Source organism: Colobus angolensis, unplaced genomic scaffold (genome assembly GCF_000951035.1).
Source record: "Colobus angolensis palliatus isolate OR3802 unplaced genomic scaffold, Cang.pa_1.0 Scaffold196, whole genome shotgun sequence".
In the NCBI taxonomy this organism is placed as follows: Eukaryota; Metazoa; Chordata; class Mammalia; order Primates; family Cercopithecidae; genus Colobus; species Colobus angolensis.
The window spans coordinates 1,753,773-1,825,861 of record NW_012115110.1 but is presented as its reverse complement, the minus strand read 5'-3'; positions in this window follow the sequence as shown (position 1 = coordinate 1,825,861).

Sequence of the window (72,089 nt, the reverse complement as noted above, 5' to 3'; positions counted from 1 at the left end):
ATTTATTCGTAGTGAATTTAAATCTAGATTGTAGGGAAAGTTTAACATTTGAGTATTTGGTTAATCAAATTATAATTTGAGTATTACCTGCCTAATTTATTATTCTGTATTCTTTCAACCACATCATTTTTTAATACCTTAGGTGAGATGGGACTGAATTCTATCTATCCATGTTTGTGTCTGTTCCTGTCTTTTCTTGGTTTGTAAGTTTTTGAACAAAATAAAATAGTGTTGTAGCAGATGCTACGAGTTTATTTGTTACCCATTTCTCCCCTCTCTGTGATGTAACAGAATCTAACTTAATGAACAGCAGCAATGTGTCCTCTTCTTCCTGGGTCCCCTTCAGATGGAGGGACCTGATGGGACATCAGCAGTTGTTGGGGTTGGGCTGGTGACCATTCACTGCTCCCAAGCACCTTGACTTCCACCTTCTACTTATTCCAGGATATCCTGCACTCCAGGAGCTGATCTGTAGGAAATAGAGAGAGACCAAGAGGGATAGCCTGACAGATCATGAGGAGATGGGATATGTATTCCTCCAGCTGCATCCCTTAAATGAACATCAGAGCCCTTGTCCAACAGCTGTCTCCATGCAGCCCTCTCTGTTTCCAACACTCCATAATTTCCAGTTTGCCAACTTTTCTTGAAGAGAAGGTTGAGATTAGAGACCGAAGAGCATGTCTCCTTTTACAGATGTTAATGAGTCTCTCTGGAGATGTGTCCAACTCCCGCAGTGTGATCTCTTCATACTTGAAAATTAGTATTTGTCCATATTTTATTGCCTCTTTCTTCTTTAACTTCCATTTAAAAACATCAAGCTCTTCCATCTGTTCATCATGTCAACCTTTTCTCTTCCAAACTGTGGTTACTCAGCATTCTGTCTAAAAGCACGCTGTTCCCCAACTTTCCCTAGGGAACTGAAGGCCCATGTGATTTCCCATGGAGTAATTTTCAAAATACATCTGCCACATTCTGTGGTCCAGGTCCTCAGGCTTGAGAGGCAATCTCTCTGAGTATATCTAACTTAGCCTACTGCTCTAGAGGTAATGTAAGGCAGAACAAAAATGTTGTTCTTTTTTTTGTTTTTGTTTTAATGTGGCTTTCCTCTGTTGGACTCAGGTTATTTCTGTAAAGGCACCTATAATATCTTCTCCAGCCTGGTGACAGAGCCAGATTCGGTCAAAAAAAAAAAAAAGACACCTACAAGATCTTAATCAGTCAGTTAAGATTACATCAGGCATGTTTAAAGAGAAATGTTAGAATAATCTATAGTCGTGTTCACAAGGAAAGTCATTTTTTTCTGCCACTTTGAGATGGAAATTGGACCCGGATATTAGCCTGCCATTCGGGAATCTGCCCTTTCTCCCTGAGTCCATTCAACTCACAATCTCTGTAGCACAGGGAAAATTGGCAGGCCCTCGATAATCCCACATGATCAGTAGGCAGTAAGCACCCTCGCCCTCAAAGAACCCCAAAGTAATATTCTGCCATCTTCTCCCGATTTATCCACTGAAACATGATTTCAAATTTAAAAACTGGGTATTTAAACTGGTTGTTCTCAAATTTTTCTATTTTCCACATCAACAATAATTTCGCTCTTTTCTTTGAGGGTAATAAAAATACAGATCTGAAATTAAAATCAGGGAAGAGACCCCCAGGCTAAACACAATGAGTGTTACATTCACTGGGCATGGAAGGGCAGACCTACTTTTTCTTTGTCTTGGCTTGTTGAGAAGCTCTCTATGCAATGTCCTCAAGGCAGGGTGGTGGCCCAGCTCATGTGACCTCTGCAAGTAACACCACCTACCACAACAACAATAATAATAAAAATAATACTTGTTTGTTATTGATCAGTTTATTTGCCAGCATGCTTTATTGATGCCAGAGTTCATAAAATTCTATTCTGTAAAATACTGCCAAATTCAGATTAATTTTCCTATGAATAGCACTACAGTAATTGTACTTAAACAACAGAACCTCATTCAGGGTGTTCTAATTTATCATATTAGTTTCACGTGCTAACAATAAGCAACTCTCATGAAAAATATTATGAGAACAATTTACTTATATTTTGCAAGAAGGATTTCAACAACCATGTCTTTCAGCATATTGTTTATTTTTAACTTCATGTTATAATAATCATATAACAATATGATAATATGAGCATTGTAATCTCCTGTATTTCAATATTCATCACGAACTTTAGCTGCCAAGATCCTTTACAGGATGAACAGCTGCATGTTGAAGAGTGTTGGAATCTAAGTTACTTTTATGTTTTTTCGGGAGCAGTGGGTTAGTCACTGCCTCTCCCCCATGCTGAATCTTGTCAAAGAAAATGACAAGAAAAACAAAACAAAGCAAATACCAAACACACAATTGAAAAGGGAACACTGGAATGGAGTATGTGTTGACACAGAAATGCTCTATGAAAGATTTCCAGTCATTGACTATAAACCGAAAATGCTACAGGAATCTTTTGCAAAGCTCTTCATGGGGGAACCTGCTAGGTACGTTAGTTATTCCCTCTAAAAGATTTTTTGGAGGAAATTCATCCTCAGGCTGAATTCATGCCATATCATGTATAACAAAGCAATTGTATAGAAAGACTGCGTTAAAGCAGAAGCAGTCCCTCACCTAGGATCCTGTATTCAGCTCAGACGGGCGATCCGTCCACTTCCACCTCAGTCACCAGGGTCGGGACTCCCAGCTCAGCTTTGCACTTGTGGTCTGTCCCCTTCCACACTTTTTCTAAACTGAAATAGGATCCTCTTTTCCAGTCTCTAAACCTGGACCATGACATCTGACTTTGTTACCAGAGGCAGCTTGAGTCCACGCTGTTCTAGTCTCAGCCACCAACTGGATCCACCGATGGTTATTCTGCTACTACACCCTGTAGTTTCTCCTTTATTCACTTAGTTATATATCTGTCCATCCATCCATTCATCAAAGGTCTGTCAAGCCTCCCTGACAACACTTTCTATTCACATTGGTAGACACAATGCTGCCCAGTGAAAAGACAGAGAAGGCCTGAGCTCTCACCAAACTTTCCCTCTAGGGGAGGGGAAAGGAAACAGCCCCATTCAGAAATACCAACCTAAAGTGAAAGTAGCAAATGTCAGTGAGTAGAACACAGGAAAAGGGCAAAAACCACCAAGCTTGGGTGGTTTCCGTCAATGGGGGTAGGCAAGGAAGGCTTGTCTGAGAAATAACATGGAGAGCTGAGATCTGTGGAACAAGAAAGAAAGAGCTGGGTACAGACGGGCATGGGACAGAGGGTTTCTAAAGAACCACAGCACAGTTTACAAGGCCAGGGAATGACTCTCATGTTTCCACGACAGAAAGAAAGCTGGTGGGACTGGAGAACTAGAATACAAGCTATAAGACGGGGTCACAGTTTTAGACAAGGACCAGATCGCACTGGGCTTGCTGTCAAGGGAAGACTGCATGTGTATAAAAGGAAGGCATTGCAGGGCAGGGGCGTTATCTGACAGTGGCTTCAAAGTGACAAGGGGGGGCTAATTGGTCACAGATTCCTTAGAATATTTTGTTGTCACACAACCTGAGACACAGTTTGCATTTTCTACAAAGTACAGTGGTCCCCTTTTATTTAAGGGGCACCTAGTCCAAGACCAGCAGTGATAGTTAGAACTTCAAGTAGAACCAAACTGTCTATGTACTGTTTTCTCCTGTGCATATACCTCCCGGAGAAAGTTTAATTTACAACTCAGGCCCAGTATGCTTGCATTTGGGGGCCATTATTAAGTCGAATAATTGCTATTTGAACACAAGCACTGAGACACCAGGATAGTCATTCTGTAACCAAGAGGGCTGCTAAGTGACTCTTGGGTGGGTCAGTGTAGACAGCATGGATGTGCTGAACAAAGGGAGGAGTCATGTCCTAGGTGGGATGACACAGGAAGGTGTGAGATTTCATCACACTACTCCCCATTTAAAACTCCTGCATTTTTTATTTCTGGTATTTTCCATTTAACACTTTTGGAGTGTAGTTGACCTGGTAACTGAAACCACAAAAAAATGAAACTGCAAATAAGGTGGGACTACGGTGGTACAAAACCCTTTAAAGCAATCAATCATGAATGGCAAAATTTAAATAGAAGTTGGAGACTAGATATTTTTTGAGTGGTTTTGTTGTTGTTGTTGTTGTTTTAAAGGATGTGATAGAAAATATATTCTCAATATGTTGTTGTTTTATTTAATTGAAAGCAAAATAACTTTTCTGAATTATTTTTTATTTTAAGAGAGTATCAATTTGGGGCAATACATTTTGAATGTACAAGCATGACCTTTCAAGAGAGTTGGAAAAAATAGGAGAAAATAGCAGCCAACACCCTAGGGAGAGGCAGCCTCACAGCCTTTGTATGTGTCCTTAACTTGGCAAAAACTGGTTTTGATTCTTTAGACATTTGTGTGGTTGCTGGAGTCACACGATGTTCTCTCCCCTTTCTCAGCTTCACAGCCATGTTGCTCACATCGTGGACACCAGAGCAGTTTCCATAATTTGCTATCGTCATTTTTGAGAGTATATTTATGAGGGAGTTGGTAAAATTTCCTGCAATGACTTTAGAAAATGTAGATACATTTTTTAAAATTTTGAAAGAATTTTTATGTTTGTGTCTTGTGAAAGATTAACATTTACAAATAAGAAAACATAGAACTTGATGTAGATGAATCTTACCATTTCTTTCTTGAGTACAGTCAAATTCTTGTCTTGAGCCATTTTTTTTCCAAATTAGTGAACTGGCCAACAGGCCGAAGTGAACAGACATAGCTATAGGAATACTTTTGTGAAGTTGCCTTCCAGTCAGGATTCAGAGAATTCATACATATCCTATTTATTGATGAAAAGACAGTGGCATAAGAACTATAATTAAATTTGCAAGTGATTATTTTTAACACATTAATCCTAGGATTCTGCATCCACTTGAGCAGTAAAATATTGTTTCCAAATTCATCCATTTCCACCCGGCATATTAAGGGGAAATATTCTGGCTTTGTCTGCAAAGGCGCTATCTGACAATTATGTAGTTAACATTTTGAATGCAATAAAAAGAGATAATTCAGAACAGACAACATCACTTTGTACTATAAAGTCTTGTAGCCTATGCTTTTTTTTGGTTCAAATTCAGCTCTTTTATTTATTTAATCCTTAATTATTTGCACTAGTTTCTTAGCCATGCAGCCACCATGAACTTGTTCCTGTGTTGATAGTTCCTGCCAACTGTTTCACACATGGAGAATATTATTAGGAACATACTCTAAATTTAATACACAGCTACAACTATTTTGCTTTCATTATGTGTGGTAATATCCATAAATAGATGCTTCGTTGTTGGCACTTACTGCTCCTCTCTCCCCACTTGTATTGCCTAATTATGGCTCTCACTTGAATAATTTGGCAAATGCTTGCATAGCATCTTCAATTAAAAATAAATAAAGCAGAAGAATGTTCTTTCTGTACTCCTCAGCCTTAAAAAAAAAATGTTATCCCTTAGATCTATTAAAGGAATCATTCCAAATCGTTTCTTTCCAATGTAATTTTTCTTAGGGCAAATTAAAAATGTGTGGTATCTAATCCAAATAAATATTATGCCTTTCAACCCCCACACTTCCTATTGCATAAACTTCCCAAACAATTGTTTCATACAATTTTACCAAGCGTGGACACTCACAGTCTGTGTCCTCTCTCCTTTACCACAGCCCCCAGTGCTGTGTAGGGCACCTGCAATTCCCCCAGTGTGACTCAGCTCCTCCAAATCTTGACCCCTTAGGAGTCCAGTACTCTGTGAACCTGCACCAGACTGAAATAACCTCAACCTCCTTCTAAGTTGATGCTAGAAAAAATTATCACTTACCCTCACTGCATGTCAGTCCATTTGTTTACACATGGGATTGAGGTGAATATTGAGGTTTTATTCTACCCTAATTGGAATTGTTTTGAAGTTATACTCTTTTTACAGACTAGGGGTTTTACTGATGTTTGACATAAGTAGAAGGCAACAAAAAGAAAATAGCTATTGAATCTTAGAAACGTTATGTCATACTGTGAACTTTCGACATTAAAAAGCCATGGGCTAACTGTCCTAACCAATGTAGTAAGAAAAATTATAAGCAGGAAAGTTATTTTACATTAAAAGCAATTTCTAAAAAAAAAAGAACCGTGTGAGAATTCAGGAGAGAGAGAGGGATACAAGAAAAGTTCTGCCTCCTTCTGAAATAAAATATTCTGGGCATGTATAATCTTTCCTTCAGTTTCATAACCCTGTCTCACACGTTGAACTGAGAGGCCTGGGTGTTAACCACATAAGGATCAAAAGGTTCCCAGAATCTGACTCAGAGGAGCAGAACTGACCATCCTCATGGAATGTTCCCATAATTTTCTCAGCAAAGCAAGGCTCGCTTTTCTGTGAAATAGATTTTACCACTCACCTCATCAAAAGTTCAAGGGTAATTAATTTTCTCTCTAAGTGGGGAATTGACCTGCATTTTGGCAGGTGCTACTGTAGAGGCAGGAAGGTCTTCTGATCACACCAGGGTAGCGTATGCTAAGGGAGGGGGTAGGGTATTTATTCACCTCACAGGCAAGTTGACTTGCCCCAAGTCTCAGAGGGTTAGGCCAGAAAATCCAGAAGGCCTAACTCTCAGGACAAAAGAAGGGATATAAAAAAATTCTTGAATAATGGGTAGAACACTGAATTCTGGCAATCGTCCTTCTGCTGATCCACCAACTTAAAAAATAGATTTCCTCAAGATAAATGAAATTGGGCTTATAAATTGTTGTCTAAAAGTGTAGGAGAAAAGCAAGAATCAAAGGAGATGAAAAGGACAAGTAGAGTTTATGTCGTTTTTAAAATTATTTTTGTGATGACTGTGTTAGATTCTAGTTTGTATCAACTCTAACTCAAGGTAACAGATTCACCAGTTGTTGAGACTCAGATCCTGCATTGATGGCCACTCATTCTCAACTGCCATTTTTCCTGTTCTATAGAAGACGCCCTTGTATAATATGTTTGATAAATGTCCTTAAAGTGTACTTCTCAATATATTCACTGATCTGCAGTTTCTACAACTGGAGACAATTCAAATTCTAAGCTAGATGTCTAAGCAAACATGCAAAGAATATTTTTAGATCAAGGGATTCCAGAAGGATGTAAATTGTATAGAGAGAGCTTGGTACTTGGATCTCAATGAAAGAAGCATGGAATGGGGATGTGCAGGGGCCTGGGGGAGGAAGACCTGGATGGTTGAGCCCATCTGTTCCCTGATTTCCTCTTAGGTTTAAAGAGTTGGGGATAAACAAGCGGTTTGCTTAAGGCTGGCTGCATGCGGTACACACCAAGTTATACACTAGTAACTGTCAGTAATGACACCAGCGTATTTGATGCTGTGGGGCTCCCTCCCTTGTTCTGGGCAGTGAACCCAAGAGGATTCATGCTAGGAAATCTCAGAGGTAATGTGTCTTGAACACCTGTGTGTCAGGAAGTGGCCCAAGTGCTTCACATATACCAATTCACTTGATTTTTCACACCAACCACATGAGGTCATTACTTGCCTTATTACCGATTTGCAGGTTAGGAAACTGAGGCATGGAGAGATTGATTATCTTCCCCAGAAAATGTGCTAGTAAGCATCAGAGACAAAAATGAATGCAATCATCTGGGCTGCAGAATATGCACTATTATTAACTATACACCACCATGTGCTGCAGAAAATTATCTAAAGCTGAATTTGATTTTAAAATCAAATTTTTAATAGGTAATTTGTGGTAATCTAAAAGAAATATGAAAAGTTGTTTGTTAGTATAGTGTTATGGTTAACATTATTTGTCAGCATGGCATTTGCTTAAAAAATCATTTTATTTCTCTGCTTTTGTCAGTTTTTAAAAAATGAAGGCTATAATACTTTTTCTATAATAACTTACAAGACACTTGCAAAAAGTAAACAGTGAAAAATTTGTCATAGTGAAAGCAGTAGCATAGACTGTAGCCTTCATCCTTACCATCATATAAAGTAAGTTTTATGTGGTGACGGTAGGTAACTATGAAACAATATTTTGCTTCAATTTACGAATAAGGTACTAAATACGTGGCTGTGATGTAAAGAAAGCATCTATCTAGCTCCCGCAAGACTCAAGGAACCAGGCTTGAGTGTCTTTGAGCGAGGATTAATTTCTTGCTGGTGGTTGAATAGAAACTTGGGATGTAGTCCAGTTGATTCTGCCAGCCCATAGCACCATGTTGTAGCAGCAGTTTTCATCAACTTTGTCAATTCAAATTCAGTACAGGTTTTAAACAGAAGATGTAAAGCAAAATGGCAACATACGCTTTTCGCTATAGAGAAAAGAGAAATGGAAAGCAGAGGAGGAGGAGAAAAAAGAGAAAAACGGATGTTCTCTGCTACGCCCTGTTGGCTGTCCGTCTTGCTGTTGGTATTGGCTTTCCGTAGGTGCTCAGAGGTGGGTGACAATAGCCCTACTGTTGCCCCCTTTCCTGCTCTGAACCCAGCATTGATGATTTAAGGAGCCCGAGGGGATACTCTTTCCTATCCCAAAAACAACATTCAGAATTTTCCTTCTGTGAATGTTTTCATGAATGAATTTGAAATGCTTTTGTTTTCAGGAACAGAAAGAACTATGTTGTGTGGACAGTGAACAATTACTCATTATTTTCCTCGTGAATCCTGCATTCTTCCTTGACTGAGACTAACCACATTTCACTTTTACGTAGAAGCTTCATTGGTTAGTCTCTGACTTTCAACACAAACTTTTCTCAACCTTTTTTTTTCTTTCCCTTTGGGAAAAGCAATTCCTTTTATCTTTCTTGGACATGGATGTCTGTAGGTCTTTCCATTTGCTTGATCAGTTTGTGAAAGAGAACAGGATTCTACAATTTTATTGGTAGATGCAATAAATTTCCAAATTAACACTTAAGTAGTATCTTCATCAAATGTGTGTTAAAATGGCAGAAATCAAAGTAATAAACAACAGGGAATTTTTTTTTTTAAAAAAAGAGCAGTTGTCATTTTACTAGTGGAAACCTAGGCTATCATCTATAGTCATGCGCAGGCATAATGTGCCACTCTAACTGAAGGCTTTCACAAGATACAGAAACTCATTTAAATAAAAAGAATCTTTGCTGGGACTTTCATTGAAAAACCTTATTTTCATTAGTGTTTCCCAGCCTGCTTCTTTTTTCTGGCAAAAGCAGCTATTAACTTAAGAATGATTTTCTTACCCTGTCCCTAAACTAAGTAGTTGTTTTATCTAGCACCCAAACGTCACATACATAATAAATTTAGTCACTATAAGAAATTAAGGAAACAGACACCATGATTGAAATTTTCAGAGAACCAAAGTACAGTATGTATTAATTCCAAGCATTTCTTGAAGCTGAATTCATCAACTTGTACTTTTTGAAGTATAATTGTTTTAGCTGAGAAATGAAATTTAGTTAAGCATGGACTTGACAGTGTAGTCAATGAACTCCAACATGATGTAATTTGCCTGCTCCCCTGGGGACATCTGGCAATCTTTGGAGACAGTTTTGCTTGTCACAACTGACAGGGGGCCACACGGCTCTCCCGTTGAGGGAGGCAGCGATGATGCTAAGTGACCTGCAGTGAGCTGAACAGCCCCTCACAACAAAGAATCATTTGGTGCCAAATGTCAATGATGCTGAAGTTGATAAACTAGATCAAGGCCTTGAGTTCCTCTGGGCATGGCTACCTGGTGCTCCAGTTGTCAATTCTCTGCTGTGTAACTGACATTCTTCAGAGGTGTGTGATCTAAAGGCCACTAACCTTATATTTTATGGATCATGAGACCAGTGAGATGATCTGGATTCTTCTTCCAAATTGCAGGAATGTGATGAGTGACAGAAGAGGGGCTCTTGAAGGCCTTCGATTGCCTGGACGGGTCAATGCCATGTGAGAAATCCGCCATGTTCTCTTTGGGTTTGTATCCCTGAGAGTTCTTCTGAAAAAACTGAGGACAAGATGTGCCTGTCACTTCCTGACGCAGGCCTCCCACTTCCTGCAGGCACACATCTGGGAGTCCACAGTGAGAAGGGGCAACACTCAGCACCTTCAGCTGAGCCTGGGCTCCACATGCCGTAGCCCACAGATCTGGGGAAACTATGCTTTGCAACCCATGGTCTCTGACTTGGGGTTATTGCCTTCATAAGAAGTATATGTTGTTTTAGATTCCTCCACTTTTTCCAAAACAGATGAAAAGCAGTCTTCACAATCCAGCCCAAACTGCGATTTCTGAGGAGTGTTCTCTATGCTTCGGCTTTAGGAACAGCTTTCTGCCCGTGCAGAGGCAGTTTTAATGGAATTATGTCTCAACTCTATTTCACATTGGGTTATATTTAGAAAAACTGTTCTTCTTATATTCACTTTGAAGAAGTGTCTTCTTTGAAATTTTATCCCCCCTCAGAGAGATTTATATGTTCTTGGCCTTAATGACTGAGATTCCCTAGTGAGCCCTTCTGAGCTTTATATTCAGAGAGAATTGTATTTGCCACATTTACTTTAAATGATGAATCTTCACGTGGATATCTCCCAAAGCCTTAAAGCAATAGATAGGCCTTGCAGAAATCAAATAAAGGAAACTAATGAACGAAAGAGCAGCCTTGATGTACTCGACAATCAATAATCTTTATTTTACTACCTGATCAAAATCACAAAGGATGGGACTATTTAGGGAAACATAAACTGAGTGTTAGATGGGTTTCCCAATGGAATGCTGGTTTCCGTGGTATATAAACAAAAAATACAGGAGCTATATTGAAAGAACTGACTTGTTTGTGGAAAGGCAGATTCATACGAAAAGATGCAAAGTGCTGCAGCCCATAGAGCGGTTTCAAATGTGAGCCTTCCTCTCAGCTCCTGACGGGCCTCTTTGTGTTTAGCGGCTCTGAAACACTTTTATTTTTATTATCTTTATTTTTTATTATACTGAAAGCTCTGAGATACATGTACAGAATGGGCAGGTTTGTTGCATAGGTATGTGTGTGCCATGATGGTTTGCAGCCACCGTCAACCTGTCATCTACATTAGGTAGTTCTTCAGGTCTTTTCTTCTCAATTTAAGTTGAGAATTTCCAGTTGTGAGCCACATTTAGAGTAAAAGATTTTTATTTGAGTTCATGATACTGTAGGAAAGTGCCATATACTCCCTAAAATTGGCTAAAATTTTAAATTTTGACACATAGAATAGGACAGATGAGAGAGTGGATGGACTCAGCTACTTAGAGGTCAAGTTGGAAATATATTTTGAAAAAAAGATGCATTCTAGCACATAGCAATTTATGTTTTGACATTGACCACAGGGCAAAGTTGCACATGTGCAGGAAGATTTTATAAGAGAATGGCTTCTGAGGTCAGAATGGGTCAATAAGCTATTTTGCAAGGGTATATAATCTAGGAACTATCTTGAATTCATTGATTTCTCTTACCTTCGATGTCCAATTTATCAGCAAATCCTCTAAAAGTTTTAGTTAAAAAATTAAAAAATACAACCGAAAGATGCTATTTAGCGGCTTTAAAAAATGAGATACAACTGTATGATGTAAAACAAGATGATCTCCAAGTTAGGAAATAAGGAAATTGCCATGGATTTGATACAATTATAGTTATCGTATTAAAAAGAAACCTATGTCTTTGCATAAGTTTATGTCCTTGTATAGAAATGCATAAGAAAAATCTAAAAGTCAGCCCTCAATGCTGGTGTCCGTGGCTTTTCCTGAGAATACTGAAGGAAGATGAAGGGCTTGTGTAAGGAAGATGCAGTTGAGGTGAAACTTGAATGATGAAGAGCAAGCATTGTCAAGGTGGGAGGAAACAGCTTTCCAGGAAGATAATATAGCAAGAATAAGGGCTGCTGGCTCTAAGATCAGCAGCCCTTGTTCTGGCCCTGTTCTCTTCCTGGAAATAATAAGTCAGCAAGGGCGAGGATATAGTTAAGCAAACAGAGGGTAAGGGAGGGTGGTCAGAGGTGGTCTAGGGATGAGCACATTGGTAGGCAGGACTGCCTAGAGTTTGGATTCCACAATTAATAGAACGAAAGGTTGTAGAGAATGCTAAACATATGTGATTGAGATATATGATTTGACTCACAATATGAAGAACTCACTCAACAGGGTGAATCCGGGCAGGGAGGTTGGCTGGCACTGCCAGCTCTAGGTAAGAGGTTACAGTTCCTTGTATGACGGCCTAATGACTGGAGAGCAAGAGGAGTGATCATCCCAGGAATGCATTTAACAACAGACAGGGGTATTTCTGTTATTTCTCTTTGGCTAATCACCATCCATCCACAATTATTATTAAACCCCAGTGAAATATTGGGCTTATTTCACAAAAAGCATTACCGTAAGTTTTGTTCTGGTGCAGACCCACACTCCTGGGGAAAGTATAGGTGAAAACGGAGGAAGAAGGATGAACAAAGAAATCCAAGATTTAGGCCTGAACATCTGGGTAAGGGGTGGTGCCATTGACAGAGGTGGAGGGTGCTGGAGAAGATTGCACCTTGCACTGGCGTCTTGTGGGCACAGTGAGTCTAAGCTGCTGGCTACATAGTTAGATATGTAAGTAAGAACTCATGAGAGGAACCCAGCTCAGCAATATGCTTTTTGCCACTACTGGTATAATTGGAAATACAATGTAATTTGTGTTAAAAAAAAAAAAATAAAAGACAACATTAAAATTATTACTTGAAGTATAAGATCTATCTGGAGGTTTTATGTACTTGGTTGTTTTCTTGGCATGGTTATTTCTATCTCAACGCACGTTAAATACCATCTTGCTGTCTGTGAAAAATAATTGCATTTTCTTGTGGAGGTCGTTAGAAACTTATGTATAAATTAACACCCGAAACCATTGCATTTTTAAATATAAGAAATGGAGGAGAAAGCAGTAGTGGAGCATAGAAAAGAAAAAAAGAACTGCTGCTGAAAGCTCTGTAGATCTCAAAAAGTTGTTAATGAATCACCAGGTCTTTTGGGGATAGCAACAGCACTAGTAGATAAACTAGATGCAGAAACCCAGGTAAATAATGTTTTAATTATTTGCAGAGGTTATTGTGGGTCTGTGCCAGAACAAAACTTACTGTAATGCTCTTTGTAAAATAAGCCCAATATTTCATTGGGGTTTAATCATAATTGTGTATAGATGGTGATTAGCTAAAGTGCAATAAAGTTAAATTAAGCACAATGATTATCAATATTAGTAAATGTAGATAAAGATGCCTACCTACCAAAGAAAAAAATTATGGTAGAGAGATATATTTCTGGTATCTTTTCTATTGAAATCTTTATCTTGGAAACATTCTCACTTCATCTGAAACTCTTCTCCATACCTTTACCAAGGGCAAAGGCCAAAATATTGCTGGAAGAAAGATTGGCAATTATAAAACTAGTGCAGTTTCATGCTTGTTTGCTGATTCCTGATTATCTTTTAAATTTGAGACCCTGTTTGTGGCTTGATTTAAAGCAGGGAATATCTGTGAATACCGCGGAAAAGCTTTTATCCAGGAGTTTATACACTGAACACATCCAAACAGTGAATTTGTTCTGAGATAATGATTAACCACTTAACAAAATAATGCCATTGTGTTAACTGAGGGAAAAAGACATCTCCTGGTGTAAATTCTTCGTGATCATGAGATCCACAGGGCTGTGGATGCAAGCAGGTGCCAGGTCATGGCATTGGATGCAGACTGAGTGGGGGGGATGGGAAGAAAGGAGTGGAAAACAAGTCTGTCAGAGGTCATTTCCTGTTGTAAATTTCATATAAATTTCATGGGGCAGGGGCCATTTGTGTCAGAGCAGAAGATAAACGAAATGAAAAGGGAATTAGAGAAAGAAGTTCTAGCAAGAGTAACCTGGGGCTCTGATGCATCTTCCCGAAGGCATTTCTGCCTGCACTGTCCTCTCCTTTTCTTTCCGAGGATGCTGCATCAAAACCTGGGAGCACACACGACAGGCTCACCCCTCCTCAGACAGCAAGGATTTCCTTTTTAGGACAACGAGCCTGAGTAGTGTTGGAATTTTAACTCTGTGTGAAAATTACTAAGTAAGTTGCATTTTTTAACATTACTAGAAAGAATGTGTGTATTTTTTTTTCTATTTGAAATTAACCTGGATATCTTTGAGGGGGGCAAAACAAAGATGGATCTTGCATATATTTATACCCAACAAAACGTTTTATGAGACATGGGTTTTTGAAATCTCGTTTATTTCTCCCAATCTACTTTATATCTTCTGTTGTACAAATCTTTTTAAGACAAAACATTTCCTAAATAATTCTTCTCTGCTGGATTCAAAAGATGTGAATTCTGCAACATGTTAGTTCACAACAGCTCATATACGAAGCATCACTAGTGAGTGATTTTCTAATATACTCACCAAGTGAGAATACTGGTTTTTGCAATCTGAAAGCTGTGAAGTTCACTTGCATTTCTTTAGAAGTACCAGGAAAACAGGATTCCCAATTTTAACACAAATTCACACCCACCCACACACACACATCTGTTTCAGTCTAGGCATGCACAAAGAATCATACTAGATGATTTGTTAACTGCTATTACATGTAGTATTACACATAGCCAATAATTAGAGCTCATATCCATGTTGGTTTTAACTCACCAAGAAAATAACAAAGGAAAAGTAGAACATGGGAGAAAAAAAAAAAAACAGAGATTTACACATCCCAGGATACACTGAGACATTTTAGTCTTTGAGGTGCCAGTAAAATCACAGCGTATCCGATAATAGCTATATCTGGTACTTTCTTTGACTGATGAGAGCCAAGAAAGAGAAAGACAGAAAGATTAAGAAGACCTTAAAATCCATATGACTAAATAAAACTATCCTTATTTACTAACCTCCCAGACTGTTACCAGAGTAGCTGACAGCCACAGTGAATCACAGGGTGGGAGATGCACTGTTACAGCCTGGAAAAGTAAATGTGTGGCAGTGAAAATAAAGATTTATTTTTAAATCAAATTAATAAATGAATGAGCTACAACAGATAAACAGAACCCTTTTTATTTATGAAGGCTGTTCTTCCAGCAAATAAATCAGAGAATGAGTTAGCAGTGGTTTGCTTGTTCCTCTCTAAATGTCATTAATGCCTCAACCTCTCTCTTTTTCTATTGAAACTTCAAATGTAAAGTTGCCTAAGCTTTTGCTATACATAAGGGAAATGTCTTAAAACTCCTATGATGGTTACATATTTTTCTAGAAATAAATGAACAACTTTCACTCTATAGAAATGTATTATATGCAAACAATATCTGTGTCTTTTCCAAATTCAGTCTTCTCTACGTTTGCCAGCTTCTTGGCATAAGGCCTGGAAACTTTTATCCAATATATTAAAATGAAATAGTGTTTCTTCAATTGAAAAGGCTTTAGGTTACAAGACTGACTAATTAAGTAGAGTTAATATTGAACCTGTATTTTACTGTCAACATTTATTTGCTATAACATCACTGGCCTCTTTAAAAGCAGCATTTAGAGTTATGGTTCTTATCTGGGGTCCTGCTGGATGGTACAAACTGAAAAAAAAAGAGAGAAGAGAAGAGAGAGAAGGTATACTAAGGGAGGAAGGAAAGAAGAAAAGAAAGAAGAAGGGAAGAAAGAAAGGAATGGAGACAGGAAGGAAAGAAGGAAGAAAGAGAAGAGAGGGATGGAGGGAGGGAGTTAGGGAGGAAGGAAGGAAGGAAGGAAGGAAGGAAGGAAGGAAGGAAGGAAGGAAGGAAGGAAGGAAGGAAAACTTATGGGCAATCTAGCTTCTATTATTAAAATAATGATCAGTCTTCAAGATGTGTTTCAGTTTGAATGGGATAATGAAGTGATTCTTCTGAGCATTCTCTCAGAATTAGAAGAACCCTATATAGTACTGAAATGTCAGACTTAAGGAAAATCTGGCATCATAACTAAAAATCAGCATTTGCAAAACATTCTCTAAGGTAAGGCATGCTGTGTTTTTTTTTTATTTAATGTATTACTAGTGAGGGTCCCCTTTGTGTTCAAAAATGGATTTAATTATTTTTTCATTTGTTATATGCATAATGTTTATGAAACAAAGTATTGACTTCCAAGACATATGAGTGCTCCCTTTAAGGCCAATTTGCCCCAAGCATAATGAGAGGTCACCAGGGTTCCTTTCAGCTCATTCTGCAGAGTGTGGGGCCCTGCCCCAGACAGTCTGCATTGGATTACAAATGAAATGACAGTTACAGAATATTTTAATACTTCTCTGATTCTCAAGTGCCTCTTTGTGATATTCACACTTATTTTTCCTGTCTTTCAAAAGAGTGTAGGACCTATTCCCTGACCACTATTCGAAGTGAACTGTGAATCAGGGGCAGCTCAGGGTTACACTCGCGACAAAGCATGTTTACCTGCACGGAGTGAAGCTACTGGAGAGAAAGATGCCTGAGGCCAGAGACTAGGGTGAATGGGTAATGCTGTTGTTCAGATGGGATTCATAACACATCTATCATATATTCAATAGACAAAATGTATATAGAAATATAATTCATATTTAAAATGTTAATAAAGGAACAGGTTGCATTTTCATATTTTAGTGCTGCAATTCCCTGTTCAAAAAAAAAAAAAATGAACAAGCTTTCTTTCCAATGGACGCTCAAGAAGTTTTTACAGAGAAAGAAATGTATCAAGATAGAAAAATATAAGCCAGACCACAAAGAACAAAGCATCTCTCGTGATATGTATTTCATTGCCTATATTGGATGATCATTCTCATCACAAATCAGGCACTGACATTCCAAAATGGCTTATTAGGGGAATGTGTAAAGCTTTTGAGCTCTGCACCATCCCTTTATTTTTTTTCTTTGTCGCATGTAATTCAGATTTAAGATAAGAACTGCCGCTCCTTTTACATCTGTGAAACCAGCTTGGTAGAAAAGCCCACAGAGATATTTGTGGTTTGCTAGAGCTTAGAAATCAACAGAAAATTAAGACCAAGTGCTGAATGCGTGCCTGAAAATCTTTTTATAGATGAGCTTCAGGAATGCAGATTTACTGAAGCATGCCCTTTGAAAACCCTATTCACTTACATGTCTTCCAGAACTATTGATGTATAACCCTCTTATAATAAGACTAGCTTTTGGGTACATATCATTAACATATGGTCAATGTAAATGACACAATTGCACAAACATGTTAACATACCTCAGAGAGGGTGTTCCCTTTATGTGGGTAGGGTTAGCTATTTGAACAGGAAAGCCCCCTAAGATGAAGGGGAGAATGCCTGTAGTTTCCAAGAGAATAAAACTTTGGCATAGTTTGAAGAGGGTTGTCATTGAGTTCCCATGTCCTCCATCCAAGTGTTATACACACCACCTCCTCTCCCATGGAGAGGACAAAAGTTAGTCCTTCTGGCCTTCCCTTGTTAAAAGCAAGCACATAAACACACATTTGTCCTCTTAACCAATTAGTTACAACGTTGTCTTTTGTGTATGTAGGGCTTTAGTGATAGCCAAACAATTTTCAACATGTGGCTCCATCTAATTCTTACAACGAATATCAGATGGAGGGGAATTGTTAATTTGTGGAAGACAGCAATGAGTCTCTGAGGTATTGTGACTTGCTGGAATCAGATGCATGACTAAAACTCCGTTCTACCAACATTATAAACAACACTCTATTCGTTATTGAATGCAACCTTATCCAGAGTTTGTTTCACCATGTAGTCAGGTTAAGGTCGTTGAAACAGCATGAAATGATCACATATGTCATTCCTTCATGAGAATAATGGACCAGATAGAAAACACTTTAAATATGGAAGCATGAATTTCACATAAGGAAGCTATTTCTGTTACAAGTTGTGGGACACTATTCTAGATTCGACAGTGGCTGTTTCCATGAGGCAAATCCAGGTATTTCTCAATAAGGCAAACAGTTATTTTCTTACCAAATTTTCTACCTTCCTGTTTAAACTTCTACAAAACTAATGCAAAGATTACACTCATATAACAACTAAACCAGGACCACAGAAATAAAAATTGTGGGAAGGATGATCCCTTATTAGCCCAGCCTCCAGACTGCTTAATATTAAATGAATTTCATTCTGAATTTAGAGAAGCATATGTAAATATCATATTTTTACGGTTATGCAAAAACCGTAAAAATATGATATTTTTTTCTTTTCTCAGCGATAAAGTGTACAGTTTCTCATACAGAAACATTTGTCTTTAGAAAACATGTTCTATTGTTTGCTCAGTGATAACTCATTCAAAGACTTTAGAGCTCCATTAGGAGGGAGGTAGGAAATAATAGCACAAACCTTCATCTGACAATGGTAAAATAATGCCAGTAAATTGTTAAAACCTACACCTAGATCATCAAGAAGCAAGATGGAGAATATAAACATCACTCATTGAATTATCTCAGTCAGCCACTCCGATCTGTGTTGATAGTTCTGTAATTTGGATGACTTACAAGATTGGAATTTTTCTCTATTAAAGACAGTTGTACATGTGTATATTTTATTTCAAGTTTTGGGTTTGAACAGATCAATAAGTATATTTTTTGAGAAAACACAGTTTTCTGAGAGTCAATTAGTGTATACTTTCTTTCCTCAACGTTTTGCTGGGGTACTAATAATTTCAGGCTCTTGATGACCTGATGTTGCAGGATTATAATTTCTGACATTGGCTATCAAGATTTAGTGTGGACAAACTTGAAAGCTTCACATAAGCTGATATAAGAACCTGGATTTGAGTGATGTGACACACTGAAGAAAATGGATAATGGGAAAAGTTAATTATGCACGAAACAATGAAAGGTATTTTAGCTGTTTTACAAAAAGGAAACAAATAGAGATAATTAAGTCCAACCTCTTCGTTTTTCTTTCTTTTCTTCTCTTCTCTATTCTTTTCTTTTCTTTTCTCTTTTCTTTTCTTTTCCCTTCCCTTCCCTTCCCTTTCTTTCTTTCTTTCTTTTTTTCTTTTTCAGGATCTGGCTCTGTTGCCCAGGCTGGAGTGCAGTGGTGAGATCTCAGTTCATGGCAAGATCCACCTCCTAGGTCCAAGTGATCCTCCCACCTCAGCCTTCCGAATAGCTGGGACTATAGGCACACACTACCACACCTGGTTAATTGTTGTATTTTTTGTAGAGATAGGGTTTCACCATGTTGCCTAGGCTGGTCTTGAACTCCTGGACTCAAGCCATCCACCCTCCCCAGCTTCCCAAATGGCTAAGATTACAGGAGTGAGCCACTGTGCCCAGCCCTTTCTTTTTATTTTAAATACGAGTGAGGTAATTCATAGCCCCTTTTTTGCCAACTCTTATTTTTGCCAACTCTTAAGTTCCAGAGTACAAGTGCGGGATGCACAGGTTTGTTACACAGGTAAACGTGTGCCACGGTGGTTTGCTGCACAGACCATCCCATCACCTAGGTATGAAGCCCGGCATCTATTAGCTGTTCTTTCTGATGCTCTCCCACCCCCGACCCCTGACAGGCCCCAGTGCGTGTCGTTGGCTCCCAATGTGTTCCTGTGTTCTCACCGTTCAGCTCCCACTTACAAGTGAGAATATGTGATATTTGGTTTTCTGTTCCTGTGTTAGTTTGCTGATGATAATGGCTTCCAGCTCCATCCATGTCCCTGCAAAGGACATGATCTCATTTCTTTTTATTGCTGCATAGTATTCCACGGTGTGTATGTACCACATTTTCTTTATCCAGTCTATCATTGGTGGGCATTTATGCTGATTTCATATTGTTGCTATTGTGAATAGTGCCGCGGTGAACATGTGTGTGCATGTATCTTTATAACAGAATTATTTCTATTCCTTTGGGTATATGCCCAGCAATAGGATTGCTGGGTCAAATGCTATTTCTGGTTCTAGATCTTTGAGGAATCGCCACATTATTACACTCTTACCAACAGCGTAAAAACACTTATTTTTCTCCACCGCTTCACCAGCATCTGTTGTTTTTTGATTTTTTAATAATAGCCATTCTGACTGGTGTGAGGATAAGGTCTACATCTCATTCATTCCACACAGTGTTTATCACTCAGCGTGAAGTACATAATTGTTAAATGCATGTAGAAGGAAGGAATGAAGAGTGTTTCTAAGACACAATTCCGCATGATACTCTGAATTATTAAGGGAAGCAACATTGCATGTCAAGAGACCTTATTTCTGGAAAGTCTCTCAATAAAAGCAATATGAAAATATGCGGGTAAGAGGAAATATCATGTACTCAAGATAATTAGTTAAATCTTGACAGAAGAAACACTGTGGTGGAACAATGGATATTTTGTATTACAAAAATGCTCTTCTTTTCTTGGTATGGATAGAAAATTGGCAATGTTAAGATTATTGTTTGATTTGGCAGGGAAAGCTTTCTCATTGTGTCACAATAAGACATTATTGTTCAGAAAGTTTTCTTATCTTGATGTTCAGGAGATTGACTTCCATGTTTTTTAAGTGGAACTGTTTCACCATTTTATTTTTTAACATATTGGAATTACCTGATTTGTCCACAGGCTTATAAAGAGATTTTCATTATTGAATGAATGTGATTTACATTGGCAAGAAACTATTAAATGGGAGAGAATGAGATGGGCGTGTGGGATTTATATTACTAGGTTTCAAAGGTCTTCTTTGTAGGGATGATGGCTGACCAGTGTCAAGTAACCACAGGCTATGAAAATTTCCTACTTTTCTATAAACAAGCCATCAGCACAAGTTGTTCCTGAATGTTTGTGGCCAGAACAGAATCTGGAAGGCCACATCCTTCAGCTTTTGATGGAATCACTCACCCTGGCTTTCAGCAGGGCCGCTCCTCCTCTTCCAGCCTAACTGCTTCCTCCTTAACAGGGAAGCATTGATCTTGGCCACGCCGGCCCATGTGGGAGCTGTTAGGCTCTGCAGATTATTGCCAGGGTGTCCAGGATCATCTTGCGGACCTGAAGTCTCATGGACTTGGCTACTGACTGGTCTTAAAAGTAAAACGACTCCCATAGCCTCCTTTCCAGAAGCATACTGTTGAAATTAACTCACTTCTGCAAAATCCCTGGTCAAGAGGAACTCTCGAGAAAATCAATATGAAAATGCCACTTACAAACATTTGTGCGATGTGGCTGAGGCAACGTGGGAAGGAGGGTATCCAACACTCATAGCACATTTTAAAAAAGCAGCAGTGTCTCTCTGAGGTGTCCAGCATCCGTGCAGCATCGCGTGTCATGGGTTGAACTGTGGCCCTGGAAAGATATACTGGAGTTCCAACCCCTGGGACCTGCGAATCTGACCTTGTTTGGAAATAGGGTCTCTGTGGATGTCATCAAATGAGGAAGACTTCTTCCTGGATTAGGGTGAACCCTAATTCAATGAAGAGTATCCTATAAGAGCAAGAAACTTCGGGAGAGGGCCTGTGTGATGACAGGCAGAGACCGGAGTCGTTCTGCCACAGCCAAGAGGTGCCAAAGAAAGCCATGAAACACCAGAAGCTGGGCAGAGCACTGTGGCTCATGCCTGTAATCCAACACTCTGGGACGCCAAGGTGGGTGGATCACCTGAGGTCAGGAGTTCAAGACCTGCCTGACCAACATGCTGAAACCCCGTGTTTACTAACAGTACAAAAATCAGCCAAGCATGGTGACGTGTGTCTGTAGTCCCAGCTACTCGGGAGGTTGAGGCACAAGAATCGCTTGGACGTGGAAAGTGGAGATTGCAGTGAGCCGAGATGGTACCATTGAACTCCAGTCTGGACAACAAGAGCGAAACTCCATCTCAAAACATAGATATATAATTAAAAAAAAAACAAAAAAAAACACACCAGAAGCTGGGAGGAGATGAGGGATCTCCAGAAACAGCAGGAATCCCGACACCCTGATTTCAGACTTTTAGTCTCCAGAACTGGGAGATAATAAATCTCTGTTGTCTTAGGCTACCCAGTCTGTTTTGCTTTGCTATGGAAACCCTAAAAAACTGACACACGGAAGCCTAACTTTTGAGGGGAACCAGGTCGTCTTCACCTCCATTTGCCTCCCATGTCTAAAGAATCAAATTAGGTCACTGAACATGCACATCTCAGTTTCCCAGACCCTGTGGCTCCAGCCTTCCCATCTCCAGGGCTCTCCCCTTGCTGACTGGCCATGTGCTCTGCAGTCTACCCCCACAGAACGCAGCCTCAGCTACGTCCAGTAATGTGCGGAGGGAAGGAAGGGCCAACCAGGAACACGTGTGCGAATGTGAGCACCAGACCCTGTTGTGACTGTGACCGCGGCAGACATAGGAACAGCTTTGGACCCTTCTCCCCTTTTAGCTGAAGCTTTCTTCTTGTCTCTCATTGCCCTCAACCGTCCTGTGCTGCCCACTGCTTCTAGTCACCTACAGAGAGCTGCTTTGTCCGTCTGAAGTTACGAGGGCCATAAAGCTTTGCTGGAACTCTCTCTCCACAGTGCACTGTACACTCCCCAGCAGTCTTGCCAACCTTGTCCAAACTTAGCTCTTCTCTGCCTGTTTCTACAGAACGTGGCTGCTGCTGGATTCTGCTTCGGTTACAGTCTGACACTGTAAGTCTCTCCACATTGCAAATTCTCTACGTACCCCTCCGTAGGGTTATTTGAAACTTAACGAGAAGAAAGGCTTTAATCAAGGACATAAATCACAAGTCATGTTACAATAAAACCCTATGGGGAGCTGCTGGGAAGTGTGGTGAATGAGTGAGTGACTTCCCCCATAAATTAACCCTCACCGTGATTCTCTTATTCTCACACACAGACCAACTCTCGTGTGGTTTTGCCCTAAAATTACTCTGGACTATATTATTTTAGAACAATATATGAAGAGCTATCTCAAAATCAACTATAGAATAGACCACATCTCTGGAAATTAGAAAAGTTATACCTCTTTCCATTTACACCTTCTTATACCAGGGATGGCTGGAGGTGAGGCCAGTAAAATCTGTTAGTAGTCGTTGATAGGTTACTTTTATTAAATCAAGCCTGCCCATGCCAAAGAATTTTCATATATAATTGATCTTCAAAGTAGTTTATATTTATTTCCCCTCCAGAGGTCACTTTCACAAGTCAAAAAGTGGCTCAGGCAGAATGTATAGCTTACCTTCCCCATGCTTGAAATAAACCAGTGGAAACTTGGAGAACCCTGTTTCTGGCCCTGACTTTGGACATACACATTTATGAGAATTTTCATTATGTTCAAATCAAATTCACAGGACACAGCTTTATTCCTTGGGACTAAACTACTTCTTTGAAATGCATTGAGATTTCAGAGCTACACATTTAATGAACCAGCAAGCACTTGTTTTACAGACTGCCTGGGAGAGTTTCCTTTTTTGTTTTCTTACATAGAGGTAAGTTCAACCCATTTCAAATAGCTCTTACATTGATTTAGTCCACTGAGAGATAGAACGTTTATAGATAAAGCACTTTTTCACGTTTTATGAAAATGATGAGTTATCAACATTTTGCTTGAAGGCACAAGATATAGCCCCATCTTCATTCAAATCCATTAAATGTGCTGGAGACCCAGCTGTCAATAGCTTTGTGGAGTGAATTTAATTTCCAGAGTCAATATAGAGCCAGCTGCATTAAGCATAAGATAATTCTGGCACATTATTAATTTGAATGACCATGTAAGGCATTGTCTAGACAAGATATAAGCCCAAGTTTTCATAGGCAATCTGTACATAAAATGAAGTATGCCAAGGTTGTAAAGAATACTAATAACACTGATCTGGCTTATTAACTGATATTGATTGCTTTTATTCTGACATGGTCCAGAAGCCTCAGAGGTGAAACGGTGAAATGTTAGGCACTGGTGCTCTTCTTCCAATAAAACAATAAATATTGCCATGCAGTTTCAAGGTGCGAGGGATGAAGGCTTTTTGTCATTTTGTGTTTTAAAGGTAACAACTGAATTTACATGTCTCAAAAATTGATAGAATGATTGGGGCTTTATGTGCACTGGGAAATATTACAATGATCGCTACCGGCTGCGGTTGGCTACACTTACTGCTCGTGATGATTTTGATTAACTATTGCACACCCCAAGTGCCGCCCAGGGATTATTCTTTCAAGTGATTGTCAAAGTTTTCTCCTGCCCTGTCTTGTGTCATGTTAGTCTCTGATATCAATGACAGGCCTCTCGGTTGCATGTGGTTCACCATTTGAAGGTCAATAACCACCCACTCACCCATCCCACACAGGTTTAGAAGGACTACCATGGGTTGTCCCCAAGAAACAGGTTCAAAGCACTGAGTCCTCTGTCTATATCTCCTAGAATCACAGGATGGTCATCTCTTGCCGGTTAGAAGGCAAGGGCTCCACAGTGCTAATACCAGCAGAAGCCAACGTAGCCCCATCTCATCAGTAGCCTTTCATACCACCCTGCGCATCAGCCAGCCGTGGGTCTGTGAGACAGACAGATCTGGGTTAAAATCCTGACTCTACCACTTACCAGGCACGGGATTGTAAGTAAGATATTTTACTGTTGCGAGACTCAGTTTTCTCTGGTTTAAATGGAAAAGAGTAAGTAGCTGGTTTGTATTATGCGTGTCTAACCAGAAAATGAAACAGTTCTAGGTATTTTAAGCGGAGGGGAAAGAAAACAGGGAATTTGTTACACAGATGATGAAAGAACCAAAAAGCCAGTAGAGGAAGGTGAGGTAGCCCAGAAACCAGCCAGTGCAGGAATCCCAGCAGCCTTGATGGGAGGGGAGGGACCAGTCACCAAACTGGTGACCAGGAGGGGCTGAGTCACCAAACCCCAAAGGTGAGAACATAACTAGGGCCATGATGGCAGTGCTCAGCACCCTCGGTGGCCTAGCAGGATATCACCACAGCCAGAGAACACTTTTTGAAGCACAGTGAGGCAGAAATACTCTGGATTCTCCCATCCTCTTTTCCCCTTTTACAGCCAATGCACAGATGCCAGGGACAAGGGAAACTGAGGAAGGTGACCTCCATGACCCAGAAAAGAGACAATCCCAGGAGGGGTTGAAGGAGAATGTCAGGGACAATGTCACCTCTCTGTGAAGAATTCCTTTCATGTAAGTACCATTACAGAAACTCTGTCTTTCTTCATCTTTTGTTAAAATAATTGTAAGAGGTAGATTTCATCAGAATAGGGCTCAGCTTTGCAATGAACACGGTAATCTCTGGCAGTAGTCAGATCTCTCCTGCAAGGAGGGCTGATTCCACAGGTGTTTGGGAAGCCATGGAGAATAAACACAATGAGGGGAATATTGGGATGTAAAGATCCTTATCTTAACTTTTGATAATTGAATGAACACAACACTGCTTTGGGACAAGAGAGATGGGAAAATGAATTCATGCAAGTTGTTTTAATATGGCAATTCTATGCCTAAGAAGTTCACATACCTTTGGCTGCAAAACATTTTTTTTCATAACTACAGCTCTATCATGTAAATTTTCACATCAATAAGCAGTTTGGTGTCCTGCAAGGAAGCTTGCTCTAGCCATTGGGAGATCTGGATCCTGATTAAAGATTCACCATTAACTAGATGCCTAAGTTAGGATATGTCTAGCCATTTCTAATACTCAGTTTCCCAGTTCGTAACAGATCTTTTCTTATGATAAATACATTTAAAACGACACAATTTAAACTACAAAATCTTCTATTGTTATGAAGTAATAATCCTTTCTGGAAAATCCAAAGCTTTTGAGGATGAATTAATTCAACAGGTTTCTATTAAGTATCTAACACTAAATTAAGGAAGTTTCTAAGGAATTTGGGAATACAAAGAAAAGAAAAAACCTGCTTTCTAGTCTAGTGGAAACAACATTTAGGCAAATAATTACTTTAGAATGCAGTAGGTGCTATCCTTTCTGAATAATACTGAGAGAGCTGTCCTTGTCACATAGATGGTCTGCATGTGCAAAGCATAAATCACTCTCCCCAGAACATGGCTATACATACAAATCACACTGAATTCACCCAGAACAGGACTACAAATACTTCTCACTCTAAACTCGCTGTCTTGTTTAGAGAAATGTCCCTATGTGTGTTTCTTGCTCCACTTATAATAGATGGAATTTTTTTTTAATTGAGGTAAGATATATGATGTGGTTTGACTGTGTTCCCACCTTGAATTGTAGTTCCCACAATCTCCACGTGTGGTGGGAGGGACCCAGTGGGAGGTAATTGAATCATGGGGGTGGTCACCCCCATGCTGTTCTTGTAATACTGAGTGAGCTCTCATTAGATCTGATAATTTTATAAGGGGCTTTTTCTCCTTTGCTCAGCACTTCTCCTTCCTTCTTCTGTGAAGAAGGACATATTTGCTTCCCCTTCCACCACGATTATAAGTTTCATGAGGCCTCCCCAGCCATGCTGAACTATGAGTTAATTAAATATCTTTCCTTTATAAATTACCCAGTCTCGGGTATGTCTTTATTCGCAGCATGAGAATGGACTAATGCAATATACATATATAATTTACCATCTTTGCCATTTTATTTATTTAGTTTTTTGAGATGGAGTCTTGCTCTGTCACCAGGCTGAAGTGCAGTGGCGCAATCTCGGGTCACTGCAACCTCCACTCCCTGGTTCAAGCCATTCTCCTGCCTCCACCTCCCGAATAGCTGGGATTACAGGCATGCACCTCCATGCCATGCTAATTTTTGTATTTTTAATAGAGGTGGGGTTTCACCATATTGGCCAGGATGGTCTCAATCTCCTGACCTCATAATGCACCCACCTTGGCCTCCCAAAGGGCTGGGATTACAAGCATAAGCCACCACGCCCAGCTCATTTTTACCACTTTTAAGTGTATAGCTCAGTGAAAATAAATTTATATAATTTTTTCCCTTCATTCCCTCTCCCCAGTCCCCTTCCCAGACTGTGTAAACCACCAGTCTACTCTGTATCATCATAAGATCCACTCTTTAAGTTTCCATGAATGAGTGAGAACATGTGATACTTGTTTTTCTGTGTTTGGCTTATTTTTCTTAAAATAATGACCTCCAATTCCATCTGTGTTGCTGCAAATGGCAGTATTTCATTCTTTTTTGCAAATGGCAGGATTTCATTCATTTTGAAATTGCAGGATTTCACTCTTTTTTATGACTGGATAGTATTCCATTGAGTATACCTACCACCTTTTTGTTATCCATTAATCCTTTGACAGGCACTTAGGTTGATTCCATATTTTGGCTATTATGTCATTTTGTAAAAAGACATCTTCATTGGCCAGGCATGGTGACTCATGCCTGTAACTCTAGCACTTTGGGAGGCCGAAGTGAGGGAATCACTTCAGGGCAGGGTTTCAAAACCAGCCTGGCCAACATGGCAAAATCTCATCACTACTAAAAATACAAAAGTTATTCAGGCATGGTGGTGTTCACCTGTAACCCCAGCCACTTGGGAAGCTGAGACATGAGAATCACTTGAACCCAGGAGGTAGAGGTTGCAGTGAGCTGAGATCACTCCAGCCTGGGCAACAGAGCAAGACCCTGCCTCAAACAAAACAGAACAGAACAGAACAAAACAAAACAAAACAAAAAGACATCTTCACCAAAACTAAATACAAGTTGAATTAGTCCTTAAACACAACTAGTTTATTGTGGTAGAATATTATTTCATGATTCATTTTTAAAATGCACAAATTCATGAGCAGTTTGGTGAACATCTTAATCTATAAATTCTGTACTTTAAAAATTATTTATGTATTATTTGCCTCTTATTAGAATAATCCAGATACTTTACAGTTCATATAATTGAATAAATAACTAGAGGGTAACTTTGAAGCAATAAAGAGAGAGAGAGAGGGAGAAAATTGAAACAAAGAGAAAAATGCCCATAAAAAACACATGCACAAGGCTTCCTGGTTTTACAGTAGGACAAGAAACTGGTCTTGAGCCTTCCACGTGAGGAAGGAAATGATGGAAATATGGCAGTTTCCAATATGTCCATGAGCCACAGCAACACAGTGGCTCAGGAATGTCATTCCTTTTGGAATGAGCCAGTAGAGAAAAACTCGATACAGCTGATTCAACAGCAGCTCCCATCTTAGTCTCGATGAAGAACTGAATCATGAGCTTCACAGAAGAGAGCCCTTATGTACACCAGGACAACGCAACGTATAACGCCAGTGTGCATCTGGGAAAAGTCATCCTTTAAGCAGGTGCCAACAAACCGTAGCCTGGGGGCTATTTATTGTCCACTCCTGAAGCTAAAACTAGTTTTTAAATTTTTAAAGATTTGTAAAACAAAAACAAAAACAACAACAACAGAAAAGAACCTAGGGCCTCACAAAGCCTAAGATACATGTTATCTAACTTTTATAGAAAAATTATTCCAACCAAAGCTCCAAGGGGCCAAAATATTGACAGTTGAGCTCAGGGCTATTTGATGGCCAAGGGTGATTGACTAAGTCATGGATGCCATGATTCAAGAATATCTTCTGAGCCCCTTCTAGGGGCCAGGAACCTACACCTGAGTTCTAGGAAAAAAACAGTGAATAAAACAGACAGGGAACCCTACTTTCCAGAAGGAGAGAGAGAGGAAATAAATGCAAAAGTATACCAGTTAGCTATTGTTGCACAACAAACCTATCCAAATTTTAGTAATATACAAAGCAATATTAATTCACTATTTCCTATACATCTATAAGGATGCATGGGGCAAGCTGATCGACGTTACTTTCTCTTGGGCTTGCCCACCTGTAGTAAGCCTGGGACTGGCTGATCTAGTCTGGTCTTGGCGGGCCCACTTGTGAATGTGGATCCGGTGGGTATCAGCTGGCTTCTGCTCCATGTTTCTCTAATCCTTTTCATGAAATCAGAAGGCAAACTCAACCACATCCATTTCATGATGAAGGCAGAGGCTCCAGAGAGAACTGAAACACGAAGACTCTCCAGGCCTGGGCTGGAACCCTGCACACTCTTACATCTGCCTTATGCAATTGGTTAAACCAAATCAACGGAAGAAGCTGGATCCATGGTCAAAGGACTCTGTGAAGTTACCTGCCAAAGGGCCTGGGTAGAGAAAGGGGAGATTCAACCCAGCCATGATGCAATCTGGTGGGACAGAACATAATGAAGGTATTAGAGGTGCAGCCACACTACGGAAGCAACAATGCAGGGCAAAGGAGTGGGAAGCCCAGGGTTTGCAGGGCAAGTTTAATGAGGATTCCAAAGCCAGAAGGTGGACTGTCTAAATCAGTAGGTCTTAAACCTGATCCCATACCACTTCTATCCAGGAAGGCCCAGTCTAGGCTGCTGAAGTTTTCCATTTTATAAGTGCTGCTTTTACTGAGCCTGTTTCTCTTAAATTGAATCACAGCATGAAATTCAGTGATGTGTTATTTCAAAAAAGAACAGTAAACAAGTCACCTTTTAGAGCACACTCTAATTTGTTTCAAAGAAGAGACTTTATTTCTACTAAGTGCAGGATTTAAGTGCTTTGGTTGTAATAACTTCTTTATCAGTCTTCAGTAAAATGGACAAATTCTTCTTGGAAGATTCGTATCGCCGAATAAAAATTGTGATTGTGACATAAAGGAAGAACCAGAATCTCCATGTATGAAATACTAGGAGACTTCTCAATAAACGCAGAAATCAATGCTATGAAAAGGCGAACTTGTCAATATTTCTAATGAGTGCTAACCCTGAGGCTGGGAGAGGCTAATGAATGAAGTGTAGGAAGCAGAGAAAATGCAAAGACACTATGAAGAGACTTTGGCTTGTAGAGGGAAATGGGAAACGCTAAATGGGAACGTGAAATGAGGTTTTCCATGGGTTTCTATATGATGGCTTGTGCCAGATGTGCTGACAAAAAAAAATTCTTGAAACTCCTTCTTGAACACTTGGTTCCAACTTAAGCTGCTCACCACCTGCAGAAACTAAAACCAGCTCCCTTAGAAAGAAATCCTCACAGTCTTTTGCCTGAAATATGTTTTCCCTGGAATTTCATGACATATTTAGTCTTCTGCAATCATTTCCTGAATGAAGATGACTCAAGCTGACTTTAGTCTTTCTGCATACACTGTATTACATTATCCATTTATAGGAAGTGAAAATAGAAAACGATTCTGCTTCTTTTTCTCCCTTCGATTTTGAAGTCTTAACATATGCATAGCCCATTGACCCCTGTTACAGTGGTTTTTCACCCCACTTTTAAGTTTTTCTTTCTTGGTTTTTACAAAAGATTATACAATGGGTTTTCGCTATAATGACTTTAAATCATTCATGCATTTTTCATCTGCTTCTTCACACAGCCTGACATCTTGTTCATTCTTTTTGACTGGTGCTCTGCATAGAGCAGATGTTTTCAGTGAGCTATGATGATTTTTAGATCTTATTCTCAGGAGGTTACAACTAATTCAGAGCTCTTCGGCATAGACGAGGCATTTAATTTATTCCTCCCAGTAAGTTTCACCTTGCGCTTGTCTACAGTGAATTTCATCTGCCATTATGTTGCCCAATTACTGAGTTTTGTTCAGCCCATCTAGGAGGCTTTACTTTCCTCTGTGGTCTTGACTCACCTAATAATTGTGTGTCATCAGCATATTTCACCCTGTTGCCACTCAGTCACATTTAACTTCGTTAATAATAGGCATTGAACTCTCTTTCTCACACTGACTGTGCCTTTGATACTGGCGGGCGACAGCAAAGGAGCACAGAAGTGAATTTCCAGATCGAATTTTCTGTGAGTGCTGTCAAACAATCTCAGCCATTCCACTGTTGAAGGAGGACTATTTTGACCACTTCGTCTTTCCCACTGTTACCTCTGGATGGAACGTGAAATATGCCTGTGTAGTTGTATTTATTCCTTCTCTTGGTCCTTTGCTCCCTTTGCTCTCTTGAGAGAAATCCATTTGTATATTCCCATGTAATTCCACAGCACATTCAATCACCTTCTTTGATACATCCTCGTGATGTGTTTTAACTCTAAAGAAAAGACAAAATATTTTCCACAAATACTTCCATTTTGCTTCACATTGGCATCTGTACCAGGGATTTTCTGATCCAAAGGGAGGGAGGCAGGCAAGGCCAGTTCCAGGGGCCCACACGTGAGCAGGAGAGGCGGGGGCTGCGGATGGCTTCCCTCGCCCATCTTTGCTCATCTTTTCTCTATGTGCAAAGCTCAAAACATTTTTCTTTCACTCGCAGAATCTGAGCATTACGCCAAGACAGGGAGGAAAAACAAAACAAAACAAATTCCAAAACAAGACACTAACAAGAAGTACTTTAGGATCACAAATCATAGTCCTGTTCATCATGCTTTCTTCTAACATACATTTTTTTTTCTCCTGCTGTCAAATCTGTGCCAGTCTTTATCTGCAGAAGTATCACTACCTGGACTTCACTACCTGCATAGGTGTGGCATCAGCTTGCTTCCCCCTCCATTACTCAAGCCTCTGATCTTACCTGCCACCTGCCTCAATGTTTTATACCTTTTCAAAGCAAATGTTGGGGTGCCTGACCACTCCTAGTACAATGCTACTCCCAGTTCAGAATGGCATGGTGTGCCAATTCCTCATCGAACCTTCGTATTGCTAACGAGAGGGTAAAATCATATTCAAGGAGAAAAAAATATTGCCTGTATGTGCTTGTTCATTACAATGTTATTTACAAACACAAACCATTGGCAGTGCTATAGAAAAATTCTAAAAGTGCTTACAGTAACATGCAATGGGGAAAATGCATCCATCATTTAGTCCCAACGCCTCTTACAACTCACTTTCATTATTGAAGGGAAAAAAAACCAACTTCCAGTTGCCCATAATTCCAAATTTTATCCCTCACCCCACAACCAGTTCACTGGTAGATGCTATTGGCTCTGTCTCCTGGATATTTTCAGTGAACCCTCATTTTCACATTCATGAGTCACAACTCCAGCCCAGGCTGCCACCACCTGTCACCTAGTCTTCTGCACCATGAGTCTTTGAGTCTGCTAACAGACCTTGGTGCTTCCACTCTTGCCATCTTCCCCCTATTTCTAGCCCTTAAATGTACACACACACACACACACACACACACCAGATCATATTGCTTCTCTGATCAAAATTCTCTAATGGCTTCTTACCTCCTTGGAAAAACGTTGGCAGCCCCCCAGCCCAGAAGGTCCTACATCAGCCGGCCTCCCACCAGTCCTCCGACATTAGCTCCTCTCTCCCTCTCCATCTGTCTCCTGTTTCCCGTCTGGCTCTATTCATTTCTCACGCTCGTCTTCCTGTTCTCCTGTGCAGGGTTTCACTCTTATTACCCTTATAGCTGGGGAAGCTCTTTCCTTGATAATCTTCTTCCCTTCCTTGGGAGCTCTGCTTAAGTGTCACCTTGTTGTAAAGGCTCTTCCCAACCACCACTACACACCAGCCTTCCTCCCCAGATCACCTCACTGCCTGGCATGATTTCTATGTATTCAGTTCCTTAGCTTCTTAATTCTTTGTGCGTTTGCCTGCTTACGATGCTGTAAGCTCCTAAAAACGGGGCTTTGTTGGGTGGGTTAGTTCTGCATCCTGAGTTCCTATGACCATGCCCAGCACACAACAGGAACTCCATGAACAAATAAAAGGGTTCTCTTGGACTAAAGAAAAATATAAAATAAAATGTGTAGACCTGAGTAGTTGACTTGGGAGGGCAACTGATGGGGTGCCACATTAGTAATGTGAGTTGGTTGACACCATGGTGGACTAACTCACCATAATGCATGCCCTGGAATTCAAGAAATTATATGGTTAGTTCCATTCTGCCACCCATTAGCTGAAGGAAGTTGGGGCTCTTACTTCTCTGAGACAGTTTCTTATTCACAAATGTATAAGGGATTCAGTGTAGCCACTATTCATGGGAATGAATTATCATTTATATTTGTGTAATATATGTTTAATAGTTAATTTTTATTTTTCTAATAAACAGATATTTAGTAAAGAATGATCACTCACTTGCAATCACATTGGCCGTGAATATTGATTCAGACTAAACACAGAGCCTCATAACATGTGTTAAAGTGGCAGAAGGCTTGATCCCTGAACTGCAGAAATTCCAATCTGAGGAATGTGTCGAAGGAAATAATCTACCATATGTCAGCAAAAAGGAGTCATTTTTATAGACATGAAGTGTCCACTACACTTTATTTACTAAAATACACAATTGAAATTGTAAATCGTATGTTATAAAGCAGTTTTAAAGTTGTATACTTAGTGTTAATACCCTAAACTCAAAAGAACTACATAAAGAAAACTTTTTAATTGTTTGGAGAAACACTATTTAAATGTCTGTGAATACATGGAAAGATAAATTCCAATATACCCCTTGGAAGAATATTAGAGTCATTTAAAATGTGTACAAAAGTGCATAGCAGGAGAGAAAAATGCTTATGCTAAATAAAAATACAGAATATGAAACATTTATACTCTTTGATTACAACTTAGGGAAGTATCTGTGTATGTGTGGATGAGACTGGAAGGGAAGATACAAAAACAACCTGGTGTTGGGGTGAGAAAATAATGGTTTTCGTTTGAACTTATTTTCATGTTCTTATATATTTTTTACAATATAAGGACAACAAAAAAAGGAATGAGGACAATTTTTGAAGCATAACTACTCAGCTGCAATGGGGTTTCAGTTGCCATTTATTTGAGGGAATGCCCAAGTGGGCATTCTAAGAAACCACCGTGAATGACAGGTGATCCCTGTAGCTCATTTCTGTTCAGGCCGATGAGCAAGGCAGCCCTGTCCTCAACAGGAGCTGGGGAAGGAGGGAAGACAGGTACATACAGACGAAGGACGGGTCAGGTGCCCTAGTTGGAGGGACTCAGGAAGAGAACGGACCACGCTGAGGAAGAAGTGCCAGAGAGACACAGAGGGAGAAGACATATGACAACAGAGACACAGACCTTGCCTACCTTTGACGCCTCCGCTGACTTCATCCTGGCCTGAATCTGATGGGCTTCCAGGTGTAGCTGCTGCGAGCTGCAGCAGGAAGACAGGAGGAAAGGGTGGAGTCTAAGCCAACTCTTCCCCAGCTGCTGATTGCTGAAGTTACTGGCCTGACTACTCAGCTGGGTACAGATGACAATGTTAACCCCCCACCCCCATTGCCCAAGAAATCCAAAACTAATTTATAATTGTGCTTTCAGCAGACATTTGTCACGTCCCTGCTATTAGAAACCACATTTTTTTTGCTTTACAAACACTTTGCATTCAAATGTGCATGATATGTATTTCAAAGGTGGCAGGCATAGCTGAAATTAAATTCTCCCTAAATTACTTGCAGAAATCATCAAAGATGGTTTCCCATTTGATCTCAGTCTAACATGAAGATGTTTTTCATATAGTTATTATCATTTGAGAAATATATAAATATCTCTATTAATAGGGTTTTATATGTTTATTAGTAGAATGTTATATGCCAACGTTTCCAATTGCCTTGTTTTATTTATGTGGAAACTGAGGATCAGCTAGATTGAATAGTCCACCCATGATCCCACGGCAGGCAACAGATGGAGAGAGACTCACCCCCAGCTACCGTGACTTCTGGGCAAGGCCTGCTCTCATGGGCCAAAGCCTGTCTCTATCAGCTGGGGCAGTCTAAGGAAAGGAAATTGAAGCTGGGAACCGAGTTAGTTTCCTGATGCAGCTATCAAAAAGGACCACAAACAGGTGGCTTAAAACAGCAGAAATTATACTATGCAGCCATAAAAAAGGATGTGTTCGTGTCCTTTGCAGGCACGTGGATGTAGCTGTAAACTATCATTCTCAGCAAACTAACACAAGAACAGAAAACCAAACACCGCATGTTCTCACTTTAAGTGGGAGTTGAACAATGAGAACACATGGACACAGGGAGGAGAACAACACACACCAGGGCCTGTCGGGGAGTGGGGGGCAAAGGAAGGGATAGCATTAGGAGAAACACCTAATGTAGATGACGGGTTGATGGGTGTGGCAAACCACCATGGCATGTGTGTACCTATGTAACAAACCTGCACATTCTGCACATGTACCCCAGAATTTAAAGTATAGTAATAATAGTAGTAATAATAAAACAGTAGAAATTTACTGACAATTCTGGAGTCCAGAAGTCTGAAATTAAGGCCTTGCACTCCCTCCAAGGGTTCAAAGGATGAATCCTTCCTGGCCTCTGCCAGCTTTCGGTGCTCCTGTCAACTTCTGGCTTAAAGCTGTGTCTTCCAGGCTCTGCAACTGTCCCCACACAGCCTTCTTCCCTCTGTGTGTTCATGTCTTCCCCTGTTGTGGGAAGACCCTAGCCATTGGATTTAGAGCTGACTCTTATCCTGAAAGACCTCATCCTAACTTGATTACATCCATAAGGACCCCATTTCTAAATAGGGTCATATGATGAGGTTTTGAATAAGTGTGAACCATTCAACCCAGTGCAGTAACAAATAACAGTGCCGAAGGAGAAGGCAATTGGGAAGGTGTGACTCTGACGTGGTTCATGGTTAGCATGACCTGGATTGAACAGTTGATTTAATTTGCATTTGCAAAATAACACTTTAAAAGCTAAACACACAACATCTACAATGTTTCCAATGTTTCAAATTACAAAGGTAACGCTGCCTTATTATGAAGATAAATAAGTAAGTAAAACAAAGGAGAATTATGGACAAAGAGCATTCCCTTACATGGTGGTTTCTGCATTGCAGGTCAGCCATCCTACCACGCTGCTCCTGTACAGTGGATTCAATCTAAATGTACTGACAAGGGAGGGTGACCTGGATATGCTGGCTGTAGACGCTGGAGACTGGTGGTAGCCTGCATAGGGAAACACGCTGATTTTCTACTGAGAAATGCATTTAATTGAATGATGCTAAATTTTGTAAGCACAGACCATGAAAGACCTGAAAGAGCATAGGCATGCATTAAAGGTTTAGAACAAATGAACAAATTCAACCCTTCTACTTTAAAAAAGCTGGTCGGTAGTAATTCATATTTAAGTGGCATTCACTGGATGCCTTACCAATGCTGGATGCTAGGTTAGGTGCTTTCACATCTAGTGACACATTTAGTCTTCGCAAGTGGATGTCAATGTCTCAGTTTTATAAATTTAATAAATGAAGAAACTGAGTCTCAGAGGGGCCTTGCTAAGGTCACAGATATACAGCTAACATGTGTGCACACATATGTCCAAGCAGGTCGACATGGGTTCTGGTGAGAGATGGGACCTCGGACGATATCATCCTTCACACAGTATCCAGCAAACAATGAGCACAGTTCACTCTTCACGAGTTTTTTCTGTCTCTGAGTTCCTGAACGTCCTCTCATTCCTTGAGAATTCCTTGAGATGTCTCGTAAAAATTATAAGTAAATAAAAAATCTTAAAGTAGTAATATATTTTTTTTCTATTTGGATTTGGGATTTAAATTTTTAAATCACAAGTCTTAAAGAAAGTGTATGCAAGTTTTTACTAGGAAGCAGGAGTGGGCAATGGAAATCTTGGAGTGATTTGTTTCAAAACGTCACATGTTCCTGGAGATCCTGACCTCTTGCTCTCATCTGCTTGCTAACTAAGACTGGGTACCCGTGTGAGGGGCCTGAATCCTAAACAGGACACCTGTTTGACTTGGCATGTGGCCAGGACAAGTAAGAAAGAAGCAATATAGCTTAATCCTGCAGTTCCAGCCAAAATCCAGAGCACACTGCAGCCTGCCTTTCCCATGAAGAGCCGTTGATCAAAAATGGCAGTGCGAGAGATTTGTTCAGGCATCAGGGTCCTTTTCTACTCTACTTGAAAATAGGGCAATACTTTCTGTGCAATTCAAGTTATCTCACCTCAACAATGACATTCTTGGGGGTCAGCGCCTGACATGTCATATTTATGTTAAATCACACCGTGTTATTTCCAATTTCCTCAGGAAAGCTATCATTAGCAACACTTAACGACCAGCTTGAGGCAAAACCTAAGGTTCTCTCACCTCAAAAAGTCATAACCTGTAGCAGTGACTGGCTGGGAAGAGATTAGCACAATTTTAAAACATAGCCCTTTCCCCAGATGGCATTAGGAACGGCCGTCACCCTTCCAGAGTTGACAAGCATTCTGCATAAAGGTTTGGGTTAGATGTGTTCCACTGTGCCTCTCTTTTCTACCACGTCTTCATTTGAAAATTTAAAAAAGACATTCCTTAAATTGGTCTGATTCTAGAAGCATAATGCCAATAAATAGTTATGTAATATCAAATTATTATATGCAATATAGTTTCCCTGAGAAGGTTGAAGGCTTTTTAAAAATGAGGTTAAAACGATCGAATATGCAGTTTCAGATAGAAAAATTCCTTTCCTTGAAAGGTTGGCAGACAATATATGTTGCTTATCTTCTAAAATCGAAGCCAGTAAGAGAACTGATCTTAAAAAAGAAAATTCAGACTTTAAAGGAAATAAAAATAAATCAAGAGGAAACGGCATGAAGAAATCTAAAATAAACTATGATCTGCTCATCTCTTTAATTTTTTATAAGCACGGATGTAAGACATTGTAGAACATATTTTTAAAGAAATGCCATAATGAATTTTGCCTCAATATTTCTCACGTTGCATTTTGCACACTTCACCCAGGTGGAAGCTCAAGGCTGTGCAGTTATTATAATTGGTGTGCAGAGAGCATTTCAATAACTGCTGCATAAGAAAAAGCCATCTGAGTAAGCTGTAGAGGACAAAGCACAGAGGAAAAGGTGCTGACATGGGCAAGGGCCACCTACATCCTGTGGTCAATGATCCTGGCTGCAGCATCAGGACTTTGAAATGAGTGCATGCCCTTGGAGAACCCCAGTGAAGGCCTAGGGATGTGGGTCCCTTGCAGAGATATGAATAGTAACTTTATTTAGTCTTCACAAGTGTATGTTAATGTCTCAGTTTTATGAATTTAACAAATGAATTTATTTAGGAATTTATGAATGAATTTATTAAGGAAACGTCTAATTCAAGTGAACAGGAGGGGCTGTGACTGGGGGGTAGCCCCTGTCTGACTTCTAGGAACTTTTTGTAGACCTGGGAAAGCAGCTTTTACCTACAAACTCAGGTGGAAGCTGTGACTTCTGAGGCACACCAAGTATGCAGCCAGGTCCTGGGGCCAGGCCGGTGATCATGGCCAGCGCCTGTTGGCTTCCTTCCTGGCTATGCTGCCTGTGCAAGTTACTCAGGGAAGGCTTGCTGCAGAAAATGTGGCTGCCACTTTGGTTTGAGGTTCCCACCACTAACTTTTCCACCATCTTGGCCTGCAAAGGATTTCTACACCTATTAATAGAGGCAGGAGGCAGAGAAATTCTAGGCAGACAGGGACTGGGTCCCCAGTGAAACCTCACCTTCAAGCCAAGGTAGCCTGAAATCCACAGCCCAAAGTGAGAACTTTTATTCCTGTTTGCCCCCTCTCTCCCAATTGGTCCTTTCTGAATAATATCTTTTTACCCATCAAATGTTGCCTTTTCCAAAACTACCTACAGCTCACCCCTGCCACCCTGTGCCTATAAAACTCTCAGACTCAGTTGACCGATGGGGAGACAGCTTGACTTCTGAGAGATACCACAAGACTTTGGGGGAGACAGATGGCTTGACTCAGGGGAAGAAATGGCCAGACTTTGGGGAGATGATGACCCGACTTTGGGAAAGACAACCTGCCCTTCCTGTCCCCTCTCCAACTCCCCTGTTCACCGAGAGACATTTCCACTGCTGAATAAAATTCTCTGCCGTCACCATCTTTCAAGTGTCTGTGCAGCCTCATTCTTCTTGGATGCTGGAGAAGAGCTCATGACTCACTGAGTAAGAGTACCAAAAAGGCTGTCATACCAGCCCTTTGCCCGCTGTGGTGGAAGGCAGCTGCCCCATGTGACGAGGCAAGGGGTCAACTGAGCTGTTAACACACAGCCATCCATGGACGGTGGAGATAAGATGGCACTGTAGCACTTCCTCTGGGGCTTTGGGGTGGCAGACACCTCCGCTTGATCTGGCCATGGGCCCCACACAGAGCTTGCTCCTGCCAGTGCTCAGAGCAGATAGTCAGGTCCTGCACTCACTTGCTCACCTGCTCCCTCCTGCAAAAAACTGAGTGCAGTGGGCCAAGTAAACATTCACCCCTGTCACGAGTCTGACAAAGGGGCTGAGAAAAATCCTACATTACTCTGAGCCCATTTCCAGAAGGCTGTTAGATCCCCAACTTCCAGAGACATCCATCTTGAATCTCTGATACTGGAGGCTCATGTGGACCAGAGGTACAAAGGAATGGCATAGCTGGGAGTATCACCTGGGTCTGCAACTAGGCCTCATTGCTTGCCAGGTGTGTGGCTTTGAACATGTTACTTGCTCCTTCTCAAATGCAGAGGAGAAATAACAATAGCACCATCTTCAGAGTACTGCCCGGCAGGTAAAAGAGCTCATTCTAGGAAGAGCCACAAAAAGCACTTGGCTCAGAGTAATGGCACAAAGGAGTGGCGGCTCTTGCTGAGTTTGCTCCAGGGAAGCTGGTCATCTGGTGAGGCTCTTGTACTATAGGACTTGCCACCCTGCAGTGGGATAATGTGCCTGTGCAGATAACATGTCCTTCTAGACATTCATAACTTGAGAGTGAAAGCCTCATCTTAGTCAGAAGCGTGTATGTGCTACCACAGTCTAGTGCACACGAGCCAAATTCACACTCTACAAAGTAAGTTCAATACACTGTACTCACCATTCAACACAGTGTGCATGCCCCTCTGTGCTCTGTCTTCCCTCCAGTCCTGCTAAACTGCTTCTGCCCACCCTGAGCTCTCCCCTTTGCAGATGTATTGGGCCTTAGCCTAAGTGGTCTCTTTTACTTGGGATGACCTTCTTCCAAACAGAGTTCATTTTTAGAAATCAGCTCAAATGTGGCCTCTTCAGACAACTTGCTCTGAACATCCCTTCCACCATCACTGCAGAACAGTGCTTAATCACCCTCATGGGTCCTTGTTCAAACATACCTTTTATCACCTCTCATGCGTGCTGCCCAGTAATAATCAGTTCAACCCTCTCTCAACCTCTACCCAACCAAAAGTCCATCTCAGTACACCTGTGTCATCTTCAGCCTGACCCTTAGTTAGTGCCAGAGAAAATTCTAAGAGCAGGTCACCTGGAAGGTACATGCTCTCACGCAGAACCATTCAGTCGAGGACCTGGTCTTTCATGGTTCATTCTATAACAGCAAAAAGGGTTCCTGTGGTTATAACCACACTCACTGAAGCATAACAAGACTGGGCACTCTGATAGGGACACTTTCGTATCATCCTCAGTGACACATTTTTATATCCTCCCGTGGTCCCATAGCCCTGCATTGGCATTTATAGAACCTGACAAAAGAACCCAAAATATAAACACTATTTGTGGAGAATTTTTGAATATATAGTTTATGTAATGTGTACTACCATATTCTGATAATAGTTAAAAGTAAAAACAGCCCATAACATTTACATGGATCTTTGGATTTTTTAGACCATGTGGTCCCTGGAATTCAGAAGTACTAGAAGCTTAGCATTGCTGGAGACCAGGTGGTGTTGACCAAGACCTACATGCAAAAGGCTAATAGAGTAGGAATCTTGGCAGAAAACACATTTAATATCCTGTTTGTCCTGTTTCTCAGGAGAATTGCAACTAATGCAGATTTTGGTAGAAAAAAATGGAATGCTGCTGTAAAAGACACCTAAGAATGTAGAAGTGACTTTGGACCGAGGTAGCGGGCAGAGGCTGGAGAGCTTTTAGGTGTATTCTAGAAAAATAAAAAATAAAATGCCTTGAACAAGCTGTAGAAATGTGGACAATATAGGCCATTCTGCTGGTGTCTCAGGGAAATGAGGAACAGATTATTAGAAACTGGAGGGAAGGTAATCCTTGTCCTAAAGCGACAAAGAACTTAGATGAATTGTGTTCTAGTGTATTGCAGAAAGTATAACATGTAAGTGATATTATTCGATACTGAGCTGAGATTTCTAAACAAAACATTGAAGGAGCATCTTGGTTTCTCCCTGCAGTTTATAGTCAAATATGAGAAGAAAAATGTATATGAGAAAAAAAATTGCCAAACAAAAAGTACCAGAACTTGAGGAATTGAAAAATTATTGGTGTATTCATACTGCAAAACATGAGAAACCTGTTCTGAAGAGAGCACTGAGGGTGTGGATGAGCAACTGTTTGATGAAGAGTCTGTAAGAGTAGCTCATGGATTTGATCAGCCAGCTCTGCATAGCCAGAAATAGCAATGGGATTGCACTGGTCGAAACACTGTCAGCTTGAACTAAAGGTAACAAAGACAAAATAAAGGCTTTCTGGCTTCTGGGTTCTATAGGATGAAACAAGAGAGCTATTCAGCTGTGAGCCTGCTTTGTCCTTTAAGAAAAGGGAATAGTTCAAAGAAGATTCAGAGATCATCAGGGCTGTTGCTCTCACCACTAGCCCAGGGATCAGGACTGGCCCCTCCTAGATTTCACAGGATAGGGCCACCTCTTTAGCTTCCATGGACCAGGAACCTTCCCCCCTCCCACCCCAGTCTCAAGGGCAGGGCAGTTCTGCGGTCCCTGAATAGGACCATACGGAGATACTACTGCCTCAGTGGGCCTTTAGGGCAGAGCATGAGACCAAAGCAGATAAGTTCCATGCCTTATCATCTAGTGAAATTTGCCTTGCCAGATTTGAACTTGCTTGGAAACAATCTATTTTCTGCCTTCTGATTTGTTGTTGTTGTTGTTGTTTTGTTTTGTTTTTTGTTTTTTTGGAAAGGGAATATCTATTTTATGCCTATCCCATCATATTTTAGAAGCACATTTGGGATTCACCGATAAAAAGAAATTTTGCCACAGGGTAAATTACACCTCACATCACACACATATCTGCGATTTAGATGATATTTAGATGAAACTAAATGTTAGGCATTAAAGTTGATGCTGGAACAAGTCAACTGGGAGCTGTTGGAATCAAATAAATGTATTTTGCGTATTTGAAGGACATGAATTTTGGGGGACCAAGGACAAAATGTTGTGGGCTCAATAATTGTGTCCTCCCTAAATTCATGTGTTGAAGCACTAAACCCATAGTATGATGGTATTTCGGAGTGAGGTATTTAAGGAAGTAATTAAGGTTAAATGAGGTCATCTGTGTGAGGCCCTGATCTGATAGAATTCGTGTCCTTGTGAGAAGAGACAGCAGATAGCTCATGCTCTCCATCTCTCTCTCCCTGTACCACACAAGGAAAGGCCATGTGAGGATGTGGAGAAGGCTTCAACCCAGGAGAGCCCTCACCAGAAACCTAGCCCACTGCAACCTGGATCTTTCTCTTCCAAAAATGTGGAGGATAAATTTTTGTTTCTTTAAGCGACCCACTCTATAGAATTTGGTTATGGTAGCCCTGAGCTGCCTGTTAGGGATGTGGTTGTTGCGGCTGTCCTTCTACAAAGTGTAGGGCATGCCCCTGATGGAACTTACACATGGGTTTTGAGAGTGAATGTGGATTATCTTAAAGAGACTTCCAGGAGTATTAGATCTGTCTACACTGCTAGGAACACATCAGTTCCTGATATTAGGTCTGAAAGTGGAGTATCAACCAGAGAACATAAACTATTACTACAAGGAGCTATTGCATATTTTTCTAGGAATAAAAATACATTGCAATGCATGTGGGTTATTTTGCTTAGTCTCATCTCATATATAAAGGAAACAATGGGTCCCATTATTGTGGGAATTTTTATCTATTCTGGAGGCAAAGCATTCACATTAAGTGTGGAGGTGTCTATGAATTACTAGAGTAAGTAGATTTCTGAGAGCCATTTGCAAGGCTGTATTATTCTTACCTGCAGGAAAATTACCAGACTCCAAAAACATGTGCTTTTCTTCAGATTTTCTGCTATACTTTTTCTGACGGGTGGATGGTACCTATTTTTAGGTTCAATGGAAAAGAAGACATTTTCTTTGTGTTTACATTCAAGCAGCATGAGAGTAAATATTAAAAATAACCAATAATTGCAATATCCCAGTTATTTTCCTCATTTGTGACAAGGGTACTTCGTAATCATTTCAAATGACAGAAACTGTCTTCAAATATCATTTGATATATTTCAGTGCTCTGCTGACTGTGCATCTAACAATATCTATTTAACTTTTTAATTATATTTACTTACTTTTGTAATTAAACAATACAATCTGAGAAAATGGGTTTAATGTTTAATTGTATGGGTGAAATATGACAACTTCAATTACTGCATGTGGAGGCTCTGTTTATTTTTGTTTTTCTTCTTTTTATCTTTTTTTTTTAAAGAAAGCGGGCCTGTTTCCAATTACAACTCATATTCTCCTTATCTTCCTCTTATTTACTATAGCAGGGATATTTTTAAGGCTTCCACTTTGTCATAATTGCCTTTTGTCATTAGAGCATCTAACATAAATGTCAAAGTTCTTCCGTTCTTTTTGCTCTTTAATATTGATTGAAAGTAGTGCCAATGACATCCACATTGATGAATTTCTCAACTGTTACTTAAAAGTGGTGATAGCATGTTGTCATAACATCAGATTTCATCTATGGAACACTGACCTATGAGGCATCTGAGGAATAAATCTTTTAAATGGTTACTTTTCACATCACAAAATGTTTCTGGTGCGGGGAGCCTCCCTCGTTACCTCTGAACTCAGTGTAGGGATTGGGAATTCCAGGCCTGCCATCCTGGCACCTGACGTACTTGCCAAAGGAGGACGGCTCTTCCTCCTGGGTGTGTAGGGTATCTCCTGAACTTTCTTACTTCAGTGCCATGGGATTTTCTAGGACTCTGGAGAACTCATCATCATCATCATCGTCATCCTTTCTCATGACTTTGGCCACTATACGCTTTTGCCAAGTTGGGTTTAATAAGAAGAATAATTTTCAAAGAGCGATAATGAGTGTCGCCTGTAGTCTAGAAACTAGTCATTGGAATCTGTCATAGTAGTTTTAATATTTCAAGTTATGGGATCTAATGATGATGAGCTGTGTGATAAGGAAATCTGAGTATGTCACATGGAAAAGAAGATACGACCAAGGCTGTAAATATGCTTGAGAAAGTTTGAGCAAGTATAACTGTTTGACTTTGAAGAAATGTTCACCCAAATGAGGTTTAGGTCTTGCAAAGACTACAGACCAATGTGTAAAATGTCAGACTGTACCCCCATGTGCAATGCAACTAAGCAGTGCAATAGAACAGAACAAACTGTGTGATTCCATTTAGGTGAGCTCCTGAAAATGTGAAAACTACAGTGACAGAGAGCAGATCAGTAGCATCAGGGACTGGGCGTTGACTACAGTGTGGCACAAGGGAACACTTTGATGGAATTTTTTTTTTTTTTTTTTTTTTTTTGAGATGGAGTCTCACTCTGTCGCCCAGGCTGGAGTGCAGTGGCGCGATCTCCACTCACTGCAAGCTCCGTCGCCTCCCAGGTTCACGCCATTCTCCTGCCTCAGCCTCCCGAGAAGCTGGGACTACAAGCACCCGCCACTACGCCCGGCTAATTTTTTTGTATTTTTAGTAGAGACGGGGTTTCACCGTGTTAACCAGGATAGTCTCGATCTCCTGACCTCGTGATCCGCCCGCCTCGGCCTCCCAAAGTGCTGGGATTACAGGCGTAAGCCACCACGCCCGGGGGATGGAAATGTTTTATATCACAATTGTGGTGGCTAAACAATCATATGTATTTGTCAAACCATATTCTTATTTTCCGAAACTGGTGGCATTTTTATATCTAAGTTATATCTCAAAAAAGATAATCAAGACAAAAAAAAATCAGGAATTAACAACAGATGTGTATTTTTTCTACCCAAAAATGAGAGGAAAACTAGTTATTATTTTTTGCTACTTCTTATTAATTTATCCTATGCATACTTCTTTATACAAAAAATACAAAAGAAGAATTAGGAAAATTTATAACAGCAACCAAATACAAAATTGTATTTCATGGAAGGGTTTAAAAATGTGTTCATGGTGTGACTGTGCGTGTACTTGTTACTTGGGAATTTGTTTTGTACAGGGAGGGTCTCTGGCACAGCCCCTCTCCAGGCCTGTCCTTGTAGGGAATGGACAGCACCATTCAGGATGCAGAAGAAGCTCCAGTACACACGGAGGGATGCTCTTGCTTTCCAAGCATATGAGATGTATCAAAGGTAATTATTTGGTGAGCTCTCTGTCCATATGTGAATTACAGCCCAAGGTACTACAAATTAAGAAATAAAGAACTAACAACATATAGCTATAATTCTCAGTAAAGATTTGCAGGCAATTCTCAATGTATTGAATTTTGAAATAGATAAATAAGACTGACTACATATTGTCATTAAAGCATTTTGCGTCATTACTATTTACATTTTCTTGATATTTACATATTATGTATTTAAATCTCACACTGGAAATCTGATCATTTCCAGTTACATTTAGATTTAACCTTCAGAAACTGTTGGATAAAATAATATTGTTTGATGCTAGCTTTGAGGAGTATAACATGATTCTCATGCTAGCTTTTAATAATGACTTAGCATTTCCAAATAGGGATTCATTTTTTCTATAAGGAACCAATAGGCAAGCATCTTTATAAAAATTTGGAGCTTAGCACTTTTGTGCTATCAATCCAAATCAATGTAACAACTATAGTTAGTCCTTATATTGTGATTTGTAAATTTAGTATAAAGAAAATAAAATGCCTAATTTCACACCGTAAGTACAATATGGTTTATTATTATTGCTAATAACTCCAATATTTTATGTTTGTCATATTGACTTTTAAATTGAGTGCTCCCATTACCTGCTCTGTTTAATTTGCTCACATTCTCTGATAAAAATAAAAAATGAATATGCTAATTATTACATGATTTCTCTGGACCAAATGTTTAGTTCTATGGGGATGAGTTACATTAGGTACTAAAAATCTGTTCTCTTAGTTTGATGCATGAAAAATTAATTAATAATGGGAAAGTTTGCTACAACCCTAACCCAGTAAGATGATTCATCTAACTTCAAACACATTTTATGTCAAATGTTTGTTTTGACTTTAAACAGTATTAAGTACAACCATGTACTGTGGCAGCTTTGATAGTGTTTCTCACTTAGAAAAACTGAAGGCAGAGCACTCAACATTCAGGTCTAGATATTTACAGGATGTTGCAGAAAATTCTGTTTTTGATTCAATTACAACCCTGTGGAAATGTTAACTTCTTGTAAACTCAAAGGCTGTCAAAATAAAAGAAGAAAAAGAGGAAAAAAAGGAAAAGAAACGCATGAAAAGTGCATTTCTTGGTGTCCCTTAGCCTTTGTGTTGATTTAAAGACAGAGTAGACACCAAATAAACTTTTACCATACGCTTTTCTGAATCTTCATATCTGTGTTGAAGGACAACCTACCACCTTCAATAGTTTGTTACCTTAAGTTTAGCCTAAAGTTATCTCCTTAAATAGGTTAACTACAGTCTAATGCTTTCTTCATGTACAGTGAACTGTAGGGGTATAAATAGGTTGTAATTTTCTCTTGTAACAAGTTGCTAAGTCTCACCCAATCACAGCAGCTGAGTTTCAGCCAATCACAGCCACCGAATTGCAGCCAATCACAGCAGCTGAGTCTCAGCTGTGTTCAAATAAGGCAAAACTGGAGTTGTAAGTAACCCAGCTGTTCCTGTAGCCCATTTTCCTTCTTCTGTCCATAAACATGTCTGTCCACATGACAGCTCCACTGCCACTCTGAACTGATTCTGGTTCTGGGTGCTGCCCAATTCATGAATCATTCTTTGCTCAATTAAACGTTGTTAAATTTAATTTGCCTAAAGTTTCTCTCTTAACAAGTCAATAGAATGTTTCTTTTCAATACTTTTGCCATAGGCTTAAAAACAAAAATTAAGAATAGAATATTTCTGTTCTCGGAAAGATAGCTGTGAAATTATGTCTGGAGAAAGCAACAAATACTTGTAGAATAGGTCACCATTTAAGCATGAAGACAGTAGGAAGGAGAAGGGATTGGCTACATTTGAAACTGCTTTAGATGCAGAATATTCATTGACCTTGGAGAAGCTTTGAATGACAAGTCTGAACACACTGATACTTCTTTCTAAGGTCATAAAAACAAGAAAATATTATAGAAAGCAATAATCTGTTTGCTTCCTATGAAACATAAAAGTGTCCTGACTGAAATGGCATGCCATAAAAAAATCATTTCTAATTATTTTAAGTAATATTTAGATCAATTCATTGTAATCTTATTAGCTTTCATGTTTATGTCTGAATTAGATTACTTTCATGTTTGTTTAAGCTCTTTTGCTTTTTAAAATGTCTCCTTCAAAGACAAATTGGACCTGGTTAAAATAATCAATGGCTTTTGTAGGTTCAACATATGCAGATGCCAGACATCAGGGAGGACTTCCGTTTCTTCCGGAGGGACTGTCCTCCACTTGGTGGTAACCCAAGAGGGGTGCCGGTCTCAACCCAAGAGGTTGAGACACAGGATCCTTCCTGCCCATGCACTGCAGCAGCTGAACCCAGGCTAATGGCAGTCCTTCAAAATGATGTGTGGCTTCTGAGGGCATGCTGAGGCAATGGGGTCTGAGGAATTCTCACTGGGGAATGATTTGAGCATCCTTTTAAACTTATGGCTTCACCTTCGGGGTGTTCTCTTCTTCATAAATGCATGATCACATATAATTAAAATATAAATGGTGATAATTTGTACATATAACATGGAAATAGTGCTTAAAATAATAGGGCATTTTTAGGAAAGTACTATTATATCCAGCTGTTGTCCTGTTAATTTACTTCTTTTTCCAAATCAAGTGAAAATATAGGAACACTTCCAAGTTTGAGCTTAATATAAGTTGAATTTTCATTATAATGACATCGTGTATTCACACAAAGAAACGTTTTTAGTATCTTGTTTCCCTTTCAATGAATGTTATTGTGAACAGAATTTGTGGATCACTATTAGCAGTGATAAAATAATTAAACAGTACTGAAAAAAATAAATGCTGACAAATCTTAGTTGCACAGATAGGCAACACTCCCTATTTTTTTGAAAATGGGGTGAGATGGGAGAAAGGATATCAGGTACGTTATGTTGTTACAGAACACTGTGTCCTTACATTGCTCACTCAGTATCTAGGTGAGTGCTTTCGCTTTGGCTCTTCCTTGTGGACCTCTTTGAGAATTTGATTAGTGCTAAGGAATTTCCTCACAGGGAAATATGAACTCACTGTGCCGGTGCCACTGTGTTCCGACAATTTCCTGTGGGGTGGGGTGGCATACTCTGGCACCTAGATCTTCCTCGGTGTTGAGATACTCATTCCTGCAGCCCGGAGATGTGAACTACTGGACCTGAAGAGCCAATTTTTTCCCCTCCCCCCAGAAATTGGCCTTGGCTGAAGGGAACATCTCAGGGGTCAGCCTGAATTTGATGACCACCTCTGGCAAAAAGACCTAGCCTCTTGACTCAACTGAGACAACCCTGAAGTTCATTACACTGCCAGAACCACCATGGGATCACCTGTGGCCTCTCCTGGGGCAATTCAGTCTAACTCCTCGCTCCGCCCTCTGCTCTACTCCCTGCGAATCTCAGTTAACAAAATAGAAAGAGATTTGATATAACAAATGGGCTCAGGTGGTGATGGAGGCTGCCACGTCTCAAAATCTGCAGTTCTTACATTTCTCTCAACTGCAAATGCAAGAAAATAAATAAATAAATAAACATTTCCAGTTAGCTAGCTGGAGACCCCAGGAGACGTTTCCATTTGAAGGCAAGAACAGGAAATATGATGTCCCAGCTTGACGGCGGGCAGAGAGGGATTTCCTCGTATTCAGAGGAGAGGAATCTTTTTCTTCTATTCATTTCTTCAACTGATTGCATGAGGCCCACCCACATTGTGGAGGGCAAGCTGCCTCACTCAGTTTCTCTTTTTAGAGGTTCAACCTATCCATAAATGCCCTCACAGAAATAAGCAGAATAGTATTTTACCAAATATCTGAACGCCCTTTATCCCGGTCAAGTTGACAGGTAAAATTAATCCTCACCTCTTTTTGCCAGACCATGGCAGCGCAGGAGCACCACAGTCCCTTAAGAGGCGACAGCAGTATTTTGCACCTCACATGGTTAATAATCTGTTGTTCGAATCTAGCCATGCACACTAAGAAACCATTTTCTATGCTTTCTATTTCAACCTGTTTCAGATATTTTATGTTTACCTCTCGGAAAAAATGAACTAAACTTTGAAACTCCCATTCAAATTTAGATATCACATAGTGATAAATCGTGGATTACCGTTTTCAAAATAAAACAGTAGTTGATATATTAAGAGACGTATTTCACTTCTAGTGTTATCTAAATAAGAATAACAATGTGTTTTTTATTTTGGTTCTCAAAAAACACAGACTGCTCAGTTAAATGCTAATTTTAGATAAGCAACACATTTATTTTTAGTATGAGTATGCCCTGTGCAATACTTGGAACATACTTATATTCAAATGTTTGTTGTTTATCTAAAATTCAAATTTACCTGGACGTCCTATATTTTTATTTGCCAAATATGGAAACCCTATTTTAATCTTCGAATGCTGCTTTAAATTATTGTTCCAAATAATATTTTTGTCTGTCAGATGGGTAAGAGAGAAAAGATTGAATTTTGAAGAGACTCTTCAGAAAATTGAGACTCAACTCTTAATGAAAACTCAGTTTGAAAGAGATTGATGTAATTATATCAATTGCATGCAGTGAATTCAAGACAAAGAAAATGGACATGAATATTCCTAAAAAGAAAACTGAAAAATGTTAATAACCAAGATGCTCTGATATATATTTAAATAATTATTCACATAAAGATTATAAAACAATGCAAGTATTATAAACTATCAGACATTTTCTAGTTTGAATAAAATGAAGAGATTATAACAGCCCATGATGTGAGGGGGTAATTGAGACTCAGAAGATCATGGCAGCTAAATAAGAACCACAAAATAATCAAGATTAAAATAATCAAGATTAAAACAAAATCCTCTGTTTACTTCTACCTTTATATTGAAATACCTTTGTATTGAAAGAATAGTTGGTAATTCCATATCTGTGATATCAATTATATGCTTGATTCATCCAAACTTGTATTTATCTTAGTAAATCCATATGCTTATTTTATTTTCTCTCAGTCCAAGTAATATATACATTTAAGATTCTGCTCTATCAGTATTCTGCTTGGATACTTTAAAAATTCAAATTTTTGGTCTATGTCCATTGATTCATTTCAGAAGCTTTTATCTGTTGTCTTCCTTGGTGACATTCATTGTTCCCCACAGCAGGTGACCCTTGACACAAATTTAGAAGGAAAAAAAAAACCCTCAATAAGCATGGAAGGAATCATTCATCCTTAATGCATCTAATTACTACCTAGAAAATGTAGGCATTATTATGCAGAAATTATAATGAAAGCCAACCTATGTAATGTTTCAGCTCAGTGATTTCCTAATTAGGTTAACATATAAATATTTTTAGCAAGAAATTTGGAAACTATGACATTCTATGCAAAAACAAATAAGCTGAATCCAGATGGTGCCATCATCACTCTGTACAGGAAGGTGTCACCTGGCTGCTTTATCCATACTGTGTACCTGTCAGGGTTTCTGTGTATTTCTTCCAGATTAAAAATAAGAGCTCCAAATGAGATACCCGTTCCTTCTGATATCAAAATAGGTAAATGAATATACTAAAACTAATTCAAATGGGCTTGGCATCATGAAAATAAAGGACTGACCTGCTTAATTGTGTAGCTTTCATCTTGCTGTTGAAATCTTGTATGAGTGCCTGATCAATAACTTTATAGGTGCTATAGTCTGAGTGTTTGTGCCTCCCTCTGAATTCATATGTTGAAATCCCCACCTACAGGGTGATGGTATTAGGACGTGGGGCCTTTTGGGGAGGGCTGTGCCCTTGTGAATGGGATTAGTGACCTTATAAAAGAAGCCCAGAGAATTCTCTTGCCCTTTCCACCATGTGAAGACACAGCCAGAAGGTCCCATCTATGAGCCAAGAAACTGGCCCACACCACACACCACATTAGATGATGGTGTCACCTTGAATTTCCAGCCTCCAGAACTAGGAAAAATTAATTTCTGTGGCTCATGAAACACCCAGTTTATGGTGTTTTACCATGGCATCCTGAATGAACTAAGACAATATGTGAAAATTATCATAAATTGATTGTACTGATTTTTGTGAATAAATAGAATAATATAATAAAATAGAAGCTTTCCTGGTGATACTCTATCGTTACAGTTTTTCCAAATGGAAGACTTGAAACAATGTGATAAATAGAGGTGATGTCATACTAACCCGAACATCTTGTTTTTAACGAAAACCAAAAGGGCCAGTTTGCTAAGTTGAAGTTACTTATTATTTTCCTCGAATATTTCTTCTTTATCTCCAACTATAAATACCTTAATGGAAAAAGCCGCACACACACAGCCATGTACCCTTTAGCAATGTCCTACAATGCGCATGTCTGACCTCCTCAAGTCATTCCAAGTTTAAAATAAGAGACGTTGTAGGAAGAGTCATTATTTACAAAGTTTCCTATCTTGAACAGTACCCCTGTTAATAAAGTAAGAAACACCAAGGACATTTGCTCCTCACACCGCTACCCAGCACAGAGTCAACTGTGCTTGGCTTTTGGTACCTTCAGCCTCAGGGCCAACTGATGTCCCATTAGATCTAATAGAAACGTGGAGCCGGTTGACTCTGCAACAGCAGGCTGCCTCTCTCATTTTTCTCAAAAAGCATCTTTGTCAATCATTCCATCGTTTTAGAAGTCTGCCAGTGTTCTCTGAGCCCCTACCATACATCAGATATTACTGAAGATTTTGGGATCCATCTGTGGAAAAAACATGAAAAGATCTCTGGCCACAGCGAGTTTACTTTCTGGAGGGCTCAGGTAGCCACCAACAACATGGTAGAGAAGCAAATGCTTTCTCATGTTAGGAGTTGGAAGCTTTGTGAAGAAATGGGACCCCAGAGTGACTGGAGCTGGAGAAGAGATGTACACCAATTTTGAATTGAACGGGTGGTGTGGATCTTGCTGAGAAAGGAGGTGGAGGAGGTGAAGGAATTAATCATGAAGTTATCGGGGGAGAAACATTTTCATGGAGGAAACGGTCATTGCCAAAGTCAAAAGAGAAACCACATCTGTTACACTTGAGAAACTGCAAGGGAGAAAACGGGGCTAGAATCCTGTGAGTCAGGGGAAGGCACAGAACACCTGATCATGTGGCCCGCAGTAGAGAATCCAAGAGAAAACCACTGCAGAGTTGGAGCGACGCAGAATCACAGTCTGACCCATATTTTACTAGGCTTACTCTGCATACCACACTGACAATAGCCTCCCAAAGAGTAGGTGAGATGTCAGAATAGCAGAGGTCGGCTAGAAGGTGCAGACAAAGGGAAATGGAGGTTTAAGAGAGGCCATGGCAGCAGGTGGAGGGCAGCAGGTGGGTTCTAAACATATTTTAAGGGTGGGTCCAGTGAGATTTCTTGACGTTCTGGATGTAGAATGTGGAGGAATAGATACAATCTCGAGCAGCTGCTGGGATTCAGATGTGGAGGATGTTGAGTGTTTGTCATGCTACGTTCCTGGACCCAGATTCATTAGTTCTTAAGAATCGCCTGCTAATTGTGGCCTTTCAATCACTTTTCCTATATGTTTTAGCAGCTGAGTACTTGTAGGACTCTTTCGTATTTGATCATGTTTTCCCAAGCCTCTTACCAGTTCCTCCAGAACCACTTGGTCCCTAACCTACTTCTTGACTCATCAGTTAGTCTCCTGGACAAGATACTGTCCATAGCCTTGGTGGTGACCACCTCCTGCACCTTATGTGAAAAAGACTGCGATGCTACTGTTTCTATAAACTAGAAAACTCACAAGAATAACTAGATGTCTTCTGCGTGACATGTGCCTTATATAAAAGAAAATATTTAATTCCAAGAACTTTTCAGAATCTTGTTGTAAATCTTGTAAAACGAAAACTTGTGTTTGACACAGTTCTTTCTCAGATATGTTTTCTGACAGCTACTGGTCAAGCTGTATGGCTTTCTACTGGAAATTTCAAGTGTTATCATTTAACATAACCTGATGCCCAAATTGCTGTTTTCTGTTTTGTTTTGAGACAGAGTTTTGCTTCTTTGCCTAGGCCAGAATGAAGTGGTGCCATCTCGTCTCACTGCAGCCTCTGCACCCAGGGCTCAAGCGATTCTCCCAACTCAGCCTCCCGAGTAGCTGGGATTACAGGTGCCAATTACCATGCCCAGCTAATTTTTGTATTTTTAGTAGACAGGGGGTTTCATCACATTGGCCAGGCTGGTTCGAACTCCTGACCTCAGGTGATCCACCCACCTCGGCCTCTCAAAGTGCTGGGACTACCACCGCGCCTGACCAAAATTCTTGTTACAAAACAATAAAAATAGTGTTTCCCCCAATTGATCAGCCAATTGTTTGATCTACATTATACTAAGAACTCATTTGGCCGGGGTTTTCCACTGAAGCTGTCTACACAGTGCCAAAACCACTATTACGGTCAATCAACTGAGATAAAACAATCCCTCAAGTTAGTTACTGGGTTAAGATGTTGAACGGGGCCGGGCACGGTGGCTCACGCCTGTAATTCCAGCACTTTGGGAGGCCGAGACGGGTGGATCACGAGGTCAGGAGATCGAGACCACAGTGAAATCCCGTCTCTACTAAAAATACAAAAAAAAATTAGCCGGGCATGGTGGTGGACGCCTGTAGTCCCAGCTGCTCGGGAGGCTGAGGCAGGAGAATGGCGTGAAGCCAGGAGGCAGAGCTTGCAGTGAGCAGAGATCGTGCCACTGCACTCCAGCCTGGGCAACAGAGCAAGACTCCATCTCAAAAAAAAAAAAAAGATGTTGAACAGACAGCAATAGCCCACAGTTTTAAAGGGGCATAGCAACAACTTTTGTGTTCTCTTTATTCTTTCAAGCAGCAGCAAGGGGAACAATTCCCAACTGGAACAATGGTATGGGCTGCAATCTCATTGCTGTCGGGCTTCTCATGTTTAAAAAGGTGAGAGGTCCAAACCAAAGACGGGTGAAGTCTCTTCTTCACAGTGCCTCTTCATGGGTATGTACCTGTCAAAGACCCATAGGACCTTGTTTTACTGAGTCTTGGAAACAGAAATCCATGATGATGGCTAGGTTTTATTTAGACTTAGTCTTGCTTCATTTCAGCACCTAACTTAGAATTAAGTCCAAAACCTTGCTCTGTGATTCAATTCAGTAAGAAGAGGCTGCCTGTAAGTACGAATTCTGCACCGTGTTTTTTTGTTTGTGTTTTTGTTTTTACGTAGTGAGTTTTTAGAATCCTTGTAATTAAGCCTGTCTGTTTTAAGAAAATTCCATTCTCATTAACATGGTTCATATTGTGGTTTTTACTTGAATTTCTCTAATAATTAGTGCTATTGAATAATTTTTCATGTACATGTTGGCCATTTGAATGTATTCTTTTGAGAAATGTCTATGAAGGTCTTTTGCCCATTTATTAATAGGGTTCTTCTTATTTTTATTTGTTGAGACATTTAAGTTTCTTACTTATGTTGAGTATTAATCTAGAATGTATAGTTTAATATTGGATGTATAGTTTGCAAATATTTTCTCCCATATCTCTTTACTCTGTTAATAATATCCTTTGCTCTGTAAGAGCATTTTAGTTTGATATAATTTCGTTTGTATATTTTTGCTTTTGTGCTTTTCAGATCTTATTCAGAAAATGCTTGCTCGGCCCAATATTGTGCAGTTTCTCCTTTGTTTTCCTCCAGTAGTTTCATAGTTTTGGGTTTACCTTTAGGTCTTTCATACATCTTAGATTGACATTTTGTGTATGGCCAGAGGTAGGGATCTAGTTTCATTCTTCTTCATAGGAATATCCAGTTCTCCCTAATGCATTTATTGAAGAGACTATTTTTTTCTCTAATGTGTGTTCTTGGCATCTTCGTTGAAAATCAGTTGGCTATAGGTGCATAAATGTATTTCTAGGCTCTGTTTTCTGTTCTATTTATCTATTTGCCTTTTTTTTTTTAACAGTACCATGCTATTTTTGTTACTATAGCTTTGTGGTATATTTTGAAGTCTGATAGTGTGATGCCTCTGACTTTGTTCTTTTTGTTCATGACTGCTTTGATTTGTGTAAGTTAAGCCATCTATGCATCCCTGAGAGTAATACCACTTGATCATAGTGAATGACTTTTTTGATATGCTGTCGGATTCAGTTAGCTAGGATCCCATTGGGAATGTTTGCATCTATGTTCATTAGGGATATTGGCCTAGAGTTTTCTTTTTTTGTTGTATCCTTGTCCAGTTTTAAAATCAAGATAATGCTGGCCTCATGAAATGTGTTTGGAAGTATTTTCTGCTCTTCTATCTTCTGGAAATATTTGAGAAGAACTGGTGTTAGTTTTTCTTTAAATGTTTGGTAGAGTTCACCAGAGAAGCCATCAGGTCCTGGTTTTTTCTGTAATAGGAGACTTTTCTTTTTTTAACTGATTGAGTGTTCTCACTTCTTTTGGTTTGTTCAGATTTTCTATTTATTTATAATTTAATCTTGGTAGGTTATATGTTTCTCGAAATTTATTCATTTCCTCTAGGTTATCAAATTTGTTGGCATGTATTTGTTCACAAGTCTTTTACAATCCTTTGTATTTCTGAGGCATAAACCTGATAGTTGCAATGGCTTTTTCATGTATGATTGTATTTATCTGGGTCTTCTCTCTTTTTTCTTAGTCTAACTGAAAGATTGTTGATTTGGTTTATATTTTCCAAAAACCAGTTCTTTGCTTTATTAATATTTTGAATTGATGTTTTTGTCTCTATTTTGTTTATTTCTGCTCTGAGGCTTACTATTTATTTTCTTCTACCCAATTTGAATTTAGTTTGTTCTTGTTTATTTTTCTTTTTCTTTCTTTCTTTTTTTTTTTTAGTTCTTTCAGGTGCATCATTGCCTTGTTTATTAGAAATATTTCTTCTTTTTTGATTTAGGTGTTTACTGCTATTAACTTTCTTCTTAGAACTACTTTTGCTGCAGTGCATAGGTTTTTGCTCTATTTTATTATTATTACTATTATTATTATTAGCTTTGTTTTAAGACAGTCTCAATAATTTTCAGCTAAATTACATTTGTGTTAGAAATATGACTTTGTCCAAGACAACCCCAGACACATATTGCCACAATGTGAAAAAAAAAAAAAATCACCTTTTGATTTAAGGCTTTCATTACACTTCTGCTTCTGAATTTTACAATAATCAAAATAATGCCTTACGTTAATGTTCTCACTCTCCTTCACACACTAGATAGTCAAGAAGTCAAGACACTTTGACGTAAGGACAGTATACATTCCTCTCCACTCGTTTTTGGAAAACTGGAGGCTGAGGGAGACTTTGCGCCTGACTAGTAACTTAGTGGCCTGTATCCAATGCAGTAACTCATCACTTGCAATAGTGATGTGCAATCTTGCCACTAGAGTGCATTTTAATGAGTTACAAAATATGTGACTATGCAAAGTATGAATTGAAATATTCATATCCTATTTTGATATTGATCCAAGAACAGATATTATGTCTTCTAAACTATAGGAAAAATGCACTGTGCATCACATCATGTATGGGCAATTTGATTTGACAGACTGTATAATGCTGTAAGAAGTATGTCAAGGTGTGTGATAATCTGTTTCATTCCTTCCAAATAAATAAAATACAGACGATTCATCTTTCCTGAACTGACCTCTATGTTGGCAAAGTTTTCTATAAACTGCAAGATTTTTTTCCCCCTAAAACCTATTTTTGTTTATGGGTCTGTGTATGAAATTCTACATTATAAATTATTCTATGGAATACTTATGTGCCTTTTACTAGAGGAAAAGATAACTCCCCCTTTCTCAACAAGGAAGCAGAGACAGCAACTAATAGATATTTTCCACATGGAGAGACTATGGTGGGCGTTGTGTGGTAAGCTGGGGGCATGCACTGTGTCTTATTTAAAGGTTTTTCAAGGATACATCCATTGGGTCCCTCATAGATATGGAGCACCTTTGAAAACTCGGAGGAACACCCTTACAAAATATTCATTTTTCCATGACTCACATGCAGTAATCTGATATCATTAGTACTATTTACTGGACATCGATTTAAGACAGTCTTATATACTTGAACAGGTTCCATGCGATTATATGCTTTCCTCATGCTCCATAACTGTTTACCCAATTTAACAAACTTCATGTATATTTGTCAGAAGAATATTAATGTTTTACTTGACGATTTACATGGCTTCCCTAATCACTGCTTTTATTATTTCTCTTTAGTGTAACATCACCTCTGAACATGAGCAATGAAATTGGGTTGGGAAAAAAAGCAAATCCTGTATTATAGCATCGTCTGGGGAGCGTGATGGTTTCTGCTGTGTTAATTTACACTAAAATCCATGACCCGGGAGCCTGATTGATTGCCAAGGGCAGAAATCCAGCCCCTGGGCTAGTTTATTTTGTGAACTGTAGCCTCAGATATTGCTGCAAGCCACAATGATATTGATTTGATAATACACTAGATGGCTCTTTATGCTCTTTGGGAAATTTATTGTGCCGAGTCAGAACCCCAGCAGCCAGGGAGAAGCCGCTCTTTAAATTGAAGAGGGCTATCATGGTTTGACCCCTGGGCCGCTCAGGTTACGGAGTGGCCTGGGCGAGGCTAGGTCGGAGCAGACCCCGGGGGCCAGGGCTCATCAGTTTTGAATGTCAAATCCCTTCAGAGGACCTGAGTTATTGCTAATAGGAACTTGCTTGGGTCTATGACATTTGGATGCCCTATAAGTTAAACATCATAACACTTTCTTCATGTCATAGTCCTTTAAATTATGGCCGAGCATTGCACCTCTGCTCCGGCCGCTTAGCATCAGACTGCTGCACCATATGAGGCAACCTGCTTCCAAGGTGGAAGATCAGCACAGCTATTATCAGCCAAAGAGCCACAGCTGCACACAACTCCCCTCACCTATAAATTAGCGGGCTGGTCATGTGAACTCCAATTGCGAGAACATTGTTGCCATCTTGTCTCTGCACAATAGAAACCCAGTGGCCTTTGGCAACCTCCACAATAAAAGTTAGAATGCAATTCTGGTCTTGATAGCTTTTACTATTTTTCTTGGGGGAAGCTGTGCTTGTGCTGGATAAAATATTGGCAGAGGGAGAAACATGACTCTTCATGGGCATCTTACGCATGAAATAGAAAAGAAATCGTTTTTGTTAGAATAATTTGCAATCATCTGTCCTCTTGGAGAAGATTGTTATGCTTATGATTTCTAATTTCTGCTGAAAGATATTATTCCACAACAGACCATTGTCAGATTGGTAACAGATGCGTTGATCTGTCTCAATTGGGTCATTATGATGTATTCCAACTTTGGAATTGCTGGAATACTCATGAGCACTGTATTACTTTAGTTCTGGAGACAGGATCCTGACTCTGGAGGCTCATATCTCCAGAACAGAGTTTCATTAAGGCAATCTGGCTGCCTGTTGGAAATTTCCTACTACTGGGAACTATGGATATTAAAATCTAGAGTTGCACCAAATTTTCCCTAATGAATAGTTAATTAGGCCTTATTAGAAGCCAGTGTGACCTTCTATATTGAGGAGGATATTCAGTGACTTAATGACAGGGTCACAAGTCAGTGACACAAGTAGGGGTGTGTAAAGACAAAACCAACAATGCCAAGTGTGACTGCAGGTAAGTGTGTCCTTAATTGGCTTGTAAGCTGTGATTCTAAAGGTCCTGCAAAATAGTCTCCTGAAAACATGTTTACTATCACTCTGCCAACTAGATTTTCTTCTGGACCTCTTGGGGAGATACAAATGTCTTAACTAGACAGAAGGAGAGCTTATAGACAAACATTGAAAATCAGGAAAAACTATATTGAAAAATAGTATATTGAACTGGGAGATGCCATTAGCAGTAATGAGTTATCAGAAGAATAATTCTGAAGGGAAGGGGCTGGGGAAATCTCCCCCAGGAAGGTGCTATGCAGAAGGGAGCTTCTTGCTATGCTGGCCCTGAAGGCCTGAGTCCCAGGGCTCTGTCTGGGAAATGATGGGAATCATCTGGTTGAATTTACCTCTAGATGCTTTCATTGATTTATATGTAAAAGGAAATTAATAATAAACTTCAAATCATAGGTGTGAGGTTGAACTAGGACAAGAAACGTAAAGGTCTAAGTCTAGTAGAAAGATCAGTCCTGTGTTAGTCACCTCCGACTGGGTGGTGTAAACAACAGAAATTGATCGTCTCACAGTCCTGGAGGCTGCAAGTCTGAGATCAAGGCGTTGCCAGGGCTGGTTCCTTCAGAGGCCTCTCTCTCTTTCTTGCTCACGGCTTCTCCTCCTTGTGTCTTTCCATGTCATCCCTCGGTGTCTGTCTGTGTCTTGATCTTTTCTTCTTATAGAGACAACCGATACATTGGTTTAGGGTCCACCTTTTATGTCCTCATTCTAATTTAATTACCTCTTTAAAGACCCTATCTCCAAATACAGTCCCATTCTGAGGTACTGGGGTCAGGCGTCAACATATGAATTTTGTGGTGACACAATTCAGCCCAAAGCAAGTCCTTTATGATAAGGTAGTATGGGCTGAAATCAGGCTTCATACCCAGCCTGTGTTTATTACTTTTGTTTTATCTTTCTGATATTACCTTTGCTATATAACTGAATTAGCCCATGTATTTATAGAAAAAATGGTGAATATACATCGGCAAAAGAGAAGATGGAACAAAGAGCATCTATGATTCTACCAGTTATAGAAAAACACTGTCAAACCTTTAGATTGCTCCTTCCCTTGCCATTTATACACACATCAACTTTCAGTAAAATAAAATTAGACAATTGAGTAACCCATTTATTTTTGACTTAACAAATTATTAACATTGTCCAGTGCCACTGCAGATAGAGATATATCACAATTTATAATAATGACTGAAGATTTTCATGTTTGGAGAAACCATAATTTACTTATCCAATCTCATAATTTTGAACATATAGAATGTTTATATATTTTGCACTCATCAACAATGCTGCTTGACACACTTTTTTTTTTTTCTTTTGTCCTTGTGAACATTTTCTGTTATTTACTTGGGTTATTTTTGTGGGGTTTTAACTCCATAAAGACAAGGAGTATGCCTATCCTATAAGCAATCCATTGCCAGCGTCTGCACAGTGTCCAGTACCTAGGAGCAGCTCAATAGATATTTACCAAAGGAGTGAATTAAGGTCACTTCCTAGATTGGAAAAATCTCAATAAATGTATTAGATGTCTTCAAAACGTTCTTGGCATTAAAAATGCAAAAACAATGGAGTATGAAAAACATTTTTATTCAAGAAACACAGTAACATTGTTTCTACCTTGTCTAATTATGACCAATAGCCAGATTAAAGAGTTCTTTGATAAAGCAAATGGCATTCATATAGGTGAGCACTGCCCCATAAAGGGACAATTTCTTAACTTGTTATTAGAAATTTAGTGGGTTTAGTTTTTATCCTTAATGTGTATCAGCAGTTAAGTCTGAAATTTTGACTTCAAATAATCAAAGAAATCTCTCCAAGTCAAAAACGCTAATTACAAATATCAAAATTAGGAATTGATAATGAATAATTCATAAAATCAACTCTTTACTATTTGCTGGATTCTAACAGCTGACACACTCTACAAAAACATGTTACTGGTCCATGAAACAACGAGGAAGCTGCTGTCCGAGTGGTAAGATGGGGAGCTGAAGGCTGTGCCAGAGGGCTCACACAGAGGCTGTAGCCTCTGCCTTCCTGGAAGTGCTTACGTGTGTCTTTGTAGCAGGATGTCCACCCCGTCCTGGTCCCAACTGATTGGATAAGTGCTGGCAGCTAACCTAGAGCAAAGATTCACTAAGTTGTCTGGTAAAGTGTGTCTGCTTCCCAAATAGAGTCATCCAATCAAAAGTTCACCCAAGAATGCAAACAAAAATCACTGAGCCAATGAGGAAGTTATTTGAGATGCTCAAGTTAAAGGGCCATGGAATTAAATCAGAATCAGGAGGTGGGATTGGGACCCTGAGGAATAAGGACAAGCTGGAGCTCAAAATTACCAGAAGCAGGGCCCCAAATGACAAGGTGGCTATGAAGAGAAATTGACAGAGAAGTGCAGAGGAAAGCACAGATGTCAGTAGAACAAGGTCATGATCGTGAGGAGGCAGGAGCCTTGGTTACCACAGGCTTCCCTGCTTCATGCTCCATTTCAGGACCTGTGTGCTTTTTCATGACATAAGTAGAATGCAGAATCCTTCCTTGTAACCAGAACGGTCTAAAAGCCAAAGCAAAATGTCTGAGGAATACGCAAGTGGTCCAGCTGAGCACCAAACATAATAATGAAACAACTGCGTGAATGGATAAGGGAAAGAGCTATGGTAAGAACCACTCAACAGCACTGAGCAGCTGTTTGGCACAAGTGCCTGTGTGTGCTTCTTTTATCCATTTACTTGATTTCAAAGTATGTAGTGAGCACTGACCATGTGTAATCCCTCTGCCAAAATGCTAGTAAATGTGAAACAGCACCACACCTGCCCTGCAGAAGCTTATATTCCAGAAGGATCTGTGAGATGGAAAGAGCCACTGCCAAGCCCTGTAGTAAACTGGGGAGGAGTATCCTAAGGCACCAGTGAAGCACCCAGCTCAGGAAGTACTCAGGGCCGCCAAAGCAGAGCTGCAGGTCATAGCCAGGGTTTGCCTGCTTCCCAGCCCGACTCTGTGCAGAACAATGACAAAGACCCCCTCCTTATCATGTGTATTCACCTATCTGTCTCCCCGGAGTTCAAAAGATTATAAAAAACAATGTGCTTTGTTATCTTCTTAGTTATTCCAACTGAGTTGTCTGACTTAATTTCTATTGAATTTCAATTGGAGTGACTGCACTAAATTTAGTGTGTACATCCAGTTTAATAAGAGCAATGGCTTCTGTTTAAATCTTCATCAGGAACCAGTTGATGAAAAGGCCCAAGTTAGTACCTAGAATCTCTGGCAAATTCAGAAATCACTCCCTGATTATGAGTAACGTGGTAGAAAGCAGCTCCCATACTTGGGCTCCCATGCTTGAGCTACCATGGGTGATATTCAAATCCAACTTGCACCAGACTCTGATTCAATTCAAAAGTAGCTCAAAAGAGTAATGAAGCATCATAAAGGTCCCTCAGGGAACATCACCCCTAAGAGCCTTCATTTTAAAATACAGAAGCTCCTTGACCTACAGTGGGGTGAAGTCCTGATAAATCCATTGTAAGTTGAAAATGCATTTAATGCACCTACCTTACCGAACATTATAGCTTTGCCTCACCTACCTTACGCCTGCTCAGAACACTTCTATTAGCCTACAATTGGTACAATCATCTGGCAACACAGTCCACTGTAGAGGACCGGTTGTTGACCCTTGTGACTGCCTGGCTGCACTGCAAGAGAGTATAGTACCACTTCCCATTGATGCCATTGGTTTCACACCAGCATGAAGGAAAAAAAGTAATTTGTGTCTTCACAAGTCAAGGATCATCTGTAGTCTATAATGCAGGTGTCTTTTATTTACTCATTTTTAAAAATCTAATAGAACTAATTTTGAAATTCTAAAAGTGTTTGAAATGTTGAAAAGCTTTTTCAATAGCTTTCATTTAATATTGTTTTCAGTGAAACTATATAATTGAAAACAGAAGTTGGACAGGCAGGCACTCATGTCTCAAACGCAACTTGCTCCCCACAGCAATGGCCTGGATGCTCAGTGGGGAGAACAGGCATTTAGGTCTTGCCCTCCCTTAACCTGAGCAGACCTGATCAATCCCATTTCCACTATGTGGGCACTAGGCCATCCTCATATAATTCCCAAGATCTCAGTTTCTGTATTTATAAATGTATTACCTACCCTCTGCCATCTAGAATTAAGTGAGTCATCACAGCTCAGGCCTCTTGCACACAGTGCTGTCCTCCTTTCCAAACTCCCAAGAAATGTGAGCCAAAAAAAAAAAAAAATGTATCTTGAAGACTTTCCAGTTATAGCAAGTGTTGTGTATACATCCACATGCACTCAAAGTCATGTGGCAAGAGACGAAATATGTTTATCAATTACACACAATTACTTTTCCTTTATTGCACTGACCTCACTGATTTTAGAATCCAACACAATACTCTCCAGTTAATATTGTCAGAGATGAAAAATATGATGGTGAGGAGGTAGACTGCCTGAGAAATGCACATCCCAAAGAGATACCAACGGTGGCAGAGAGCACTGCCTCGCGCTGAGTCCTTCCAGTACAGACTGAAAAGCTGAGGATCCTGGCACGCCCACAGCTGTGCTGTGCCTGGAATAACACTCCGAGTTAAAGTAGAAGAGGGCATTTTCAGACAAGAAAGCCCTTTGGGATCAAAAGACTGGAATCTAGGAAGGAAACTTAATTAACTAAGTCAGACAGTGAGTTACCAGCAAATCAAGAGTAGGAGGAAAGTTTCTCATTCCAGCACAACACGATGCTAAGGCAGTGGTCAGTAGTGAAACATGAATGTCAGCTGGCATTCCGCAGGGAGAAAAGCAGGCACTGACAACATGGCTCTGAATCTGCTCTCTTCTTTTCAGCATCTCCACTGATATCGTCAAGCTGTCCTCATTGTCCCTTTTAACACCTTTGCACTTCTGGGTACAAAGTGGTCAGAATGTTCACGGGGTCCCACAACCCGTGTGAAGCTACATATCCGTGATTGCAGTTACACCGCATTGGTGGGCCACAAAGGTGGTAGGCTTTGCACTCGCTCTGCTGTGTGCCTCCGAAAGACTGCAAGCCGAAAAGCTTGTTTAGAGGACCAGAAATTATTTCCAGCGGAGGAAAGGAAAGCAGGGAAAAGGGAGGTAGTATACAGACAGTGAAAACACAGATTCCACCTCAAGGCCATGGTGTGTGTTGAGAGTCCAGCAGGACGTCCTCAAATGCACAGATATACACAGAGATATGATTAAACCACGTGCTGCCATGGACGGGTGGGGGTGGGACCGGGGGCAGTTACTGAATCACAACCATGACTACCACTATAGATGAATTGACAGATAGTTGCCAAGAAATTGAGAGTCCGGTTAGTGGGAATCTCCAATCCATCTGACATAGCCATTCTCCGAGATCAGTGATTGATACGCTCCCGGGAATTCTCATTCATTTCAAGTGTCCAGTGAATCCTGGAAATGTGTATTTGTAGAAAGCTCCCCAGGGAATTCAATGCACACCTCAGTGAAGAAGTCATTCCCAAATTGTGACTCACCTGTAAAATTTTTAGTTTTCACATGCTACTCATATATGTAAAATATAAATAACTACTTTAATGATCTTTGCAAGGACCACGGGCATGAGCTACCACTGGGTGGGATAGGGTGACAGCTGCCGCCTCACCACAACCATGGTCATATAATGCACACAGTCAAGCCCATGGTATCAGCTGAAAGTTCAGTAAGTGCAGATATAAGCAAAGGCTGAAGGCCCGGCAGCACCACATTCTTACCCGGGCTCTCCTCCTGGAAGACCTGAAACAACCTCTCCATCCCATTATCATACCCTGACCGCAATGGGGGCAGAAAATTTGCAAGCTTTAAACTTGTCCAATCAATGAGGCTATGGAGAGTCACTGAATGAAAAACGAATTGGAAATGTTGATATTTTGGAAATTGAAAAAAATCAAAAATACAAATTGGACACAGGGATAAGGAAGAAGGAGACTGGACAGGTGATCAGAAAACATCCATTCTTTGTGATGGGGTGGAGGACCCAGGAGAGGGTTGACTTGGGGGTTGAACACAGCCTTTCTTTTTGAAGAGTAGAATTTAATGGGATGCTGGCAACACAGTTCTGAGATGAACAAGGATACGATGCAGAGACTTCAGATCTGATGTTCAAGGAGAACTCAAGGCAGGACCTAGATACATGAGAATCAGCTCCCAATAAGTGAGTCTCCCAGCTGAGATGCTCCCTTAGGTGCATTTTTTTTGTTTGTTTTTTACACAAAAGTCCATTTTCTCCACAACTACACCCAACCTGTTTGTACAGAGAGAGGAAGGAATAACCGCTTTCTTTCTTTTGATGATGATGGCTCAACTTCGAATTGTCTTATGATTCAAGGATTCAATCACAAAGTGGTTTTGTTTTTGAATGTTAATAGGTGCAAGTGATTCTAGGGGAGGAGATTCATGTCTCAATATGTAATTAATAGAAACTCTCGAAGGAAGGGAAACCGTAAAATAAGATGAATGTTAGAGAGAAACATGAAATGAGAGCAGGATGATTCATGTTAGCCCCCGATGGATTTGGTTTTCATTGTGGATGGTGTGCCCTGGCTTCTGAGTTGCCTAATTAGGAAGATCACTTGCGGCACTGCAACAATAAGAGACTTTCAAGTCACTTCCGCAGAGATTCCCATGGAGAAAACCGGGTTGTGGGGAAGGGCGATTCTTACAAGGCAGGATCAAGAAACCTGGCTGAGGCTGTCAAAAAAAAAAAAAATCCATCTCAAATTCTCTAACCTGGAGAGATTGTTGGAGCAGTCCTAGCTCCACCTCTGGAGTTTCTAACTCATCTTGTCTGGGTGTGGCTGGAGAATCTGCATATCTAGAAATCACCCCAGGTGATGCTGATGCTGCTGGTACCTGGACCACACTGAGAACCACCTCCATAAGGTCCACTTTTCGGGAAAAATGGAATCTGAGTTCTTGCCAGTGAACCAAAGGTTCCTGATGACCTCACCCATGCGGGGCAACCTTGGACACCTTTTGCTCTGTGTCTGTCACAGACACAGCCCTTCTCTCTCCTCCCTGCCCAACACTCAGAGTTCTCAAGATGTGGACCTCGCTCCCTGCAAGGGAAACAGGAAACCTGAGAAATGAACTCACAGAAAATCATGAGTGAATTCACAACCAACACACATCTCCCACGAATATCTGCGTTGTATGAAGAGAGTGGACCACACTGAAGTCAAGGTGTGTATCTCATGGTGCAATTCCTGGCTGAGGAGCAAAGAGGCTTGGGACCAGGAAGCGTCCTTCTACTCCTCTAGGAAACACACACACACACAAGCCCCTAACATGAAGCCCCAAGCGGCGTGCTCATGTGCTTGCCATTTATTAACTTGTGTTTGCCTTTCCAATCTTTTAGGGACCCTTGGCTAAAAAGCACATTTTCCTCCTTAATTTAATGGACAATTGTGAGGATGCTTGAAAGTAATTTCGTGAATAGAATGCTCTGTGTTTAGGCCGATTGTTTCAGTATCAGGCCTCTTGAGGATTTGTTGAGTCACTTTGCCCCATCAGCATTGATTGCTTCTTCCTGATGGAGCGCAGTTTCTGCCTTTCATCAGCTCTGTGCGCAGGGCCCTCTTCCCGAGGCAGGGCAGGGCTAGGGGTGTGTGGTGAGTGGATCCCATGTGCCAGGCACGGTCCTGTCTCCTGTCATGGAGACGGGACAGGGGTCCAAGGTAGCCCTGCATGGGTGAGGTCATCAGGAGCCTTTGTTTCACTGACAAAAATTCACATTTCGTTTCACCCTGAAAAGTGGGTCTGCTGGAGGTGATTCTCAAAGTGTGGTCCAAGTACCAGGAGCATGAGCACCAGCCGGGGCCATTTTTAGAGGATGTGCACCTGGAGTGTCCATGTGAGGACACAGAGTGGTAGAGAAGCCATCCCAGGGCCACACAGGCAGGCCCCAGGGCCCTGGCTAGTGACCAGTCCCAATGCCATGCTGCTTCTAACAGACAGAAAACTCCTCTGGCAGCCCAGGCCTGTGGTCGTTCTGTCCTGTGACTCAGTATTGAAATCTCTGAAATAAAATCATTTTGCATTCCTTTGGTGGACATATACAAGGCTGCCTTATTTGCCTGTATTAACATAACTTACATTTTGGATACAAATTCACATTTCTATCATTACTATTACTTCCTCTGTTCTGTATTTGGGGTGAGATTTACCTATATAGAAAAAAATATGAAATATTTTATAATTTTTTCTTTAAATTACACTAATGAGCTTTATACTTGTAACTGGCATATTTGCTCTTAAACTCCAAAATGCCAGTGAAGCACATCTTTCAGGAAAATAAATTTCTAAAATGCTAAAATTACTACACATTAAACCATAAGAAAGCATATTAAGCGAATATTTCGAGTCTGTCTGGAGAAAACGAGAAAGCATGGAAATTAAACCTTTAGGCTTAAAATTTAACATAACTTAAAAGTTCTACATTGGAGTTGGACTAACAGCGTTTTCTCTAGTTTGTTTTTAGAAACTCCTTTAAACCTTGAATTATGAAGGGGAAAAATATCCCCAAAAGAAATAGAGAACTTCGGGATAATTATGTTTTTAAAGAAAGATTCACTGTCAAGCTGTACAAAATTCTACATTTCCCTTTAAGACTGCCCTAATTTAAAGAGAAACATTAATTCTTGGAAAACTCTGCTCTTGAAAATAGTCCCTAAAGTTGAATTATTCAATAAAACATGACTGCATTAACATTTCTTTTTGTAATTAAGACACTTATTATATTCCCTGACTTTTATTTGTTTACATTAAAAATTTGCTCCAGAATACAATGGCTTTAGAAGAAGCTATTTCAGATGCAGATATTTCATCTTGTCCAAATGAACAGCAGCATAAAGGCAGGTGGGCACAGGTACAAGGGATGATGAGACCCACAAGGGCCTGGTCTTTCCTGAATTCACAACAGGATGTACCACCTGTTTAGAAAGGAAATTTTTCTTCCTTTGCTATGGGTAAATGGGCTCTATTTTCATAACAATAATACAAGGTTTGGGCTCAGAGCATTTTCTAATTATATATAAATGATAAAACAATAACTTTTTTGGCAGCAGAAAGATTTCTGATGAAATATGGACCAATCAAAAAACCCTACTCACTATTGAGAGAGTTTGTGAATAAGTCTTTAATTGGATGATTACGTTCTATGTCTATCAGGTTTTCAGGGTTCAAAAATCTTGCTCTTGAAGAATATATGATTAGATTTTAATCGCTTAAACCTATCCACACATCTTGAAGAAAATATACCAAAAGACAAGTCATTTCACCCAAGAGTTTATCATACAAAGTGAGATACGGGTTCGAAATGGAAAAATTACTACTCCTGTTCTATGTACATGCTGCTCCGTGTGAACAGACTAGACTTTCAGCTGATGGCTTTCTGGCAATAAATCATCAGCCCTTATCTGTTCCTGGCAAAATAGCTGTCTTGTTTGACCTTAACCTTGAGATGACATTTCTGGATTTGGGGGCCCATTTCCTCAACATGCCCATTGCTTACACCTAACTTCAGCTGTGGAGCCTGACTTCTCCCCCGTGTCAAACACTCAGACTGGCATCTTACCCATCCAGCCAGCTGGCTTCAGACACATGGATGTTGGCTGTGTCATCTCTCCCTTGTCTCTGGGGCTTTCTCAGGCACCTACGTGTCTGTATCATTATGAGGAAGGACAATGATTCCAAGCCTCCTGTTGAATAACCAGCCTCCCACAGAGATTCCCAGAGCTCCTTCCGTCCCCACCGCCTGTGACCCTCCTCCTGGCCCACGTTCCCTTTGGCCAACCATGGCTTATCACTCACTGCCAGACACAATGCATGTGGAACTGGAAAAAATGCTAATTTTTATTTGGTCTTTAGAGCATCTGCCTTGATCCGATTAATACTGTATTGCCTAGCACTGGTTTAATCAACTTTCTTCTTCAGCAACAGACTGAAACCCCTTTAACACTGATGTTCTCCTTGCAGGGCAGCATTTGCTTAGAAATCTGGGGGCTACATGAACACAGTCACTCAATTTTCAATTGCTCCTGATTCTTCAGCAGGAACATTTTTCCACTGCCCCCACAGCCTGAGCAACACAGCCATGGCAAGGGGCAGACATTGGTGACTATGTTGTGAGGCTTTACATGAATTTGCTTCCAAACATTTTTTTTCTCTGTGGTACTATGTTTCCTTTATGGGTGACAAAACCCATTTTTGATAATGAACTTCAAGCCTGTGGCTCAACAGAAAATTTAGAAAATATTCGTTTATAGTGATGGTGATTTAATCACTTTTGATAAAACTAACCAAAGTTTAGATTCAGTTAAAAAAGCAAAGGGCTACAAATCATGTATTGAAACGTATCTTACATGTTACCTGGTTGCTTTGACAATGAGAGTTCAGTTAAAAATGTAATGTTTAAATAAAAGCTCCTGTAATAACAAAGACACTGTCACAGTGAGAAAAAGAGATGCCTTCAATAAAGTTGAAATTTTTGCTCTTTGCAACCTCAGTTTTTACATTTAGTGACAAGATTTTTTTTCAATGTCACACATTGTAAATTAAAAGAATTTTTAAGGGGTGGAAAAGCCCATGACAGGGAGCAGACTCCCTTCCACCCACTTGTGAGTATGGAACTAGATAATTATTCAGGCCTTCTCAGCATTCTCTCGTGTTGTACGTGTTATAATTAGGGCTCTCTATTAGAAATGAGGCAGTAAAGTCTCCCTGAAGAATGGCTGAGTTTGTATGCCAAAATATTGGACTATAAGGGCTACTTTTTGTTAGGTTTTTATTATAACATGTGCTACATTAACTCACTCACCTTTAAACACTTTTTTCCCCTCTATTTGGAGGTTGCCCAAACATTTTTAAGTTGTTTCCTCATTTTTACTGATTATAGGAAAACCTCAATCATGTCCCCAAACTCACATTTGAATGATAATAAAAAATCATATTTTACTACTACAGTGTTGGCAGGAGGTTAAAATATCACTTTGAAAAGCACTTATTCACTTATTTTTATTTTTCAAGAATCACAAGGCAGGCTAGCTGAACTGAGACATGTGGTTGGTTTTAACTTCAATTTGTTTTATTTGAAAAAAAAAAAAAAAGCACGCACACGTTAATTTGGTTCTTCGAGCATGCAACTTAAGTAGGTCCATAAAAATAAACATGAGGAAAGCAGCAGAGAATTTTCTGGGTCCAGGGAAAAATCTTAAAGGTGAAGAAAAACTCAGAATCTTCAGATACCCAAAATGGTGTTGGGTGTAGAAGACAGAGTTTGCATGGATGTCTTTGTTCAGCTCATGTTAGTGTGACCAACTTGTGATCACCAAGGAAGCCTGAATTGTTCTAAATACTAGAATCTACTTCTACTCTAGAGAGGCAGCGAAGGAGAGCTGTCTGAGATGAGTCAGGGAGTTTTATCTGAATTCCTCCTCCTATGTGGCCCCTGGGTTTCTGGGCTCCATGTGGACGGAGTCATGGGAGCCCCTCCAATCTGGTGGGACTGAGGATGGGCGGCTGTTTCTGAAGCTCTGTAGAATCAACAACAGTTACAAAAAATGAGAATCCATTGCATTTTTGTGTTTTCTGTAACTCTGCATCCACCCAGAGTCCTCTTCAAGTAGGGCCTTCTAGAGATGTTGAATGCAGGCAGAAGCCGCTTTGAAACAAGCCCAGTCAGTGCAACACGGTGAACTCTCACTGTAACCTTTTCTTTCTGTAGCCTTTCTTCTCCAACCTTCACCTCTTCACCCACCCCAAGCAGATCTCAGCATTCACCCTGATTGCCAGTCCTCATAGCTTTTGCATACTTAAGTCGTACCATTTGTCACAGGGTATTTCAAGTACACATCCATGTTCCTGCAGGATTATGGGCTTCTGGGAAGCATGGTCCTTAATAGGACGCATGCTGAAAGGCCACATGCTCAGGTCTGTACTCTCTTAATCCATAGCAGACACTCAACACAGGGTTTTTGGGGAAAAACAAATGGGAAAAAATAAAGTTTAAGAACGATGATCCCACTGGTAAAGCTTGTACATTTTCGTAAGCAAATTAAGTAAAAAATCATACAGACACAGCATAACCTTATGTCATATTTTAAAAATAGTCCAATGAGTATTTCCATTCCCTGTTATGATAAATCTTGTCTTCTAAGTTTCACAATGTTAACTTTTTGAGGTGTCCTATTTTCAGAAATATTTTCAGTTTAACAACTCAGTCGTTGAGACTTCTACGATTTATTTTATCAGAATAGTTTTAGAGATTACTGTCATTACTCAGAAGCCACTGTAGGTCAAACGTCATGAGTACATAAATTCCCTGCAAGAATAATATGTACAGGACTAGAATCCTCAAAACTTGGCATCCATGAAAGAAGGCTATGACCCTTCACTGTTCTTCTGGCACCTACACTAGAGCCTGACACCCAGGGCAAGCTCTGTAAATACACTGTAAATGAGTGCTGTACTGCTGCAGAACTGAGGCTCAGAGAATGCGTTTCCTCTGCAATTCCCAAGTGCAGCAGGAGCATTTCCTACTGTCCAGCCACATGACCCAGAGCTCAAGGCCAAGTGATGTGAATTCCTGCAAAGGCAACTGTCCCCATCAGTCTTTTGGAACTTTTAGGGGTGTTGAATTATGTAGTTAGCTCTAAGACTCCTTTATGGTAGCTTCTAAAGTTAATTTTACTCTTAAAAATGGTTGTCCATTTCATTTAGACGTTATCCCTAAAGAAGCTTTGCAAAAGTGAGCTGTTTCACTTTCCCTATCAAAGAAATTAGAATGATTTTTAAAATATTCATCCCCAAATCTGATAAAATACTTAAAAAATAAAAACACCTTTCACCCAAGAAACCCATTCTCATAGATAAGGACAATATACATCAATCCTCAAAGTATTTTCTTATTCATCAAAATTCTCTTGTTTGGCAAATGGGAAGTTAAGGAATCCCATCCCTTGAAAGAAGATGTTCTAAATGTGTCTACCAGCTGTGAACCCTGGCCCATGGCCAGGGCCATTGCTATCTGCTGTTTCAGGTGTATGGTTGATGGTATGAAGGAGAATCTATAGGTCAATTAGAAAAGAGCTATAACATGTCTCCTAGTGTGTGTATGGCTAACAAAACACTTAATAACACATTTATCAAAAGTCTGCCATACATTTGTATCACAGCCCTACATATAAACATGGCCAGTCCATGCAAGTTTCATATTTAGTTATAACAAGCAAGAGATAAATATTTTGAT